Here is a 72,089-nt window from a genome sequence, read left to right on the forward strand (position 1 = left end):
GCAGCTTGCATGATCAAACAAGGTTTCCTCTTTCCATCTATCCTAAGGATGATAATGCACGGTGAGCTAGCGGGCTCTCCGGCCAGATGTAGGAGATATAGGAGCAGCATGGCGGTGAGATCAACAGAAGAGAGAACAGACGGAGGAACTTAATGAGGTAGAGATAACTTGTCCACTCAGTCTGCAGCCTTAATGGAGGCTAGGACCATAGGGATAAAAGCTATATTATATGGCAGGTACTGAACTGTCAGAGGGAATGAATGACATTTGGAGTAGCAGGAAGGAAAAATAAAGAGTTTAAAAAGTATGGGTCACAGCCAGATGATCGAGAAGGAAGGTACATCTCATATACACATACAGGTCTGACCAGAGCATCTAGTAAAGCAACAATAATGAGTATTAATAACTGGAGTTTTTGGGAAGATGTTGGCAGTATGTGAAGCTCTGTGGCTCTGAAACTAACAACTGGTATAAAAAACTACTACAAGCAACCATTTCATTTCACTTGGAAGTATGATGTCATAATTTGAAGAATGCCAACATATTTAACTAGATTACTGAGGTATTGACGTCTTTGTCCTCTCTCTGTTTCCCTCTCTGTCCTACCATTAGGTCTAGGCTGTGTCCCAAATGTCACTCTATTCCCTTTATAGTGTGGTACTTTTGACCACAGGGAATGGGGTGCCATTCGGAAGACTCATATTCAAACCTTCTGTCGTGCGTAAAATGTAGTCTCATGTAGGTAAAGTGATCCGTTTAAAATGTATGAAATGTAACAGCAACTGCAATTTATTGTATTTCACTACTAGGGTGAAAATCTCCATGAGACAGTATCTGGTTATTACCGTGATGACGCATGAACCCAACAACCAGTATGTTGTCATCTGAAGATAAGAAGCAGCAAACTCATCAACAAAGAGTCATCAGTTTGATGTGGACCAATGGGAATCAAGCTAAAAAAAGGACCTAGCCAATGAGTGCATGCATGTAATATCAATCGTTCTCTGGTCTGTGGACCAATGCCCAAACACACACAGCAAAAACTATGGCCTTTCGATTCAAAATTAAGCTCAATGCACTTCATGTAGATTTGGATTGTTTGCAAAAAACCTGGCAGACTAAAAGGTTATTTTTCTTTTCTTTCCAATTTTCACTTAGTCATATATTGACGCTAATGGGAGTCTGAAAGTGGATGTTAGGATTCACCCCCATAGGAATAACAAGATCCAAATGCCATTGTAAGAGACAGATCGTAAAAACAAATTTAAAAAAACATTTAGAAACTTAAAAACAACATAAACAAATCTGCAGAGTAAATAAAACATTGGCAAAACTTCTCAGAGGTGTGTTTACTTTAAAGTATCCACACTTGTGTATGAAAACGATGTGATTGACTTAAAGTCTTAGAAATGTGACTGTTAAAAAAATGGATTTAAGGCTCTAAAGTCAGAAGCCGGTAAATAATGTTCTGTTTGGTCTGGTACTCTCTATCCGTAGCTCCGCCATGGCACAGGTTACATATGGAAAAACTGCATAAGTACGTACAGTGGAGAGAACAAGTATTTGATACACTGCCGATTTTGCAGGTTTTCCTACTTACAAAGCATGTAGAGGTCTGTCATTTTTATCATAGGTACACTTCAACTGTGAGAGACGGAATCTAAAACAAAAATCCAGAAAATCACATTGTATGATTTTTAAGTAATTCATTTGATCACCTACCAAACAGTAAGAATTCAGGCTCTCACAGACCTGTTCGTTTTTCTTTAAGAAGCCCTCCTGTTCTCCACTCATTACCTGTATTAACTGCACCTGTCCACACACTCAATCAAACAGACTCCAACCTCTCCACAATGGCCAAGACCAGAGAGTTGTGTAAGGAAAACAGGGATAAAATTGTAGACCTGCACAAGGCTGGGATGGGCTACAGGACAATTGGCAAGCAGCTTGGTGAGAAGGCAACAACTGTAGGCAAAATTATTAGAAAATGGAAGAAGTTCAAGATGACGGTCAATCACGCTCGGTCTGGGGCTCCATGCAAGATCTCACCTCGTGGGGCTCATCAATGATCATGAGGAAGGTAAGGGATCAGCCCAGAACTACACAGCAGGACCTGGTCAATGACCTGAAGAGAGCTGGGACCACAGTCTCAAAGAAAACCATTAGTAACACACTACGCCGTCATGGATTAAAATCCTGCAGCGCACGCAAGGTCCCCCTGCTCAAGCCAGCGCATGTCCAGGCCCGTCTGAAGTTTGCCAATGACCATCTGGATGATCCAGAGGAGGAATGGGAGAAGGTCATGTGGTCTGATGAGACAAAAATAGAGCTTTTTGGTCTAAACTCCACTCGCCGTGTTTGGAGGAAGAAGAAGGATGAGTACAACCTCAAGAACACCATCCCAACCGTGAAGCATGGTGGTGGAAACATCATACTTTGGGGATGCTTTTCTGCAAAGGGGACAGGACGACTGCACCGTATTGAGGGGAGGATTGGATGGGGCCATGTATCGCGAGATCTCTGCCAACAATCTCCTTCCCTTAGTAAGAGCATTGAAGATGGGTTGTGGCTGGGTCTTCCAGCATGACAACGACCCAAAACACACAGCCAGGGCAACTAAGGAGTGGCTCCGTAAGAAGCATCTCAAAGTCCTGGAGTGGCCTAGCCAGTCTCCAGACCTGAACCCAATAGAACATCTTTGGAAGGAGCTGAAAGTCCGTATTGTCCAGCAACAGCCCCGAAACCTGAAGGATCTGGAGAAGGTCTGTATGGAGAAGTGGGCCAAAATCCCTGCTGCAGTGTGTGCAAACCTGGTCAAGAACTACAGGAAATGTATGATCTCTGTAATTGCAAACAAAGGTTTCTGTACAAAATATTAAGGTCTGCTTTTCTGATGTATCAAATACTTATGTCATGCAATAAAATGCAAATTAATTACTTAAAAATCATACAATGTGATTTTCTGGATTTTTGTTTTAGATTCCGTCTCTCACAGTTGATAAAAATGACAGACCTCTACATGCTTTGTAAGTAGGAAAACCTGTAAAATCAGCAGTGTATCAAATACTTGTTCTCCCCACTGTATGTGGTTGAGGTGACTTTGTTTTAGTGGCTTTTCCAAGATGGAATCGCCATTGAGACCTATTGTAAAATACAAAATTGAAACAGATGTGTTCTTCCTTGATCGATCAGAAACAAAAAAATAATTGAAACTTGCAAAATATAACTGCAATAAGTTATCATAATAACATAAATATTTCAAATGTCCTATATTATGCCCTAGATCTACACTACCGGTCAAAAGTTTTCAAACACCTACTCATTCAAGGCTTTTTCTTTATTTTTACTATTTTATACATTGTAGAATAATAGTGAAGACATCAACACTATGAAATAACACATATGGAATATGAAAAAAAAGTGTTTTCATCATAGGTACACATCAACTATGACAGACAAAATAAGAAAAAAAAATCCAGAAAATCACATTGTAGGATTTTTAATGAATTTATTTGCAAATTATGGTGGAAAATAAGTATTTGGTCACCTACAAACAAGCAAGATTTCTGGCTCTCACAGACCTGTAACTTCTTTAAGAGGCTCCTCTGTCCTCCACTCGTTACCTATATTAATGACACCTGTTTGAACTTGTTATCAGTATAAAAGACACCTGTCCACAACCTCAGTCACACTCCAAACTCCACTATGGCCAAGACCAAAGAGCTGTCAAAGGACACCAGAAACAAAATTGTAGACCTGCACCAGGCTGGGAAGACTGAATCTGCAATAGGTAAGCAGCTTGGTTTGAAGAAATCAACTGTGGGAGCAATTATTAGGAAATGGAAGACATACAAGACCACTGATAATCTCCCTCGATCTGGGGCTCTACGCAAGATCTCACCCCGTGGGGTCAAAATGATCACAAGAACGGTGAGCAAAAATCCCAGAACCACACGGGGGGGACCTAGTGAATGACCTGCAGAGAGCTGGGACCAAAGTAACAAAGCCTACCATCAGTAACACACTACGCCACCAGGGACTCAAATCCTGCATTGCCAGACGTGTCCCCCTGCTTAAGCCAGAACATGTCCAGGCCCATCTGAAGTTTGCTAGAGAGCATTTGGATGATCCAGAAGAAGATTGGGAGAATGTCATATGGTCAGATGAAACCATAATATAACTTTTTGGTAAAAACTCAACTCGTCGTGTTTGGAAGACAAAGAATGCTCAGTTGCATCCAAAGAACACCATACCTACTGTGAAGCATGGGGGTGGAAACATCATGCTTTGGGGCTGTTTTTATGCAAAGGGACCAGGACGACTGATCGTGAGATTTTGAGTGAAAATCTCCTTCCATCAGCAAGGGCATTGAAGATGAAACGTGGCTGGGTCTTTCAGCTTGACAATGATCCCAAACACAACGCCCGGGCAACGAAGGAGTGGCTTCGTAAGAAGCGTTTCAAGGTCCTGGAGTGGCCTAGCCAGTCTCCAGATCTCAACCCCATAGGAAATCTTTGGAGGTAGTTGAAAGTCCATGTTGCCCAGCAACAGCCCCAAAACATCACTGCTCTAGAGGAGATCTGCATGGAGGAATGGGCCAAAATACAAGCAACAGTGTGTGAAAACCTTGTGAAGACTTACAGAAAACGTTTGACCTCATTGCCAACAAAGGGTATATAACAAAGTATTGAGATAAACTTTTGTTATTGACCAAATACTTATTTTCCACCATTTCTTGCAAATAAATTCATTAAAAATCCTACAATGTGATTTTCTGGATTTTTTTATCTCATTTTGTCTGTCATAATTGAAGTGTACCTATGATGAAAATTACAGGCCTCTCTCATCTTTTTAAGTGGGAGAACTTGCACAATTGGTGGCTGACTAAATACTTTTTTGCCCCACTGTAGGTTGGAGTCATTTTTCAACCACACCACAAATTTCTTGATAACAAACTATAGCTTTGGTAAGTCGGTTAGGACATCTACTTTGCGCATGACACAAGTCATTTTTCCAACAATTGTTTACAGACGGATTATCTCACTTATAACTATCACAATTCCAGTGGGACAGAAGTTTACATACACTAAGCTGACTGTGTCAATTGGAGGTGTACCTGTGGATGTATTTCAAGGCCTACCTTCAAGCTGAAATAAATAATTCTCTCTACTATTATTCTGACATTTCACAATCTTAAAATAAAGTAGTGATCCTAACTGACCTAAAACAGGGAATTTTTATTCAGATTAAATGTTAGGAACTGTGAAAAACTTAATTTAAATGTATTTGGCTAAGGTGTATGTAAACTTCTGTATTTTATATTTGAGATTCTTCAAATAGCCACACTTTACCTTGATGACAGCTTTATACCACATGATTCCATATGTGTTATTTCATAGTTTTGATGTCTTCACTATTATTCTACAAGGTAGAAAATAATAAAAAATAAAGAATAATGAGTAGGTGTTCTAAAACTTTTAACCGGTAGTGTATATAATGAAACACCTACAGACAGAAAGAACATAACATTAAATAAAGTGTGAAATGCTTGTGGTCTAGACAGAGAAGTACAAAGTACTTTCTGAATAATCTGAACATACTGAAGCATATTAAAACATTTACATACTCTGATTCCAGACGTAACAGAATTTTACAAATATTTGTTTTCAGGCGGCCAGCTCTATATGCTACACACTTATTGTGTGAATTCACATTTTGAAGTCTAAAACCATTTTAAATGAGCTGAAAGACACAGGGAACGAGTGCACTGTTTTGGATTGTGTGACACCCAGGTCCTATGATAATGCCAATCGTCTCTCTCTTCGTTCAAGTAGGATAATCAGTGACATGTTCCTCCTTTACTTCAGAGGGGGGAAAAAACTTCTCCCCCTCTTTCCTTAGACCATAGGGATCACTGTAAGGAACGAATGGCGTTCAGAGAGGAGAGGGCTTTCTATAGAAACTGTGTCAGAGGTTGAGAGGTACATCATCAGGTAGTCCATGGTCAGGGGCCGGGGTTCAGGGGGGCAGGGGTTCAGGGGCCGGGGTTCAGGGGCGAGGGGGAAGGGAGGAGGTGCAGGGACGGACATATCTCAAGTGCTGGTGAATAGAATCCCTGAGAGAAAGAAGAAGGAAGAGAAAAATATCAAGTATCTGTGTGTGTGTGTGTGTGTGTGTGTGTGTGTGTGTGTGTGTGTGTGTGTGTGGTGTGTGTGTGTCCTCTCATACCTTTGTGTAGTGCTACTCAGATGTGTGTCTCCACGTCAGTGTACCCAGGCATCATGTTTCCGTTAGAGCAGGCCGCCGGGGGCAGCATATGATCCCTGCTGGGGTCATCTGGCCCCCCATCCTGACCTGCAAAGGCTCTCTGCTGCCGCCGGTGTATCAGGGGCACAAAGAACAGCACAATGCCCCCCACGATGGGAGGACCCCCTGCCAGGTAGAAGGCCACGTTGTAATCACCACAGTAGTCATGCAGGAGTCCTGGGGGACAAGGGAGGGAGAAGTTTCAAGATAGCATCACTGAGCAAATCTCAATTGTATTTCCTTGATTCCTCGTGTCCACTCTCAACGCCTCTATCTCAAAATGAATTGGTGGAGAAGATCTAAGGGAGGAGCTTTTACTTCCGGCGCCGACAGAGATGGCCGCCTCGCTTCGCGTTCCTAGGAAACTATGCAGTTTTTTGTTTTTTTACGTGTTATTTCTTACATTAGTACCCCAGGTCATCTTAGGTTTCATTACATACAGTCGAGAAGAACTACTGAATATAAGATCAGCATCAACTCACCATCAGTACTACCAAGAATATGTTTTTCGCGACGCGGATCCTGTGTTCTGCCTTACAAACAGGACAACTGAGTGGATTCCATGCAGCGACCCCAAAAAAAAACAACTCCGAAAAAGAGGGAAACGAGGCGGTCTTCTGGTCAGACTCCGGAGACGGGCACACCGTGCACCACTCCCTAGCATTCTTCTTGCCAATGTCCAGTCTCTTGACAACAAGGTTGATGAAATCCGAGCATGGGTAGCATTCCAGAGGGACATCAGAGACTGTAACGTTCTTTGCTTCACGGAAACGTGGCTCACTGGAGAGACTCTATCCGAAGCGGTGCAGCCAACGGGTTTCTCCACACATCGCGCAGACAGAAACAAACAACTTTCTGGTAAGAAGAGGGGCGGGGGCGTATGCCTTATGACTAACGTGACATGGTGTGATGAAAGAAACATACAGGAACTCAAATCCTTCTGTTCACCTGATTTAGAATTCCTCACAATCAAATGTAGACCGCATTATCTACCAAGAGAATTCTCTTCGATTATAATCACAGCCGTATATACCCCCCCCAAGCAGACACATCGATGGCTCTGAACAAACTTTATTTAACTCTTTGCAAACTGGAAACCATTCATCCGGAGGCTGCATTCATTGTAGCTGGGGATTTTAACAAGGCTAATCTGAAAACAAGACTCCCTAAATTTTATCAGCATATCGATTGCGCAACCAGGGGTGGAAAGACCTTGGATCACTGTTACTCTAACTTCCGCGACGCATATAAGGCCCTGCCCCGCCCCCCTTTCGGAAAAGCTGACCACGACTCCATTTTGTTGATCCCTGCCTACAGACAGAAACTAAAACAAGAGGCTCCCACGCTGAGGTCTGTCCAACGCTGGTCCGACCAAGCTGACTCCACACTCCAAGACTGCTTCCACCACGTGGACTGGGACATGTTTCGTATTGCGTCAGACAACAACATTGACGAATACGCTGATTCGGTGTGTGAGTTCATTAGAACGTGCGTTGAAGATGTCGTTCCCATAGCAACGATTAAAACATTCCCTAACCAGAAACCGTGGATTGATGGCAGCCTTCGCGTGAAACTGAAAGCGCGAACCACTGCTTTTAATCAGGGGAAGGTGTCTGGTAACATGACCGAATACAAACAGTGCAGCTATTCCCTCCGCAAGGCTATCAAACAAGCTAAGCGTCAGTACAGAGACAAAGTAGAATCTCAATTCAACGGCTCAGACACAAGAGGCATGTGGCAGGGTCTACAGTCAATCACGGACTACAGGAAGAAATCCAGCCCAGTCACGGACCAGGATGTCCTGCTCCCAGGCAGACTAAATAACTTTTTTGCCCGCTTTGAGGACAATACAGTGCCACTGACACGGCCTGCAACGAAAACATGCGGTCTCTCCTTCACTGCAGCCGAGGTGAGTAAGACATTTAAACGTGTTAACCCTCGCAAGGCTGCAGGCCCAGACGGCATCCCCAGCCGCGCCCTCAGAGCATGCGCAGACCAGCTGGCCGGTGTGTTTACGGACATATTCAATCAATCCCTAAACCAGTCTGCTGTTCCCACATGCTTCAAGAGGGCCACCATTGTTCCTGTTCCCAAGAAAGCTAAGGTAACTGAGCTAAACGACTACCGCCCCGTAGCACTCACTTCCGTCATCATGAAGTGCTTTGAGAGACTAGTCAAGGACCATATCACCTCCACCCTACCTGACACCCTAGACCCACTCAAATTTGCTTACCACCCAAATAGGTCCACAGACGATGCAATCTCAACCACACTGCACACCGCCCTAACCCATCTGGACAAGAGGAATACCTATGTGAGAATGCTGTTCATTGACTACAGCTCGGCATTCAACACCATAGTACCCTCCAAGCTCGTCATCAAGCTCGAGACCCTGGGTCTCGACACCGCCCTGTGCAACTGGGTACTGGACTTCCTGACGGGCCGCCCCCAGGTGGTGAGGGTAGGTAACAACATCTCCTCCCCGCTGATCCTCAACACTGGGGCCCCACAAGGGTGCGTTCTGAGCCCTCTCCTGTACTCCCTGTTCACCCACGACTGCGTGGCCACGCACGCCTCCAACTCAATCATCAAGTTTGCGGACGACACAACAGTGGTAGGCTTGATTACCAACAACGACGAGACGGCCTACAGGGAGGAGGTGAGGGCCCTCGGAGTGTGGTGTCAGGAAAATAACCTCACACTCAACGTCAACAAAACTAAGGAGATGATTGTGGACTTCAGGAAACAGCAGAGGGAACACCCCCCTATCCACATCGATGGAACAGTAGTGGAGAGGGTAGCAAGTTTTAAGTTCCTCGGCATACACATCACAGACAAACTGAATTGGTCCACACACACAGACAGCATTGTGAACAAGGCGCAGCAGCGCCTCTTCAACCTCAGGAGGCTGAAGAAATTCGGCTTGTCACCAAAAGCACTCACAAACTTCTACAGATGCACAATCGAGAGCATCCTGGCGGGCTGTATCACCGCCTGGTACGGCAACTGCTCCGCCCACAACCGTAAGGCTCTCCAGAGGGTGGTGAGGTCTGCACAACGCATCACCGGGGGCAAACTACCTGCCCTCCAGGACACCTACACCACCCGATGTCACAGGAAGGCCATAAAGATCATCAAGGACATCAACCACCCGAGCCACTGCCTGTTCACCCCACTATCATCCAGAAGGCGAGGTCAGTACAGGTGCATCAAAGCTGGGACCGAGAGACTGAAAAACAGCTTCTATCTCAAGGCCATCAGACTGTTAAACAGCCACCACTAACATTGAGTGGCTGCTGCCAACACACTGACACTGACTCAACTCCAGCCACTTTAATAATGGGAATTGATGGGAAATGATGTAAATATATCACTAGCCACTTTAAACAATGCTACCTTATATAATGTTACTTACCCTACATTATTCATCTCATATGCATACGTATATACTGTACTCTATATCATCGACTGTATCCTTATGTAATACATGTATCACTAGCCACTTTAAACTATGCCACTTTGTTTACATACTCATCTCATTTGTACATACTGTACTCGATACCATCTACTGTATCTTGCCTATGCTGCTCTGTACCATCACTCATTCATATATCCTTATGTACATATTCTTTATCCCCTTACACTGTGTACAAGACAGTAGTTTTGGAATTGTTAGTTAGATTACTTGTTGGTTATTACTGCATTGTCGGAACTAGAAGCACAAGCATTTCGCTACACTCGCATTAACATCTGCTAACCATGTGTATGTGACAAATAAAATTTGATTTGATTTGATTTGCTATTCACCCACTATCTTGGTGATTCAAGTTGTTTTACCTGTTTGTTTGTTTTATTCCAGGAACTTGCTCAGAACTTATAATTAACGGTCTTAAAAATGTATAAGAAGCTAAGAAATAGTTTATTATTCTGGAGGGCTGTCAGATGGTACAGCATCAGCAGTCAGGCGCCAGCTAGGGGCATGTCTTTGCTTGATAATTTTTACAGGGTAACCATAGAAACCATGTGTACCACTAAATTGGGGTACATTTTGATAAAACGTTCCTCAGCAAAGTGTGTCTAGTGTATGTCCAGGGTGATGGGCAACACTGGCCAAAATATTCAGTCAGGAGCTAGCTAGCTATGTGGCCCTGCCATAAGCAAGAACTGAAAATTACAGATAATTCCTCCAACATCTGGCACTAAGAAAAGAAAGAAATAAAGAGAGAGAGAGAGAGAGAGAGATTCAGCCAGGCCTCACAGGACGCAATGTCAATACAGAACACTGAGGCTCTGAGAAGGAGGACGAGCCGGGAGACAGACCCGGGTTTAAATATTATTTAGAATCTTTCAATTACTTAAGTCATGCTTGATTGAGCTTGCCTGGTGTGATTTAATCAATTATTCAGTCTACTAAAGTGTAGTCTGCAAACCCCGCACATCTGGCACTCAAGGCAGACTCAAGCAAAGCTCAAAGTATAAAAAAATATATCTAACACTATTTGAACCCAGGTCTGCCGGGAGGCGAGCAGACAGGCTTATGTCCAGTCTGGGTGCTCCTGCTGCAGACTGACGGGGCATGATTCCTCCTCCTTCTCACTGGGATCTCTGGAGTGTTTTCAGCCAGAGAAAACTATTCTGAATTGTGCAGATAGACATATGACTCCCTATTCAACATGACTGATACTTGTTCTACGTAATACATTTCTATCAGAATCATTGCATCACTCTGAACAGCACCCTGGTGGTCTGAACAGAAATGTGGCGAGTGGCAGTGGAGCCTGAAGAGTGGCAGTAGAGAGTAGCAGAGCCCCATAAATGCAGCCATAATGTCTACAACCCATCGCTAAACTACCCACTATCCGAGACTACTACTCCCGCTGTAACAAATTACCAGCCCTGGAACTCAGCCACTTTACTCAGGGTGAATCCCAAATTTCACCCTATTCCCTATATAGTACACTACATTTGACCAGAGCTCTATGGGCCCTGGTGAAAAATAGTGCACTCTAAAGGGGATAAGGTGCCATTCGGGATGCACACTCACTCTATTTACTCTATAGACCAGCTACATTCAGAACCAAGACCAATGACGTACATAAACGCAGTGAATATACGTATGTATATGGAGGAGACATGTCAGCTCAACGGCATGATAAACACAAAATACATTATTTTAATCCTACCCCATTTATAATTCCATATGGAATGTGGCTCTCCTCAAATGACTTACAGTGCCTTTGGAAATTATTCAGACCCTTTGACATTTTCCATATTTTGCTAGGTTACAGCCTTATTCTAAAATTGACTAAAATGTTTTTTTTTTCCCTAATCAATCTACACACAATAACCCATAATGACAAAGCAAAAACATGATTTTATAATTTTTTTTTTATATATATATATATATTTACATATGTATTCAGACCTTTGGCAGCTATTACAGCATCAAGACTTCTTGGGTATGACGCTACAAGCTTGACACGCCTGTGTTTGGAGAGTTTCTCCCATTCTTCTCTGCAGATCCTCTCAAGCTCTGTTAGGTTGGATTGGGAGCGTCGCTGCACAGCTATTTTCAGGTCTTTCCAGAGATGTTCGATCGAGTTCAAGTCCGGGCCACTCAAGGACATTCAGAGACTTGTCCCGAAGCCACTCCTGTGCTGTCTTAGCTGTGTGCTTAGAGTCGTTGTCCTGTTGGAAGGTGAACCTTCGCCCCCAGTTTGAGTCCTGAGCGCTCTGGAGCAGGTGTTTAATCTATCCTGACTAGTTTAACCTCTATCCTGACTAGTCTCCCAGTCCCTCCTGCTAAAAAACATCCCAACAGCATGATGCACCGTTGGGATGGTGCCAGGTTTCCTCTAGAAGCAACGCTTGGCATTCAGGCCAAAGAGTTCAATCTTGGTTTCATCAGACCAGAGAATCTTGTTTCTCATGGTCTAAAGAGTCATTTAGGTGCCTTTTGGCAAACTCCAAGTGGGCTGTCATGTGCCTTTTACTGAGGAGTGGCTTCAGTCTGGCCACTCTACCATAAAGGCCGATTGTTGGAGTGCTGCAGAAATGGTTGTCCTTCTAGAAGGTTCTCCCATCTCCACAGAGGAACTCTTGAGCTCTGTCAGACTGACCATCGGGTTCTTGGTCACCTCCCCAGATTGCTCAGTTTGGTCGGACGGCCAGCTCTAGGAAGAGTCTTGGTGGTTCCAAACCTCTTCCATTTAAGAATGATGGGGGCCACTGTGTTCTTGGGGACCTTCAATGCCGCAGATATTTTTTGGTACCTTAACAAAAACTGTTTTTGCTTTGTCATTGTAGGGTATTGTGTGTAGATTGCTGAGGATGTTTTTTTTTATTTAATCTATTTTAGAATAAGGCTGTAACGTAACAAAATGTAGAAAAAGTCAAGGGGTCTGAATACTTTCCAAAGGCACTATATATGGTACTACTATGCTAGCTCGAGACTTGACTTTTCTCGTTGGGAAGGAATCGGTTCCTGTAGAGGAGAAACTAACCATCTATTTATCACGTTGGCTTCCACTCCCAAGTTGAGGTGATACTCAGCAGCAATTGCCTGTCACATAGAAGTAAACCATCTCTTTATCACCTGCCATTCAAAATGTTTGGAGGTCAGTGTTTAGTAACCAAGGAACCGATATCGGTTCGATAGTACTCACCAGCGATGGGGGGTCCTGCGGTCATGGGCAGGGCCATGAGTCCCAGTAGGTATCCTATAGCCTGCGAGGCCTGCATGGGGCCCACCAGCTCAAAGGCTATAGGAGCCATGATGGTGATGAAGCAGCCATCACACAGCCCTAGGAACACACACACCACAATCAGCCCCTCAAACACCGTGCACTGGGGGATCATCATGGACATCAGCCCCAGCACCATGAACGACACCGACTGGGGGAGAGAAGAGCAGGGACAAAAAACACGCAATAATTAATGCCATTTAGCAGACACTTGAAGTAGTGGTGTGGGCGTACATTTCACTTTGGGTGGCATTGTGTAACGTGTCGGAGAGAAGAGTCTTAGGTTAATGTTGTCCAATACCTCTCCAGACTAATACCTTCTCCCTTATACACTCTTTCACTTCATACAGAAACAACAAAGCAACTGACCAACATGGCAAACAGCTTGGGTCAAGTCCATGTTAAATACTTTCAACCACTTCAATCAACCATTTTATCAAGCGCAGTGAGTATTTTACTTACACTACCGTTCAAAAGAATGGGGTCACTTAGAAATGTCCTTGTATTTGAAAGAAAAGCCCATTTTTTTTGGGGGGGGGGGGGGGGTTACATACACTTAGATTGGAGTCTTTAAAACTCGTTTTCAACCACTCCACAAATCTTTTGTTAACAAACTATAGTTTTGGCAAGTCGGTTAGGTCACCTACTTTGTGCATGACACACGTCATTTTTCCAACAATTGTTACCAGATATATTATTTCACTAAATCACATTTCCAGTGGGTCAGAAGTTTAAATACACTAAAGTTGACTGTGCCTTTAAACAGCTTGGAAAATTCCAGAAAATGATGTTGTGGCTTTAGAAGATTCTGATAGGCTAATTGACATCATTTGAGTCAATAGGAGGTGTACATGTGGATGTATTTCAAGGCCTACCTTCAAACTCAGTGCCTTTTTGCTTGACATCATGAGAAAATCTGGGATGCTGGCCTTCTAGGCAGAGTTGCAAAGAAAAAGCCATATCTCAGACTTGCCAAAAAAAGGAAAGATTAAGATGGGCAAAAGAACACAGACACTGGACAGAGGAACTCTGCCTAGAAGCCCAGCATCCCGGAGTCGCCTCTACACTGTTGACGTTGAGACTGGTGTTTTGTGGGTACTATTTAATGAAGCTGCCAATTGAGGACTTGTGAGGCGTCTGTTTCTCAAACTAGACACCAATGTACTTGCCCTCTTGGTCAGTTGTGCACCGGGGCCTCCCACTCCTCTTTCTATTCTGGTTAGAGCCAGTTTGCGCTGCTCTGTGAAGGGAGTAGTACACAGCGTCGTACCAGATCTTCAGTTTCTTGGAAATTTCTCGCAATGGCCTTCATTTCTCAGAACAAGAATAGACTTACGAGTTTCAGAAGAAAGTTATTTGTTTCTGGCCATTTGGAGCCTGTAATCAAACCCACAAATGCTGATGCTCCAGATACTCAACTAGTCCAAAGAAGGCCAGTTATAATTGCTTCTTTAATCAGGACAACAGTTTTCAGCTGTGCTAACATTATTGCAAGTGTTTTCTAATGATCAATTAGCCTTTTAAAATGATAAACTTGGATTAGCTAACACAACGTGCCATTGGAACACAGGAGTGATGGTTGCTGATAATGGACCTCTGTACACCTATGTAGATATTCCATTAAAAATCAGCCATTTCCAGCTACAATAGTCAGTCATTTACAACATTAACAATGTCTACAGTCGTGGCCAAATGTATTGAGAATGATACAAATTAAATCTTCACAAAGTTTGCTGCTTCAGTGTCTTTAGATAATTTTGTCAGATGTTACTATGGAATACTGAAGGATAATTACAAGCATTTCATAAGTGTCAAAGGTTTTATTGACAATTACATGAAGTTGATGCAAAGAGTCAATATTTGCAGTGTTGACCCTTTATTTTCAAGACCTCTGCAATCCGCCCTGGCATGCTGTCAATTAACTTCTGGGCCACATCTTGACTGATGGCAGCTCATTCTTGCATAATCAATGCTTGGGACTTTGTCAGAATTTGTGGGTTTTTGTTTGTCCACCCGCCTCTTGAGGTTTGACCACAAGTTCTCAATGGGATTCAGGGCTGGGGAGTTTCCTGGACATAGATATTTTGGGTCCATGTTTTGTTCCCCGAGCCACTTGGTTATCACTTTTTCCTTATGGCAAGGTGCTCCATCATGCTGGAAAAGGCATTGTTCCTGTTCCTGGATGGTTGGGAGAAGTTGCTCTCGGAGGATGTGTTGGTACCATTCTTTATTCATGGTTGTGTTCTTAGGCAAAATTGTGAGTGAGCCCACTCCCTTGGCTGAGAAGCAACCCCACACATGAACGGTCTCAGGATGCTTTACTGTTGGCATATGACACAGGACTGATGGTAGCGCTCACCTTGTCTTCTCCGGACAAGCTTTTTTACGGATGCCCCAAACAATCGGAAAGGTGATTCATCAGAGAAAATGACTTTACCTCAGTCCTCAGCAGTCCAATCCCTGTACCTTTTGCAGAATATCAGTCTGTTCCTGATGTTTTTCCTGGAGAGAAGTGGCTTCTTTGCTGCCCTTCTTGACACCTCACTGTGCGTGCAGATGCACTCACACCTGCCTGCTGCCATTCCTGAGCAAGCTCTGTACTGGTGGTGCCCCGATCCTGCAGCTGAATCAACTTTAGGAGACGATCCTGGCGCTTGCTGGACTTTCTTGGGCGCCCTGAAGCCTTCTTCACAACAATTGAACCGCTTTCCTTGAAGTTCTTGATGATCCGATTAATGGTCAATTTAGGTGCAATCTTACTGGCAGCAATATCCTTGCCTGTGAAGCCCTTTTTGTGCAAAGCAATGATGACGGCACGTGTTTCCTTGCAGGTAACCATGGTTGACAGAGGAAGAGCAATGATTCCAAGCACCACCCTCCTTTTGAAGCTTCCAGTCTGTTATTCGAACTCAATCAGCATGACAGAGTGATCTCCAGCCTTGTCCTCGTCAACACTCACACCTGTGTTAACAAGAGAATAACTGACATGATGTCAGCTGGTCCTTTTGTGGCAGGGCTGAAATGCAGTGGAAATGTTTTTTGGGATTCAATTAATTTGCATGGCAAAGGGGGACTTTGCAATTAATTGCAATTCATCTGATCACTCTTCATAACATTCTGGAGTATATGCAAATTGCCATCATACAAACTGAGGAAGCAGACTTTGTGAAAATGTATATGTGTCATTCTCAAAACTTTAGGCCACAACTGTACATCGTATTTCTGATCAATTTGATATTATTTTAAAGTACAACAAATGGTATTTTCTTTAAAAAACAAGGACATTTCTAAGTGACCCCAAACTTTTGAACGGTATTGTATGTATTTGAAATAGTCATGGATTTGAAGTATTTAGTAACCGTCACCATCCAGAGGAAAAAACCAAGAGGATGTGGCTGACGTGCTTACCCATATTTAAACATCTGAATTGGTTCCAATTAAGCTGACAATTGAATGCCGAAGAGGGTTACCTCACCTGCATCCAGATCTTCTTGGCTCCGGGAATGAGGTCTCCTACTTTCCCGAAGAGGAGGCGTCCCACGCCAGATGAGGCTCCTATACACACCAACAGGATCCACTCCTTCTGGGGCTCCTTGAACTGCTCCTTCACGAAGTTCATCTGGTGGAAAAGAACAAGAGGAATACTTTAAAATGTCCATTTCTTAGGGCCTCCCGAGTGGCGCATTGGTCTAAGGCACTGCATCGCAGTGCTAGCTGTTGGGTTGTGTGGGTTCGAGTCCAGGCTCTGTCGCAGCCGGCCGCGAACGGGAGGCCCATGGGGCGGCGCACAATTGGCCCAGCGTCGTCCGGGTTAGGGAGGGTTTGGCCGGCAGGGATATCCTTGTCTCAACATGCACTAGCGACTCCTGTTGCGGGCCTGGCGCAGTTGGCCAATTGGATACCACGAAATTGGGGAGAAAAAGGGGTGAAAAAAATAAAATGTCCATTGCTGCTTTCAAACCAAGCCCCCTGGATACATACACCCCTGAGGAGTTGGAAGCAGCCAAACCAAGCCCCCTGGATACATACACCCCTGAGGAGTTGGAAGCAGCCAAACCAAGCCCCCTGGATACATACACCCCTGAGGGGTTGGAAGCAGCCAAACCACGCCCCCTGGATACATACACCCCTGAGGGGTTGGAAGCAGCCAAACCAAGCCCCCTGGATACATACACCCCTGAGGGGTTGGAAGCAGCCAAACCAAGCCCCCTGGATACATACACCCCTGAGGAGTTGGAAGCAGCCAAACCACGCCCCCTGGATACATACACCCCTGAGTGGTTGGAAGCAGCCAAACCACACCCCCTGGATACATACACCCCTGAGGAGTTGGAAGCAGCCAAACCAAGCCCCCTGGATACATACATCCCCTGAGGAGTTGGAAGCAGCCAAACCAAGCCCCCTGGATACATACACCCCCTGAGGGGTTGGAAGCAGCCAAACCAAGCCACCTGGATACATACATCCCCTGAGGAGTTGGAAGCAGCCAAACCAAGCCCCCTGGATTCATACACACCCTGAGGGGTTGGACACAGCCAAACAAAATAGCCAAACAAAATACAGAATTGCACATCAAATGCGTAGTAATTTCTTGATATGTCCTCATGGATTCGTTCATGTGTGTTATTCCCATGTTGAAATAATCAATGGGATTCTTAGTGAAGGGATTTCAATGGAGAAACAGGGATATTTTCTCCTTATAACATTTCAAATTTCCATAACCATTCCTTGGAATAACACATTTGTTCATCAACGTCCCACTGTCAGAAGAACTGTCAACAATGAAGCAGGAAGGTGCGGAGCTATAGGTGAGTGATTTCCTTTCTCTCCTCTCCGCCCAACACCTGAATCTGATCCAAAACACAAAACCCTCTGAAGTCCATTCCTGATCAGAAGCTTCTCTCCCTGAGGAAACATGTGAAGGGCCTGAGCAAACAGGACTGGCTCTGGGGCCTGAGAAAACAGAACAGGCTCTGGGGCCTGAGAAAACAGAACAGGCTCTGGGGCCTGAGAAAACAGAACAGGCTCTGGGGCCTGAGAAAACAGGACTGGCTCTGGGGCCTGAGAAAACAGAACAGGCAGTGGGGAGGCTGCCTAAACATCTGACTTGTGTAGCAGAACTTCACACTACACATCTACCGCCCCCTTCTCTTCCCTCGCTCTCTGTCCCTCCCTCCCTCTCTCTTTCTACTCCTTCCCTCTCTCTCTCTCTCCTTCTGTCCTCCTTCCTCTTCCCTCTGTGATTTTTAACATAAGATACTGCTGTGACAAGGTGTCTCCTTGATATTCCTCACATCACCATGCAACAATGTCACTAGCTGCTTATTTTAGATAAGTGGGTCTGTCTGACAACCTAACCTAAAACACAATGTAACCTAACCCAACACACAATGTAGCCTATCCCAACACACAATGTAACCTAACCCAACACACAATGTAGCCTATCCCAACACACAATGTAACCTGACCCAACACACAATGACACAACCTAACACAACAACACAACCTAACACAACAACACAATGACACAACCTAACGCAACACACAATGTAACCTAACCCAACACACAATGTAACCTAACCCAACACACAATGTAACCTAACCCAACACACAATGTAACCTAACCCAACACACAATGTAACCTAACCCAACACACAATGTAACCTTACCCAACACACAATGTAACCTTACCCAACACACAATGTATCCTAACCCAACACACAATGTATCCTAACCCAACACACAATGTAACCTAACCCAACACACAATGTAACCTAACCCAACAACACAATGACACAACCTAACCCAACACACAATGTAACCTAACCCAACACACAATGTAACCTAACCCAACACACAATGTAACCTAACCCAACACACAATGTAACCTAACCCAACACACAATGTAACCTGACCCAACACCACAATGTAACCTAACCCAACACACAATGTAACCTAACCCAACACACAATGTAACCTAACCCAACACACAATGTAACCTAACCCAACACACAATGTAACCTTACCCAACACACAATGTAACCTAACCCAACACACAATGTATCCTAACCCAACACACAATGTATCCTAACCCAACACACAATGTAACCTAACCCAACACACAATGTAACCTAACCCAACAACACAATGACACAACCTAACCCAACACACAATGTAACCTAACCCAACACACAATGTAACCTAACCCAACACACAATGTAACCTAACCCAACACACAATGTAACCTGACCCAACACCACAATGACACAACCTAACCCAACACACAATGTAACCTAACCCAACACACAATGTAACCTAACACAACAACACAATGACACAACCTAACCCAACACACAATGTAACCTAACCAACACCACAATGTAACCTAACCCAACCTAACCCAACACAACACAATATGACACGACATAACCCAACACAATGTAACCTAACCCAACACACAACGTAACCTAACCCAACACACAACGTAACGCAACACAATATTACACAAGATTTCCTCTTAAGTCGACTTGGTGAACTCTTGGTCAGAAAGTCTAGTTTTCCTACATACGATAAGATGCCAATTAAGCTGACACTAGAAGCAGTTAGGGTGACATTATTTCCCCCTCGCAAACACAGCTGCGCTGTAAACCAACACACAGCAACATTCTAAATGGAAATTGTTAAAGAAAAGTGACATCATAAATTATGCTGCAGATTATTATAATTCTATCATTATAATTTCACTCACAGCGTAGGTGTGAAAACGGTGCCCTAAATACAGCACAATATCAAGAACATGGTCAAATCTTGAAGAAATTGTATTGATGGTCCCTGAGCCCTTACCAAGTGGATGTAAGGCACAAAGTAACCCAGCACAGCCGTAGACACCCCGAACGCCCACACCCGGTAGGTGACGATGTGGAACACCTTCACGTTAAAGGCCTTCCGGACCTGGGTCTGGGCCCTGCTCCAGCGGCTTCCCCGGGCAGGGGCTCCTGGCTGGGTTGTGGACCCAGCGGGGCCCCCTGGTTCTGGTGGTCCCATTGGAGCTCTCTGGGGCAGCAGGGGTCTGAAGGTCAGGGCCAGCAGGGCCTGGACCTGTTAAGTTTAAAAGAACGAAAATAAACAGTTGTTCAAAGTCGAATCTGACGTTTACTTCAACGAGTCACATCATTCAAAATCAGGAAAACATAAATAAACAGGATGTGTAATGGATTATCATTGAACACATTACAACAGTACCAGCATGAAGAGGCTGAGGATCTGGAAGGTTCTGCTGAGGCCCAGCGGCTCTACCACCTTGGTGAGCAGCACCGGGAGGCCCATGGAGAACAGGCTGCTGCCCGCCGTCACCACGCCGTTGGCCAGGCCCAGCCGCTGCCGGAAGTAGTGGCCCAGGATCACCAGGGAGGGCTGGAAGGCAAAGGACGAGCCACAGCCAAACAGGATCCCATAGGTGAAATACCGTAGGCTGAGGGACCTGGGTGGGCAGGGGATAGAGGTAATGAAACACTGGAAAACTAATGTATGTCAATTCTAACGGGTGAAGAGGCAGGCGATCTCACCACTGTGCTTTGTTCCACACTAGCATAACTTAGCAGCTAGAATATACAGTGCATTCGTTAAGTATTCAGACCCCTTGACGTTTTCCACATTTTGTTACATTACAGCCTTATTCTAAAATAAATTAAATTAATTGTTTTCCTCACTCTACACACAATACCTCATAACGACAAAGCGAAAACAGGTTTTTAGAAATGTTTGCAAATGTATTAAAAATAAAAAACGGAAATACCTTATTTACGTAAGTATTCAGACCCTTTGCTATGAGACTAAAAATTGAGCTCATATGCATTCTGTTTCCATTGATCAATCTTGAGATGTTTCGACAACTTGATTGGAGTCCACCTGAGGTAAATTCAATTAATTGGACATAATTTGGAAAGGCACACACCTGTCTATATAAGGTCCCACAGTTGACAGTGCATGTCAGAGCAAAAACCAAGCCATGATGTTCAAGTTTTTTTATTTTGTAATACATTCTAAAAACCTATTTTTGCTTTGTCATTATGTGCCATTGTGTATAGATTGAAATCGATTTAATAAATTTTAGAATAAGGCTGTAACGTAACAAAATGTGGAAAAAGTCAAGAGGTCTGAATACTTTCTGAATGCACTGTATATCCAATACTTTACTTCCTTATAAGTAGTAAGTTAGTGTACATTTTGGAACAGAGCCTGTGACACCCTAACATGAATGTGTAATGCTCAAGTCACTGAGGGCAGGACGTGTAAATGATGTGCAAAAGGAGTGGCAAAACATACAAGGACAGTTCTAAAGATTGTGGAGGGTTCTAGAAGGGCTCTAGAGTAGATGGGTTGTAATAGTTTTAGAGTAGATGGGTTGTCATAGTAATAAACGGTGTGGAGTGTTCTAATGATTCTAGAATGTTTGGAGGGTTCTAGAGGGGCTCTAGAGTAGATGGGTTGTAATAGTTCTAGAGTAGATGGGTTGTCATAGTAATAAACGGTGTGGGAGTGTTCTAATGATTCTAGAATGTTTGGAGGGTTCTAGGAGGGCTCTAGAACAGAAGTTTCTGTTACTTTGCGAAGGCGGTGCTGAGGAGTCCGATGAAGGCCATGGTGGCCCCGCCCACAGCTGTCTTCCTGCAGCCGAAGTGGTCGGTGAACATGGAGACCACCGGGGAACAGAAGAAGATCATGCCCATCGCCAGGGCCCCCACCCAGGCTGGAGGCAGGGAGGAGAGGGAGGGACAGGTCAGGAAGAGGTAGTGGTGGAGGGAGGGATATTGAAGGTAGTGAGAGATGGGTTGAGGAAAGCAAAAATTGTTACTATAATCCACAAATGAACAGGATTATTTTCCATATTGATACAGTCAAAATGTAACTTCAAAGCCGTTTCCAAGCAACATGAGAGCTACCCAGATAAGAGGGTCATTAACTACAGTAAAGACAAGGTAGGATGAATCCCTTAATCTGTGTCCTTCAACATGGTACTTGTTACAGTACATGCATGTCAACTGATAACGGGTCTGTGATGTCTGGACAGTCTGTCTGAAGTACATGTCTGCAACCGGTCTATGCACTGCTTGCAACATATTTACAACCAGTGTACAACCTCTGTGCAACCTTTCACAACCAACCTGTTGACAACCTCCAGAAGCCAACGTGTGTGCACTGCAGAAGAACATGTCAACCTCGATTTAAACTGTTAATTTACCTGGTGCTCATGACTATAACAGTAAAGTTAATCTATACATACACACACATGCTGTAATTGATATCCTGTATAAAACATGCAGTAGGGTACTCAATGGGGCTCATCAGCATGTAGAAACATGCTGTACCCTCCTCATGTAACCTGAAGAATAACAGCTGATCTAGTAAGATATCAACATGCTGTACCCTAGTCATATAACCTGTAGAATAACAGCTGATCTAGTATAATATTAACATGCTGTACTCTCATATAACCTGTAGAATAACAGCTGATCTAGTATAATATTAACATGCTGTACCCTCCTCATATAACCTGAAGAATAACAGCTGATCTAGTATAATATTAGCATGCTGTACCCTCGTATAAGCTGTAGAATAACAGCTGATCTAGTATAATATTAGCATGCTGTACCCACATACAGTATAATCTGTAGAATAACAGCTAATCTAGTATAATATTAACATGTTATATGAGGAGGGTACAGCATGTTAATACTATACTAGATCAGCTGTTATTCTACAGATTATATGAGGGTACAGCATGCTAATATTATGCTAGATCAGCTGTTATTCTACAGGTTATATGAGGAGGGTACAACATGTTAATATTATACTAGATCAGCTGTTATTCTACAGGTTATATGAGGAGGGTACAGCATGTTAATACTATACTAGATCAGCTGTTATTCTACAGGTTATATGAGGAGGGTATCCTCCTCATATCATCTGTAGAATAACAGCTGATCTAGTATAATATTAACATGCTGTATCCTCCTTATATAACCTGTAGTGTATAATAATAACCATGTTTTTTAATGCGACTTTGAGATTCCATTTGTAATACAAACACTAAAATAAATCTATTATTATTACTACTCAGCCATGGATAGAGATTCAGGCATATATGACTATGATAACAACAACATGTTGTACTACTGTGCCCAATGGGGTTAACGTGTTCTGACTACTGCACACAAAGACATGCTTGACCCTCTGGGGCAAACCATCCCTGGGTCTTAAAGGTAAAGGTAGCTAAAATGTATTTTAAAATAAAGGTAGCTTTAATGTCTCCAGTCTGTTCTGGGTCCAACAGAGTGGGGTTGCATCCCAAAAGGCACCCTAATCCCTATATATATATTATATTGGTGCCATTTGGTGTGCGTAATGGGTCAATGAACGTTAGAATGTATGGTTGGGAGGACGACAACAGAAGAGAGACCTGTTCATATGAGAACTGCCGTTGGCAGCCATTTAATGTGTCATCTTCCCCGGCCAAAGCAGTAAGCAAACATGGCAAAATTATATTTGTCAATAAGACAGGCAATATGTTGGACCGCGGTCCAGGTTACAGTAGAATATAGATCAGATGCTAACTTGCTACAATGTAGGAAACATGGAGAACGTAGAGTTGAAGTCAGAAGTTAACATACTCTTAGTTTGGAGTCATTAAAACTCGTTTTTCAACCACTCCACAAGTTTCTTGTTAATTAACAAACTGTAGTTCTGGCAAGTCGGTTAGGACATCTACTTTGTGCATGACACAAGTAATTTTTCCAACAATTGTTTACAGACAGATTATTTCACTTATAATTCACTGTATCACAATTCCAGTGGGTGAGAAGTGTACATTCACTAAGTTGACTGTGCCTTTAAACAGCTTGGAATATTCCAGAAAATTATGTCATGGCTTTAAAAGCTTCTGATGGGCTAATTGACATCATTTGAGTCAATTGGAGGTATACCTGTGGATGTATTTCAAGGCCTACCTTCAAACTCAGTGCTTCTTTGCTTGACATCATGGGAAAATCTAAGAAATCAGCCAAGAACTCAGAAAAATATTTGTAGACCTCCACGAGTCTGGTTCATCATTGGGAGCAATTTCCTGAAGGTACCACGTTCATCTGTACAAAGAATAAACACCATGGAACCACGCAGCCGTCATACCGCTCAGGAAGCAGATGCATTCTGTCTCCTAGAGATGAACGTACTTTGGTGCGAAAAGTGCAAATCAATCCCAGAACAACAGCAAAAGACCTTGTGAAGATGCTGAAGGAATCAAGTACAAAAGTGTCTATAATCCACAGTAAAACGAGTCCTATATATCACCATAACCTGAAAGGCTGCTAAGCAAGGAAGAAGCCACTGCTCCAAAACAGCTATGAAAAAACAGACTACGGTTTGTAACTGTCCATGGGGACAAAGATCATACTTTTTGGAGAAATGTCCTCTGGTCTAATGAAACAAAAATGGAACTGTTTGGCTATAATGACCATCGTTATGTTGGGAGGAAAAAGGGGGAGGCTTGCAAGCTGAAGAACACCATCCCAACCGTGAAGCACAGGGGGGGCAGCATCATGTTGTGGGGGTGCTTTGCTGCAGGAGGGACTGGTGCACATCACAAAATAGATGGCATCATGAGGAAAGAAAATGATGTGGATATATTGAAGCAACATCTCAAGAAACCAGTCAGGAAGTTAAAGCTTGGTCGCAAATGGGTCTTCCAAATGGACAATGACCCCAAGCATCCTTCCAAAGTTGTGGCAAAATGGCTTAAGGACAACAAAGTCAAGGTATTGGAGTGGCCACCATAAAGCCCTGACCTCAATCCCATAGAAAATTTGTGCAGAACTGAAAAAGCATGTGCGAGCAAGGAGGCCTACAAACCTGACTCAGTTACACCAGCTCTGTCAGGAGGAATGGGCCAAAATTCACCCAACTTATTGTGGGAAGCTTGTGGAAGGCTACTCGAAACATTTTACCCAAGTTAAACAATTTAAATGCTACAAAATACTAATTGAGTGTATGTAAACTTCTGACCCACTGGGAATGTGATGAAAGAAATAAAAGCTGAAATAAATCATTATCGCTACTATTATTCTGACATTTCACATTCTTAAAATAAAGAGGTGATCCTAACTGACCTAAAACAGGGAATTTTTACTAGGATTAAATTTCAGGAATTTGTGAAAAACTGAGTTTAAATGTAGTTGGCTAAGGTGTATGTACTGTACCAGTAAATCTTTGTAGGGTTTTTCTCACCCTCCTCTCAGGCCCCAGACTGCATGGTGGTTCCTCAGATGCCAGGGGGAGACTGTTAGCTATTTAAAGAGACAGTGACCACACTTACTGTGTGAGCGCACTATTCTCCCTGTAATCTCCCTAACATGTGAAATCAACACTTTTTCACATTAAGCTCATTAAATTACTTCACCAATCACTGCGGATAGAGCAGGCAAGATAGTTGTTTACATACATGATGGACAAACAAGTGGGGAGAGAGCAAGAAAGGGTTGAGGAAGAGGCTTGAAGTGCTGGGAATCTTGTTATGACCTGCATCATCAGAATTAGGTCCACAGAATTACAACGTCAGCACAGTAGCCTACAGTACCGTCAGTACAGCAGCCTAGGGTAACTTCAGTACAGCAGCCTACGGCAACGTCAGTACAGCAGCCTACCATAATGTCAGTACAGTAGTCTACGGTACCATCAGTACAGCAGCCTAGGGTAACTTCAGTACAGCAGCCTACCATGATGTCAGTACAGCAGCCTAGGGTAACTTCAGTACAGCAGCCTACGGCAACACCAGTACAGCAGCCTACCATAATGTCAGTACAGTAGTCTACGGTACCATCAGTACAGCAGCCTACGACAACGTCAGTACAGTAGCCTACAGTACCGTCAGTACAGTAGCCTATGGTAACGTCAGTATGGTAACTTCAGTACAGTAGCCTATGGTAACGTCAGTAAGGTAGAGTCAATATGGTAACGTAGCCTAAGGTAATTTCAGTACAGTAGCCAATGGTAATGTCAGTACAGTAGACAATGGTAATGTCAGTACAGTAGACAATGGTAATGTCAGTATGGTAACATCAGTACAGTAACCCATGGTAATGTCAGTATGGGAACGTCAGTACATTAGCTATGTTAACATCAGTAAAGTAGCCTATAGTAAAGTCAGTATGGTAACATCAGTACAGTAGCCCATGGTAATGTCAGTATGGGAACGTCAGTATGGTAACGTCAGTACGGTAGCCTATGGTAACGTCAGTACAGTAGCCTATGGTAACGTCAGTATGGTAATGTCAGTATGGTAACATCAGTACAGTAGCCTATGGTAACGTCAGTATGGTAACGTCAGTACAGTAGCCTATGGTAACGTCAGTATGGTAACATCAGTACAGTAGCCTATGGTAACGTCAGTATGGTAACGTCAGTACGGTAGCCTACGGTAACGTCAGTACAGTAGCCTATGGTAACGTCAGTATGGTAACGTCAGTATGGTAACGTCAGTACAGTAGCCTGTTAATGTCAGTACAGTAGACTATGGTAACGTCAGTATGGTAACGTCAGTACGGTAGCCTACGGTAACGTCAGTACAGTACCCTATGGTAACGTCAGTATGGTAACATCAGTACAGTAGCCTATGGTAACGTCAGTATGGTAACATCAGTACAGTAGCCTATGGTAACGTCAGTACGGTAGCCTACGGTAACGTCAGTACAGTACCCTATGGTAACGTCAGTACAGTACCCTATGGTAACGTCAGTACAGTACCCTATGGTAACGTCAGTATGGTAACGTCAGTACAGTAGCCTGTTAATGTCAGTACAGTAGACTATGGTAATGTCAGTATGGTAACGTCAGTACGGTAGCCTACGGTAACGTCAGTACAGTAGCCTATGGTAACGTCAGTACAGTAGACTATGGTAATGTCAGTATGGTAACGTCAGTACAGTAGCCTATGGTAATGTCAGTACAGTAGCATATGGTAACGTCAGTACAGTAGACTATGGTAATGTCAGTATGGTAACGTCAGTACAGTACCCTATGGTAACGTCAGTACAGTAGCCTATGGTAACGTCAGTACAGTAGCCTATGGTAACGTCAGTACAGTACCCTATGGTAACGTCAGTACAGTACCCTATGGTAACGTCAGTATGGTAACGTCAGTACAGTAGCCTGTTAATGTCAGTACAGTAGACTATGGTAATGTCAGTATGGTAACGTCAGTACGGTAGCCTACGGTAACGTCAGTACAGTAGCCTATGGTAATGTCAGTATGGTAACGTCAGTATGGGAATGTCAGTACAGTAGCCTATGGTAACGTCAGTACAGTAGCCTACGGTAACGTCAGTACGGTAATGTCATTATGGTAACGTCAGTACAGTAGCCTACAGTAACATCAATACAGTAGCCTATGGTAATGTCAGTATGGTAACGTCAGTACAGTAGCCTACAGTAACATCAGTACAGTAGCCTATGGTAACGTCAGTATGGTAACGTCAGTATGGGAATGTCAGTACTGTAGCCTACGGTAACGTCAGTATGGTAACGTCAGTATGGGAACGTCAGTACAGTAGCCTACAGTAACATCAGTACAGTAGCCTATGGTAACGTCAGTATGGTAACGTCAGTATGGGAATGTCAGTACAGTAGCCTATGGTAACGTCAGTATGGTAACGTCAGTATGGGAATGTCACTACAGTAGCCTACGGTAACGTCAGTACAGTACCCTATGGTAACGTCAATATGGTAACGTCAGTATGGTAACGTCAGTACAGTAGCCTACAGTAACGTCAGTACAGTAGCCTATGGTAACGTCAGTATGGGAATGTCAGTACAATAGCCTATTGTAATGTCAGTACAGTAGCCTATGGTATTGTCAGTAAAGTCCACGGCCACTAGGAGCACCGCCTCTGGGTGAGTGTTTTCTTGTTTGCTTATGGCGGAATACAGCTCATTGAGTGCGGTCTTAGTGCCAGCCTCAGTCTGTGGTTGTATGTAGACAGCTACGAAAAATACAGATGAAAACTCTAGCTAGATAGAGTATCTCATGATAAGCTGTAGACCACACTACCTCAGGCGAAACCTCGAGACTTCCTTAGATATTGTGCACAAACTGTTATTTACAACAATACATAGTCCGCCGCCCCTTGTCTTACCAGACGCCGCTGTATATACTGCCGATACAGTATATTACCAACTGTATGTTGATAATGTCGTCGTTCAGCCACGACTCCGTGAAGCATAAGATATTACAGTTTTGAATGTCCCTTCGGTCATCGATTTTATTTTCCCAAAATTTTCTAGCAGAATGGAAGGCAGTGGGGGTTTATTTGATCGCCTATGAATTCTCAGAAGGCAGCCTGCCCTCCTGCCTCTTTTTCTCAGCCTTCTCTTCACCCAAATGATGGGGATCTGGGCCTGTTCCCGGGAAAGCAGTATGTCATTCACGTCGGGCTTGTCGGACTCGTTAAAGGAAAATATGGATTCTTCCAGATCGTGGAGAGTAATCGCAGTTCTGATGTCCAGAGGTTATTTTCGGTCATAAGAGACGGTCGCAGCAACATTATGTACAAAATAAGTTTAAAAAAATAAGATACAAACAATGCAAAGAACCCAACAAAAACACACAATTGGATAGGAACACGTAAAACATCAGCCTTCTTCTCCAGCGCCATCTTGGCAATGGGCATTGATTTCACAGAGTTCGCATCAATGTAAATTCTACTTTATGTCTCACTCTGAAGAGGTATTAGGAGTGGGTACTGGCCTAGGCACTGCACTTAGGGTGGGCTCAGCTGAGAAATGTGATTCTGTGCCAGGCAGTCTATAAGCCCCTTCTGCGCCGAAGTTTGCCGGGGCGAGCTAGTCTTGCTTAGGGATCTGACTGCAGCTCACTAATCTAATCCCTTTTGATATGATAACAGTGGACACCTTTTTCAAGATTAGAAATCAGGATCCTGGATGGACCCAAACATTAAAAAGTTTTAACGAAGGAAAAAATGAGAGGGAGAGGTCTTGACAATTGTCATCAGATTACACAGGGGTTGTTGTTTTGGGAACGAGGAAAGGACTCTCCAGTGGATAATGACCTAAAAGTTTCAGTTGAAAACCTGCGCATGTGTACACTTCCATTCCAAGAATGTATACAGAGTTAACAATGAACCTAGGCCTACATCAGACCCATTCTGAGAATTGAGAGTGTTAGAGAGAAGACAATTGGATTTCTTTATAGCCACAAACATGTTTCATCCTAACAATTTAAGTGGTTAGGACAACTCAAGGTGTCATGGTGGCTACTAAGCTGTTAAACATGAACTCTAACTGAGCTGCAGCTCAATGATAACTGAGCCGTGGACACACTATAGCCTCACCTATCCCAAAATGCCTGTCCTTCCTCCCTTCTCACCCATTGTGAATCATTTATAGAAAAACAAACTAACTGCACATCCCTGGCATGCATCAGGGCCTGTATACACTAAGAGTTGTTCCTCATACTGTAGATCATAATGCATTAGATCACATGGACAGGATGGGAACTGATCCTTGATCAGCATGCCTACTCTGAGATGCTTTGTGAGTACATACGGGCCGGTGTAGTGAGGCAAAAGAGCTGTATGTGTCTGTTATAGAAAAAAAAGCCTATTAAGTCCTAAACAGGTTAGAGGTGAAGATTGAGGACACAATACAACAGGGGGCTTTGGTACAACTGACAGGCAACCAGGGGGCTTCTTTTAGTGACACACACTTGCGACTTTGTCACGTGGAAAATACATTAACAATATGAGGAGAACATAAGGACAACAACATGAGAACGGTATGTCATCCAGCGGTATGACAGACTTAGAGCCGTGATCAGAAAGTTAATGCAAGGAAACTCTGGTGCTATATGGCCTAGGTATAGTCTATATATTAACTTGAAGTCTTCAAACAGATGATAATGATGATGAGACTGAAGTAGTCGCCTAAATTCTCATCACAGCAAAGATGGCTTGGGGGTAGAAGCTGCAAAGATGGATATGATCAATAATGACATTTTTCATTTTATGTTTTACTTCAATGTCGTCTTGAGACAATGCTGAGCATTCTTCTGGTTCTGGCTATGTTTATTTGACCATCCTCGATCATCTTCAACAGTAAGTCACCATCAGTAGGCTCATTTTAACAGGTGCAACAGTCACAGGACAGACTCACCTACTTTAAACTGCGACGTTTTGTCATTGGGGTCTGCGTGGTCTTCCACCAGCATCATGTGGAGGATACCGAAGGAGTTCTGTATCCCGAAAATGGATCCATTACACCAGGTAGCAGCGAAAACAACTAACCAGCCGAACCCGCCCTCGGGTGGGACGAACCCTGGTGCCGAGGACTGAGACTGGGAATTCGGGGACACACCGAGTTTACTATCGAGACATCCAGCCTCTATTAGCTGGATAGTGCTGTCCTCATGTGGGATCTTGCATTCGCCATCTCCCAGGTCCTGTCCCTGGTCCTCCTGTGCTTGCTGATTCTCCTGGTCTTGGGGAGAACCACCGTTGTGCGCCATTTCAGAGTCTGCAGTAGCCTCATCACAGTGTTCGGTCGGCGGCTCGCCGCTCAATGCTTCCTCCTCGGTCTGATTGTCTCCTGTCCCGTTGATCCCCCTCTCATCCTGCCTAGTATAGGGGTTACTGTTGTGTTCTGGCTGCATCGCTCATGCATCAGATGGCGACAGTAGCCTACTGATTGACAAGGATTGTCTATAATAAAAACGAAGTCGGTTTCTTTCTGCTCTGCTCTTCCAAGGATAGTAGACAAAGTGAAGTCACTGCACCAATGGCAGTATCCGAACTGTCGCTATAAAATCGATTGTATCGTGAAAGGACAGGCACGTATTATTTATCATGGTATCAGATGTCCCCGTAGCCTATTTCTAGGGGAAATGATGACGCCAGAAAATATTTAACTTTTGCTTTCCTGCTCCGTGCAAAATGTAAATCAACCTAGGAAACCGTCTGCTGCTCGCCAATCTCGTGCTCCCGCTGCACGGAGTCTCTACTCTACATCGTGTAGCCTAATCTGTAAATACATGAGTTTCGGCTCCTCCTCTTTCATTTGTTTAATTTTACATTGGAATATGTGGCTCTATCGACCGGGGGCTTTCAGGATCACCGTGTCAACACAGAAAACAACCTTCATTCAACAAGCTTGCCCCCGCCTCCACGACCTCGTCACCAATGGCGGAGCTCAGAAACGGGTTTAACATTCCTGCAGTGGGAGATTACGAAAATACTCGAATGTCGCCCCCACGCATTCCGCTGTCTCTGACAAACACTACTCGAACTACTTTGGAAAGCGCAGCCGCAGCTCAGTGAATGACGTTGATGGAGTGAGTTTACAATTATTGTAGAAGACTACAGTTTATCGCGGAAAAGTGCCAATGTAACAATTTCTCTGCGCAACTTTGTATCCGGTGTATAGCAGCTGATTTAATTTCACTACGGCCTTCTATTTTATCAGCAAATATGCACAGTTTACATCGGCGTTTTAGACCAGGATAAATAGCGTTTAAACGTTATTTACATCTAATGGTGAAGAACTGAGGCTTGAAAAGCAAGCTTCTATATTTGCATTCACACAGGCAGTCCCTGTTAAACTTTTTGGCGTAATGGTTAATGTGTGGGTTTGATATTCGGATTTGGGTTCGAAGCCCGGTCGGGTTGTTATCATTGACTCTACCCTTTAAAGGGGTCAATCAGCAGTTTTTGGACTTCATTTAATTATAAGTACTCAATATTCTTCAACAATATAACTTAAATGCCTAATGAGTTTAGTTCATACCCCACCAGAACCCCAAATATAAGTTTGTTTACACCAGGTAAATGTAAAAAAAAAAATATATATATATATATATATATATATATATATATATATATAGAGCCTCAAAACATGGTTAAAATGAAACTATAATTTTGATATCATGGATGGTCAGTCTTTGCATCCACAACTCTATGAATTTAAGAGGTTACATTCCTCCAGCCCCATCTCTCAGCTTTTTACCGAAGCAGGTGCGGGGAGTATGCTTTTGTATTGTTTAATATTCTACCATTATTTAACTAGGCAAGAACAAATTCTTATTTTCAATGATGGCCTAAGAACAATTGGTCAACTGCCTGTTCAGGGGCAGAATGACAGGTTTGTAACTGGTCTACAAATAGTTTTCCCTGCCAAACAATCGGCTTTGTGCAATTAAGATTGGTAGAGGAAGCCTCCCCACCGAACACACACACAACCAGACAATGATGGATTTCCTAGGATTTTCTACCTGCAGCAAACCTAGTGGATAATGGTGAAAACAATGGTATAAAATAAAACAAATAACCAACCAAAACTACTGGCCCTTGTCATAGACTACAGCTGTGATCGTGTACAACTGTCCCTAGTCATAGACTACAGCTGTGATCGTGTACAACTGGCCCTAATCATTGGCCACAGCTGTGATCGTGTACAACTGGCCCTAGTCATAGACTACAGCTGTGATCGTGTACAACTGTCCCTAGTCATAGACTACAGCTGTGATCGTGTACAACTGTCCCTAGTCATAGACTACAGCTGTGATCGTGTACAACTGTCCCTAGTCATAGACTACAGCTGTGATTGTGTACAACTGTCCCTAATCATTGGCCACAGCTGTGATCGTGTACAACTGTCCCTAATCATTGGCCACAGCTGTGATCGTGTACAACTGTCCCTAATCATTGGCCACAGATGTGATCGTGTACAACTGGCCCTAATCATAGACCACAGCTGTGATTGTGTACAACTGTCCCTAGTCATAGACTACAGCTGTGATTGTGTACAACTGTCCCTAATCATTGGCCACAGCTGTGATCGTGTACAACTGTCCCTAATCATTGGCCACAGCTGTGATCGTGTACAACTGTCCCTAATCATTGGCCACAGATGTGATCGTGTACAACTGGCCCTAATCATAGACCACAGCTGTGATTGTGTACAACTAGCCCTAATCATAGACCACAGTTGTGATTGTGTGCAATAGTTAACTTTCACCATTGGATGGGGCCAATATGCCACAGTTGACACACATGTGTTTAGTTGACAGTGTGGTTAGGATTGATTGACCAATCTCATGTTGGGAGATGGAGAAACCTCTCTTTAGCCAAATTAAGATTCTTGGTTAGCTGTGATTGAATTTATGTAGGCCTAATTAGGTCAATGTCGAGGTAGAAACAAGCTAGTGTCCGACATCCATGGGTCACATTCCTATGGATGTCTTGGAAAACATCTTAAGCCAATACCCAATCACATCCTGTCTTAATTGCTTTTGAAATGAACACCTCACCTGGCCTATCTCAGTGTATAGCTAGCTAAGTGGTTATAGCTAAGCACCCTTTGTCCCTCAGGGTCGATACACTGTTGGGTGGTGTTGTTTAATAATCATATATTTCATCATTAGATCACTACATTCTACGATTTATCTCTGTGGGAGCATCATCCCACTCCTTTATGAGGCCTATAAATAAATGATTGGGGAGTTCTGTTTCTAGAACTTTCCCAGCGATTCACACATGTAAGGGCTCAAAGGTCAAGGGGCCCAGGAGAAGGTTGGTCAATGATTTCCTGTTGATTCTGGGATTCTTTAATTCCTCTGAGAGGTGGAGGCGGGTGATCCAGGCTCAAGAACACAGAGGAATGACTGGGACTGGGGGCGGGCGGGTGGTCTCCCAGCAGAGAAAATACAGACTTTATGTAACCATATGGGGGAATTCTGGAAGCAGACATTTAATTTCATCAAGGCTGAATTATGCAGACTGGAACTGACTGAAAGAAAGAAGGTGAGAAAGAGAGGGTGAGATGGAGAGACACAGAGAGGGTTAGAGGGAGAGAGGGTGAGTTGGAGAGACGCAGGGAGGGTTAGTGGGAGAGAGGGTGAGATGGAGAGACACAGAGAGGGTTAGTGGGAGAGAGGGTGAGATGGAGAGACACAGAGAGGGTGCGTGGGAGAGAGGGTGAGATGGAGAGACACAGAGAGGGTTAGTGGGAGAGAGGGTGAGATGGAGAGACACAGAGAGGGTTAGTGGGAGAGATGGTGAGACACAGAGGGTTAGTGGGAAAGATGGTGAGACACAGAGAGGGTGCGTGGGAGAGAGGGTGAGATGGAGAGACACAGAGAGGGTTAGTGGGAGAGAGGTTGAGATGGAGAGACACAGAGAGGGTTAGTGGGAGAGAAGGTGAGATGGAGAGACACAGAGAGGGTGTGTGGGAGAGAGGGTGAGATGGAGAGACAGAGAGGGTTAGTGGGAGAGAGGGTGAGATGGAGAGACAAAGAGAGGGTTAGTGGGAGAGATGGTGAGACACAGAGAGGGTTAGTGGGAGAGAGGGTGAGATAGAGAGAGGGTTAGTGGGAGAGAGGGTGAGATGGAGAGAGGGTTAGTGGGAGAGAGGGTGCGTGGGAGAGAGGGTGAGATGGAGAGACACAGAGAGGGTTAGTGGGAGAGAGGGAGGTTAAGAAAGAGAGGGTTAGAGAGGGTGAGAGAGAGCGAGGGGGGGAGAGGTGCAGGTCATGTAAGTAGTGTTCAGCATGCCTGAACATGCAGCATCCAGCAGGGATGGGGTGGAGCTGGCAGAACCATTATCACACTGTTGTGACTCACATCAAATGATTTACCCTCAGGGTTCTGAAAGCGATACAGTTTGTTCTATAGAATTCAATTAACTGGTTTATTCCATAGCTGATGTCTGTGATCCTGGTGTGGTTCGCATTGGAAGCAAGGTGTCACCTGTAGTCTTTGGCACACGGTGACGCACTCGGGCAGAAAACTTTCAGATAAAACAATATTTTGTGTGACACACTGTGCTCGTCAGTCTCCTGACGTGACATGCATGGTTTCATCTCAGTGTGTGTGGCCAGACAGCAGCTAGCATTGATTGTCACTGACAGTCTAGACTCCCTCATTGAAATGTACATGATGAATTATCCACTTAAATGTCCGTTGGCAATTCATCATTGTGAAAACAAATGGAATGAATAGGTGTTTATTGTTTCTAATAATAAAGTGTTCTAGGCCTGCTGCATTAGTAGTACCAGCACTCACATACCCAGTGATCCCTGCCTATAGATATGACATGTCCCATGTTTCCATCTGGTTAGAAACAGACTAAAGTAGCAGTTAACAACAAAACAAAGAAGAGGAAACGCTGAAGGGAATGTGTGTCTGTGTGTGTTGTCAGTGTTCTTCCATTCTTGTCAGAGAGATGTCATGTCAGCATGATTTATGAGCTGTCATGTTAGCATGACTTAATATTATTTTTTATTTCACCTTTATTTAACCAGGTAGGCTAGATGCGAACAAGTTATCATTTACAACAGTGAGCTGGTCAAGATAAAGCAAAGCAGTGCAACACAAACAACAACACAGAGTTACACATGGAGTAAACAAACATACAGTCAATAACACAATATAAAAAGTCTATATACAGTGTGCGCGAAATTCAAAAATACTAAATTCAAATATTTTACATTCTTGAAAATATATGTGTTATACATCAAAATAAAACTTAACTTCTTGTTAATACAGCCAAGGTGTCAGATTTCAAAAAGGCTTTACGGCGAAAGCAAACCGTGCAATTATCTGAGGCCCTGCATACAAATGCATGACAAATCATATTTCAACCAGGCAGTTGCGACACGGAAGTCAGAAATAGCGATATAATATATGCCTTACCTTTGAGTGATAGATGTGCAGAAGATGAATGTGCAAGTAGAGATACTGGGGTGCAAAGGAAAAAGAAAAAAAACAACTGAATAACAGTATGGGGATGAGGTGGTTGGATGGGCTATTTACAGATGGGATATGTACAGGTGCAGTGATCTGTGAGCTGCTCTGACAACTGGTGCTTAAAGTTGGTGAGGGAGATATGAGTCTCCAGCTTCAGTGATTTTTGCAATTCTTTCCAGTCATTGGCAGCATAGAACTGGAAGGAAAGGCGGCCAAAGGGGAATTGGCTTTGGGGGTGACCAGTGAAATATACCTGCTGGAGCTCATGCTACGGGTGGGTGCTGCTATGGTGACCAGTGACCTGAGATAAGGCGGGGCTTTACCTAGCAAAGACTTATTGATGACCTGGAGCCAGGGGGTTTGGCGACGAATATGAAGCGAGGGCCAGCCAACGAGAGCATACAGGTCGCAGTGGTGGGTAGTATATGGGTCTTTGGTGACAAAATGGCACTGTGATAGACTGCATCCAATTTGCTGAGTAGAGTGATGGAGGCTATTTTGTAAATTATATCGCTGATGTCAAGGATCGGCAGGATAGTCAGTTTTGCGAGGGCATGTTTGGCAGCTTTGTTGCGAAATAGGAAGCCGATTCTAGATGTAATTTTGGATTGGAGATGCTTAATGTGAGTCTGGAAGGAGAGTCCAGACACCTAAGCATTTGTAGTTGTCCACATATTCTAAGTCAGAACCGTCCAGCGTAGTGATGCTGGACGGGTGGGCAGGTACATGCAGCGATCGATTGAAGAGCATGCATTTAGTTTTACTTGCATTTAAGAGCAGTTGTAGGCCACGGAAAGAGAGTTGTATGGCATTGAAGCTCATCTGGTGGTTAGTTAATACAGTGCCCAAAGAAGGACCAGAAGTATACAGAATGAATGGTGTCATCTGTGTAGAGGTGGATCAGAGAATCAATAGCAGCAAGAGCGACATCATTGATGTATACAGAGAAAAGAGTCGGCCCGAGAATTGAACCCTGTGGCACCCCCATAGAGACTGCCAGAAGTCCGAACAACAGGTCCTCCAATTTGACACACTGAACTCTGTCTGAGAAGTGGTTTGTGAACCAGGCGAGGCAGTCATTTGGCAAACCAAGGCTGTTGAGTCTGCCGATAAGAATGTGGTGATTGACAGAGTCGAAAGCCTTGGCCAGGTCGATGAATACAGCTGCACAGTATTGTCTCTTATCGATGGCTGTTATGATATTATTTAGGACCTTGAGCGTGGCTGAGGTGCACCCATGACCAGCTCGGAAACCAGATTGCATAGCGGAGAAGGTACGGTGGGATTCAAAATGGTCAGTGATCTGTTTGTTAACTTGGCTTTCGAAGACCTTAGAAAGGCAGGGTAGGATAGATATAGGTCTGTAGCAGTTTTGGTCTAGAGTGTCTCCCCCTTTGAAGAGGAGGATGACTGTGGCAGCTTTCCAATCTTTCGGGATCTCAGACAATACGAAAGAGAGGTTGAACAGGCTAGTAATAGGGGTTGCAACAATTTCGGCGGATAATTTTAGGAAGAAAGGGTCCAGATTGTCTAGCCCGGCTGATTTGTAGGGGTCCAGATTTTGTAGCTCTTTCAGACGATCAGCTATCTGGATTTGCAAGAAGGAGAAATGGGGGAGGCTTGGACACGTTGCTGTGGGGGGTGCAGGGCTGTTGACAGGGTAGGGGTGGCCAGGTGGAAAGCGTGGCCAGCCATAGAAAATGACTTATTGAAATTCTCAATTATCGTGGATTTATCAGTGTTGACAGTGTTTCCTAGCCTCAGTGCAGTGGGCAGCTGGGAGGAGGTGCTCTTATTCTCCATGGACTTTAGTGTCCCATACATTTTTCGAGTTTGTGCTGCAGGATGCAAATTTCTGTTTGAAAAAGCTAGCCTTTGCTTTCCTAACTGCCTGTGTATATTGGTTCCTAACTTCCCTGAAAAGTTGCATATCGCGGGGGCTATTCGATGCTAATGCAGTATGCCACAGGATGTTTTTGTGCTGGTCAAGGGCAGTCAGTTCTGGAGGGAACCAAGGGCTATATCTGTTCCTGGTTCAAAAATTTTTGAATGGTGCATGCTTATTAAAGATGACGAGGAAAGCACTTTTAAAGAATAACCAGGCATCTTCTACTGATGGAATGAGGTCAATATCCTTCCAGGATACCCGGGCCAGGTCGATTAGAAAGGCCTGCTCGCTGAAGTGTTTTAGGGAGCATTTGACAGTTATGACGGGTGGTCATTTGACCGCAGACCCATCACGGACGCAGGCAATGAGGCAGTGATCGCTGAGATCCTTGTTGAAAACAGCAGAGGTGTATTTGGAGGGCGGGTTGGTTAGGATGATATCTATGAGGGTGCCCGTGTTTAAGGATTTGGGGTTGTACCTGGTAGGTTCATTGATCATTTGTGTGAGATTGAGGGCATCAAGCTTAGATTGTAGGATGGCTGGGGTGTTAAGCATGTCCCGGTTTAGGTCACCTAACAGCACGAGCTCTGAAGATAGATGGGGGGCAATCAATTCACATATGGTGTCCATGGCACAGCTGGGGGCAGAAGGTGGTCTGTAGCAAGCGGCAACAGTGAGAGACTTGTTTCTGGAAAGGTGGCTTTTTAAAAGTGGAAGCTCAAATTGTTTGGGCACAGAAATGGATAGTAAGACAGAACTCTGCAGGCTATATCTGCAGTAGATTGCAACTCCGCCCCCTTTGGCAGTTCTATCTTGTCGGAAAATGTTATAGTTAGGGATGGAAATTTCAGTGTTTTTGGTGGCCTTCCTAAGCCAGGATTCAGACATGGCTAGGACATCCGGGTTGGCGGAGTGTGCTAAAGCAGTGAATAAAACAAACTTAGGGAGGAGGCTTCCAATGTTAACATGCATGAAATAGAAACAGGACATGCAGAAGTCAACAAATGGGAGCGCCTGGGGAATAGGAGTGGAGCTAGGCACTGCAGGGCCTGGATTAACCTCCACATCACCAGAGGAACATAGGAGGAGTAGGATAAGGGTACGGCTAAAGGCTATAAGAACTGGTCGTCTAGTATGTTCGGAACAGATTGTAAAAGGAGCAGGTTTCTGAGCGCGGTAGAATAGATTCAAGGCATGTGATGTCATGTTAGCATGATTAATGTGATGTCATGTTAGCATGATTTATGTTATGTCATGTTAGCATGATTCATGTCTTCAGTTGTACAGTGCATTCGGAAAGTATTCAGACCTATTTACTTTTTCCACATTTTGTTATGTAAACAATAACACAACAGTAGCCTTATTCTAAAATGGATTAAATAAAAACATTTCCTCATAAATCTACACACAATACCCCATAATGTGAAAGCAAAAACAGTTTTCTAGAATATTCTTGCAAATGTATAAAACCATAAAAATTGCTTATTTACATAACCATTCAGACCCTTTGATATGAGACTCGAAATAGAGCTCAGGTGCATTCTGTTTCCATTGATCATCCTTGAGCTGTTTCTACAACTTGATTAGAGTCCACCTGTGATTAATTTCAATTGATTGGATATGATTTGAAAAGGCAAACACCAAGCCATGAGGTCAAAGAAATTGTTCGTAGAGCTCCAAAACAGGATTGTGTTGAGGCACAGCCCTGGGGAAGTGTACAATTTTTTTTTTTGCAGAATTGAAGGTCCCCAAGAACACAGTGGCCTCCATCATTCTTAAATGGAAGAAGTTTGGAACCACCAAGACTCGTCCTAGAGCTGACCGCCCGGACAAACTGAGCAATCTGGGGAGAAGGGCCTAGGTCAGGGACAGTGGCGACCCGTCATTCAGGGCAGTTGGGGCAGAGCCCCATTTGTTTTGAACATCATATTTCTTGCAAACAAAATGTGGTGGGGCAGTTGCCTGTTTTGCATGTTATTTTGATATTAGTACGTGTCACATCAGTTTGCAAACAATGTAAAAAAATATATATAAAATCCTTGAGTTAATAAAGCTGCATACAAACATGGTCTCTTTTTTGCTTTCTTGAGTAAGGCAGCTCCAAAATGCAGGTGTTTCAGCCTATCTCAGGGCTTTCTGTGGTGGTGGGTCAGCTAGTGGAAAATACGGAGGGTAATCCTTTCTAGGTGCGCCGTGATTGTCTCAGTGTTCTGTCACTCATGGGGAGACTACGTCACTGCCAAATCTAAGGGTAGAGCTTGAAAATTCAAGCCCCTTGGGTGCTGCCATCGGATTACATTAGAAGTGCCCATCCAGGTAGGCTCAAGGTCATTGGTCACAGATAAAATGACATCAAGTCACATTATATCTACAGTAGCTTTGATTGGACTGATCATGTCAACATCATACATTCAAAATCTTAGCTAGCAGTCATCATCATGTATCAAATTGACAATCTACTGGCAAATCCTTTTTAATCCTTGTCAAATATAAACTTTTAATTATGAAGAAAAATTATAGATAAAACGTATCGGTGCTCATCGGCCATTGGACATAAACATTACACAAGTTAGAAATCGCAAATTCAAAAATGAGTGGTTTGAAGGAATCCGTGGCTAACTGCAAGCATTGCAATGTCACAGAATTCTATGAGTGGTGGGTGTAGAGTCAGGCGCAGAGAGCAATACTTCCAATGGATGTGTTTATTTCACTTGGTCTAGCCAACAATCAGGCAATGACCATAAATCAGGAAATAACATAAAACAAATTACGCAGGAGAAAAACAACTTCACCACTGACAGTAGGAATAAGCCCGCACAAAAGCAGGCGGGCATTGGAAGTTTAAATAGACCATAATAGACCATTGATGAACCAAAATAAGCAGCAGGTGAAAACAATCAAGACAAAACCAACAGGAAAAAAAAGGGATCGGTGGCAGCTAGTAGACCGGTGACAACGACCGCTGAGCCGCGCGCCGACACCGTTCTCGAGGACGACCCCGAGGAAGAGGATGGAGGCGGTGGAATTACGACCGCAGAAACCTACCCACATCCTGGTTCCCCCTCTCCACCTGCCCATTGCTCTCGGGGTGAAAACCTGACGTCATGCTGATCGAGACCCCCAGACGCTCCATGAACGCCCTCCAAACCCGGGACGTGAACTGGGGACCCCGATAAGAAACGGTGTCCTCAGGCACCCCGTAGTGCCGGAAGACGTGGGTAAACAAGGCCTCCACAGTCTGCGGGGCCGTAGGGAGACCGGGCAACGGGAGGAGACGGCAGGACTTCGAAAACCGATCCACAATGACCAGGATCGTGGTGTTCCCCTGAGACGGGGGAAGGTCGGTGAGGAAGTCCACCGACAGATGTGACCAAGGCCGTTGTGGAACGGGGAGGGGCTGTAACTTCCCTCTAAGGCAGGTGTTTAGGAGCCTTACTCTGAGCGCACACCGAACAGGAGGAGACATAAAACCTCACGCCCTTAGCTAAAGTGGGCCACCAGTACCTCCCCCTAAGACCCTGCACCGTCCTCTCAATTCCCGGATGACCCGAGGAGGGTAACGTGTGGGCCCACCGGATCAATTTGTGCGAACACCAAGCAGCACGTACTTCCGGCCCACTGTACACTGTGGTGGCGTGGTTTCTAATCGTGACGCCCGCTCGATGTCCGCGTCCACCTCCCATACCACCGGTGCCACCAGACATGAGGCCAGAAGTATGGGAGTAGGATCGAGTATCATAGAGACGGGACAGTGCGTCGGCCTTATTGTTACAGGAACCTGGTCTATAAGAGATGGTGAAACGAAATCTGGTGAAAAACATGGCCCACCTTGCCTGGCGAGGATTCAGTCTCCTCGCTGCCCGGATGTACTCCAGATTACAGTGGTCAGTCCAAAGGGTGTTTAGCCCCCTCAAGCCAATGTCTCCACACCTTCAGAGCTTTTACCACAGCCAGCAACTCCCGGTCCTCCACGTCACGTCATAGTTTCGCTCCGCCGGACTGAGCTTCCTCGAAAAAAAAGCGCAGGGGCGAAGCTTCGGTGGCGTGCCCGAGCACTGTAATAGCACGGCTCCAACCCCAGCCTCGGACACGTCCACCTCCACAATGAATGCCAAAGAGGGGTCCTGATGAGCCAATACGGGAGCATCGGTAAACAGCGCCTTTAGACGACTAAAAGCTCTGCTCGCCTCCGCTGACCCCCGCAAATGCACCTGTCCCCCATTCAGCAGTGAGGTAATGGGAGCAGCCACCTGGCCATATCCTGAGATATAGTTTTGTGAAAAAGCGTGCTCCGTGAAATGATTCCACCGCTGCAGCGATGAGAGGTAGCAGGTAACTAAACCCCACTGTGATGGAATTTAGACCTCTATAATCAATGCATGGACGCAGACCTCCCTCCTTCTTCACAATGAAGAAACTCGAGGAGACGGGTGACGTGGAGGGCCGAAAGTACCCCTGTCCCAGAGATTCAGTGACATATGACTCCATAGCCACCTTCTCCTCCTGTGACAGTGGGTACACGTGACTTCTGGGAAGTGCTGCGTTTACCTGGAGGTTTATCGCACAATCCCCTCGTTGATGAGGTGGTAATTGGGTCACCCTCTTTTTACAGAAAGCGATAGCCAAATCGGCATATTCTGAGGGAATGCGCACAGTGGAAACCTGGTCTGGACTCTCTACCGACGTGGCACCGATGGAAACTCCTATACACCTACCTGAACATTCCTCTGACCACCTCTTAAGAGCCCCCTGTTTCCATGAAATATTGGGATTGTGAATAGCCAACCAGGGAATCCCCAGCACCACTGGAAACGCAGGAGAATTAATGAGGAAGAGACTAATCTGCTCCTTTGACCCCCCTGCGTTACCATGTCCAGTGGAACCGTGGCCTCCCTGACCAGCCCTGACCCTAACGGTCGACTATCTAGGGAGTGCACGGGCAAGGGTTGGCCTATCTGCACCAACAGAATCCCTAACATATGAGCGAACCCGTGGTCCATAAAACTCCCAGCTGCACCTGAATCGACTAGCGCCTTTTGCTGGGAAGAGGGTCAAAACTCAGGAAAAGAGACAAACATATGACCAACAGGGAGCTCTGGAGTACAAACATATGACCAACAGGGAGCTCTGGGGGATTCTGGTGCTGACTCACCTGGGGTGTCCAAGCAGTGCTCTGTCTGCCCTCTCGACTCCCAGACGAGCTCCTCCAGCACCGGTCAGCAGTGTGCCCTCTCCGACCACAACTGGTGCAGGAGGAAGCTCCTCCGGTCGCCCTAGATGCAGCACCCCTAGCACCCCGAACAGGGAGAGGAGCCACCTTCGGTGGAAGTCGTGGCATGCAAAGCAATCACTAGCCTGGTATACAGTGGAGTGTATACAGTGTATACAGTGGCTGTGTGGTCCCAAGTCTGGGTTTAAGGGTCTCTTTTCCAAGTTTAAAATGATAAACATTCAACATTGGCCATGCTGTCAATCCAACATAATTTCTGCCGCGTTCAAAACAACTGTTAACTTGGAACTGGGAAATCTGACTTCAGTGAGTTCAAAACAACTGGGAACTCGGGACAAAACTAGATCCGACAAAAATACGTTTTGAATGGTCATCCAACAATGTCATCATGATTCAACCTTGTTTTTTTCGAGTTCCCATTTCTCTTGAAAGCGCCATAAATCCAGAGAATGCCAGACTTTGATGACAAAGTTTGATGACAAAATTTGCTCACAAAGGAATGCCGCGCCACCTTCCTGTTCAAGTGAGCACAGCACAACAAGGTGAGTCAAAAAATGTATTGTATGCAGCTGCATAAATTATGTAATATGCCAGGGATATATGTATACTGTAGCTAAGAAAGTAATACTAGTAATACTAAGTGTATGTTGTGTAGTAAGCCCATGTGCCTCACCCTAATAATTTGGTCTATTTTTCCCTCTTAATTTCGTGTACTGTTCTGAATTGGTGGTGCACATGTAGCCTATAACCTGTTTTAGAGAAATGTAATCATTGAATATTGTAAGAGCTTTCATTGTCTGCTTATATGCCCTCTTTATTTATCATATGGTTCTGACTTGATGTACAGGGTGAACACTGTAAGAATGGCACGTGTTCTGAATTCTGTTGCTGTACATTTCAAAAGTGCTGAACAAATAGTTTTATTGACTATGTCCGTCGAAGCTTGCGCATTAATGTCTTAATCAAAATTACAGATTAACTCTTATCTGCTTGTCGTCCCCTTATGTCATAGTTTGTACATCTCAATTGTCAGTAGAAAACACATTTGTTTAAGCAAGTCAGCCATATCATCTATGTTTTTGTTAAAGGCAGTAAATGAGGCTGAATGAACTGTTTTGCTGCCAGACAAGGCTCCACTGATAGCCAGGTGTAGCAGTGGTAAGGTGTTGGGACTGCTGTTGGGACTCTGCTGTTGGGACAGCTTTATGTCGGCCCTAACAGTTTGTGGGCACCGTTTGTCACCGTTATAGTGCAATTCATGTATTTGTTTGTGTTGTGTTGTGTAGTGGCTTTGCTGGTATGCATCCCCCCCAAAAAATGTTTGTTTCCCCCACCATGATTTACATGCTAAAATCGCCACTGGTCAGGGAGGTGACCAAGAACCAGTTGGTCCCACTGACAGAGCTCAAGAGTTCCTCTGTAGAGATGGGAGAACCTTCCAGAAGGACAACCATCTCTGCAGCACTCCACCAATCAGGCCTTTATGGTAGGCCAGATGGAAGCCACTCCTCAGTAAAAGGCACATGACAGCACAGTTGGAGTTCGCCAAAAGCCACCTGAAGGACTCTCAGACCATGAGAAACAAGATTCTCTAGTGTGATGAAACCAAGATGGAACTCTTTGGCCTGAATGCCAAGTGTCACGTCTGGAGGAAACCTGGCACCATGCCTACGATGAAGCATGGTGGTGTCAGCATCATGTTGTGGGGATGTTTTTCAGCGGCAGGGACTGGGAGACTAGTCGGGATTGAGGGAAAGATGAACGGAGCAAAGTACAGAGAGAATCTTGATAAAAACCTGCTCCAGAGCGCTCAGGACCTCAGACTGGGGCGAAGGTTCACCTTCCAACAGGACAACGGCCCTAAGCACACAGCCAAGACAACGCAGGAGTGGCTTTGGGACAAGTCTCTGAATGTCCTTGAGTGGCTCTGGAGAGACCTGAAAATAGGGGTGCAGCGACTTTCCCCATACAGCCTGACAGAACTTGAGAGTATCTACAGAAAATAATGTGAGAAACTCCCCAAATACAGAGGTGGAACAAGTATTTAATTGGCATACCTTAATATAAAATGACTCAAGTCAAAGTGAAAGTAACCCAGTAAAATACTACTTGAGTAAAAGTTTTTTTTAAATTTCAGATTTTAAATGGACTTTAGTACAGTGGTGGAAAAAGTACTAAATTGTCATACTTGAATAAAAGTACAAAGTAAAAGTAAATGCTATACATCAAATTCCTTGTATTTAGCAAACCAGACGGCACAATTCCATTTTTGTATTCGTTTTTTTGACAGCCAGGGCCACGCTCCAACACTCAGACATACTTTACAAAGGAAGCATTTATGTTGAGTGAGGCAGTAGGGAAGACCAGGGACGTTCTCTTGAGAAGTGTGTGAATTGGACCTTTTTCCTTTACTGCTAAGCATTCAAATTGTAACTAATACTTTTGGGTGCCAGGAGAAATGTTTGGAGTAAATAGTACATAGTGGAGTAAAAAGTACATAGTAATAGTAAATTAAAGTACAGATACCCCCCAAAAACGACTTAAGTAGTACTTTAAAGTATTTTTCCTTTAGTATTTTACACCACTGCCAAATACAGGTGTGCCAAAGTTGTAGTGTCATACCCAAGAAGACATGAGGCTGTAATCGCTGCCAAAAGTGCTTCAACAAAGTACTGAGTAAAGGGTCTGAATACTTATGTAAATTTATTTTTGCTTTTTTCTTTATATATAAATTTGCAGAAATGTCTAAAAACATGTTTTTCTTTGTCATTGTGGGCTATTGTGTGTAGCTTGATGATAATAAAACTTTTTTTAAATACACTTTAGAATAAGGCTGTAACATTACAAAATGTAGAAAAAGTCAAGGGGTATGAATACTTTCCGAATACACGGTGTATACCTATAGTCTCACTCCATGATACATACATTGTATCTTCATACATAAATGATTCACTTGAAGTATAGACAAGTCCTTGCATAACACCCACCAATAAAGTTACAACTCATAATATTTTAGGTTTAAGTTGACATGTTGGGGGTAGTATCAGGTGACCCCATCTTATAGTCAAGATGAGGTGTCATGTTGTGGATTGTAGTAGTAGATAACAACTCAGGGTATGGGGGTATCAGTGAGGTGTTGGGTAGCAGTGGTATTTGGGGTGTAGCATGGGACAAAGAGGAAGCTAAGTGATTCCTGCTCTGATTCTGATTTCCTGGTTCGCTCTCTTTATCAGTCAGATGCTGGTACTTCTGTCATGTCCCAGCTTGTCCGCCTTGCCAGCACTCCTTATAAGGACTGGAGCCCAACCCCTATCCTTCAGGTCTGCAACAATGCACACCATGGAGATTGTAACAATACACATGCATGCTCAAACATTCCCTCCCTCCCTCACACACTCAAGCATTCACCCTCACACACGCTGACGCACTCCTGCACACACTGGAATGTGAGTAGGTGAGTCACATGCTTTAAAAGGATCTGATCCCAAACTCGTGTTCTAAGCATATACATTACACACAAAAATACATGGGCACTTTCTCATACAATTATGTCATGAACAGCCAACATACTATATACCTCCTCCTAGAAAAACACACTGACACACACAAGCAAACCAGCTCAAGCTTGCCTACTGCTACTGATGAGTAAATTAGTATGCAAGGAGGGACACATACGAACAGTACACTCACCCCCCTAACGGAAAGAGCCAAGGAGACCTGGAGTGAGAGAGAGAGATAGAGCGAATTGAATTGAGAGAAAGAGAGAGGGGGGGAGAGAGAAGCACAGAGTTTAGAAATGAGGGGGTGTTAAAAAGGAGGGTAAAGTTTGGTGAGAATAAAAGAAGACGCTGATTTGGAGAAAGAGAGAGGGAGGGAGAGAGAGAGGATGTGAGAGTTAAGAAAATAACAAAGAAGAGTGAAGAGGGATTGCGGGAAGAGACATTAGATATCCTATTATTCTACAATTCAGGTAAAGTAAAATATGAACTACTCGCATTGGTATGCTATAGTTTTCTTTCACTTGGTTGCTATGGTGATGTTTGAGAGCATGACTGTACTCATGTTTCTTGCATTTTCACAACCACCTAAAAAGTTGATGAATGATTGATTAACCTAGTCAACATCAACTCAGATTAAGCCATACAACAACTTGAATCATTTAGAATGTTGCTGTGTTATTCTGTGTATGAAAGTATGTGGAAGCTAAATGGAGGACCAGCATGTGTTGAGAGTTCAGCTCGGGTTCCCACAGATTTGTCTGGCACGCTGCCAACTGAGAAGAGAGCACTAGCTGGTGGACACTCCATCCTCCCTTTGTTGTGTTTTTAATGGTTACTCATCTGAGCCATTGAATGTTCATTATTAAAGCCCTAACAAGTGACCCTTCACCTACATACATTTGGAACTCCTATATAACCCCAGGATGCTTATCTACCACAGGAGGTTAGTGGCACATTAATTGGGGAGGACGGGCTCGTGGTAATGGCTGGAGCGGAATAAGTGGAATGGTATCAAGTACATCAAACACATGGTTTGATGCCCTTCCATTCGTTCCATTGCAGCCATTATTATGAGCCGTCCTCCCCTCAGCAGCCTCCACTCCACTCTGCTTTATGTACAATAGTGACTAAATGTGGTGGGCAGCGTTGTCCATCTTTGTAACCTTTGTACAGAATTAATTCTGTCTTTTTTTAACTCCTTGAGAATCAGGCTTGTTAGTTTATTCTCTCTGTAAACCAGTTGTCCATTATCTCACTGTGAATCGGTTGTCCTACAGTCCATTATCTCTCTGTGAACCGGTTGTCCTACAGTACATTATCTCTCTGTGAACCGGTTGTCCTACGGTACATTATCTCTCTGTGAACCTGTTGTCCGACAGTACATGATCTGTCTGTGAACTGGTTGTCCTACAGTACATGATCTGTCTGTGAACTGGTTGTCCTACAGTACATGATCTGTCTGTGAACTGGTTGTCCTACAGTACATTATCTCCCTGTGAACTGGTTGTCCTACAGTACATTATCTCTCTGTGAACCGGTTTTCCTGCAGTATATTATCTCTCTGTGAACCCGTTGTCCTACAGTACATTATCATTCATATCTTTCTGTCTGTTGTATCCTGTGCCTCCTGTATGGGTTCACATGGTAATAATGTGGGAGGTAATTCCGACTTGTGGTTATAATCTTTCCATTTCTGTTCCACAGAGATGATGTCATTCTGCTGGAACTTGGCTGCAATGATCCTTCTACAACTATTGACCCCTGACCTGCTTCCCACCCGCCTCATCAACACCCGCCCCCTTCTCACACATGCCGTTCCCACCTCCCCGCCAGTTACGTACCCCAAGATCCAATACGTTACCGATGTGGGCTTCGACTACGACGAAGATGACTACACTGAGGAGGATGCTTCCCATTTCCCTCCTAACCACAGCAAAGCCTCATCAGCTTCTACTCTAGTTCCGATGCAGTCCAAGCCCTGTGACTACCATCCCTGCCAGGACAACCAGCTCCCCTGCTCTCAGCTCTCTGCCCAGACCGGATGCCTCTGCCCTGGTCTAAGTGGGGCAGGCGAGCCCCCTCATGCTCCACACCTCCAGAAGCTAGTGCCAGGCGCTAATGGGTGGGCAGAGATACGGTGGTGCGCCCCTGCCTCTGTGGTATCTGGGTACCGGGTCATGATCGAAGATCGAAGAGGAGAACCTCTCCAGTTCGGGAGTGATTCTCGGAGCGGGGTGCTGGGGGAACTAGAGGCAGGAGTCAAGGTGTGTGTGGAGGCGGTGAACATGGCGGGGGCCAGCGCCCCTTCGAAGCTCTCCTGCCTACACTACGACCCCCCTGAGGCCACCAACCTGGCCGTAAGGGCGGGGGTTATCGGAGGGGGGCTGGGATTTCTTCTGCTCCTTTTCCTGGTCACCCTGGTCCTCTGGAGGCGACAGACATGTAAAACAGGGGAAAACTCAGCAAAGGGGCTGGGGAACCCCTCCTACAGCAAGGAGGGAACGCTGTGATCCAGTGTTGGGATTACAGATGGTACAGTGATTCAGTAGCACAGGCGACCCCTAGAGAGAATGTAGGAGTAAAGCAACTGGGATGTGACAGAGCCAAAATGGCTTCACTCACCAGTGACTCACCAGCACTGTGCTCAGGTTGTTCAGAATCCTGCACTTATGAATATAGGAATTAAAGAACTTTGGACTTTTGTAAACTAAATAACCCTAACAAAATCTTAAGAGGCGTTGTGACTAAAGAGACTGCAGGTTGTTTGCTGGCAAATTAACTTGTGTACAGAAGGATCAAGACAGGGCAGTTATGGCAGTCAGATTCATGTGTAGAATAAATCAAACTAACTGAATACTCATGATGAATAACAAAAGCAATTGTTTTTCTAATAAAAGTGTTTTCATAATTTTGGCTGAGTTTGTGTGAGTGATTGTTTTTAACAGAAGGGACAAAGTAGTTTGATAAAACTAAATTAATATTGTTGGAAGTAATATAAGTTCCTATTACAGTAATGCAACTTTTATTTTGAAACTTGAGTATGATGTGCTGTTGAAGATCCGTCTGATTGGCTAAAGCTTCAACACTGGCTGAAAGTGCCTCGTTTTTAAGAATGTCGTCCAATGATTACCGCTCAAACAATCAACATGGAACGAATGAGGAAATACAGTACTACATGAGAAGATCCCATTCAAATGGGCACCGATAAACAAGATGGCAAACTCAGGTAAGTGCGTATTCTACGACTGTATTCTGCATTTACCTTCTTCGTGCAGTTCGCAGCGCCGCTTGGTCATCTGTCTCTGTGAGCCATAATACGACAGTACATTGGATCAAATGTCAATCATGGATTTTGTCAGTGTAACACCAGGTTGATTTTTTTATTTTTTATTTCACCTTTATTAACCAGGTAGGCTAGTTGAGAACGAGTTCTCATTTTCAATTGTGACCTGGCCAAGATAAAGCAAAGCAGTGTGACACAAACAACACAGAGCTACACATGGAACAAACAAACATACAGCCAATAACACAATAGAAAATAAGTCTATGTACAGTGTGTGCAAATGAGGTAAGATAAGGGAGGTAAGGCAATAAACAGGCCATAGTGGAGAAGTAATTAAAATTTAGAAAATGAACATTGGAGTGATAGATGTGCAGAAGATGAATGTGCAAGTAGAGATACTGGGGTGCAAAGGAGCAAAAAAAAATAATAACGGTATGGGATGAGGTAGTTAAATGGGCTATTTACAGATGGGATATGTGCAGTGATCTGTGAGCTGCTCTGACAGTTGGTGCTTAAAGTTAGTGAGGGAGATATGAGTCTCCAGCTTCAGTGAATTGTTTTTTTTTTAAATGTGTAATTCGTTCCAGTCATTGCAGCAGAGAACTGGAAGGAAAGGCAGCCAAAGGAGGAATTGGCTTTGGGAGTGACCAGTGAAATATACCTGCTGGAGCGTGTGTTGCTATGGTGACCAGTGAGCTGAGATAAGGCAGAGCTTTAACTAGCAAAGACGTATAGATGACCTGGAGCCAGAGGGTTTGGCGACGAATATGAAGCGAGGGCCAGCCAACGAGAGCATACAGGTCGCAGTGGTGGGTAGTATATGGGGCTTTAGTGACAAAACGGATGGGACTGTGATAGACTGCATTCAATTTGCCTAGTAGAGTGTTGGAGGCTATTTTGTAAATGATATCACTGAAGTCAAGGATCGGCAGGATAGTCAGTTTTACGAGGGTATGTTTGGCAGCATGAGTGAAGGAGGCTTTGTTGCAAAATAGGAAGCCGATTCTAGATGTAATTTTGGATTGGAGATGCTTAATGTGAGTCTGGAAGGAGAGTTTACAGTCTAACCAGACACCTAGAATATGTGGACAATTACAACTACCTAAGTCAGAACCATCCAGAGTAGTGATGCTGGATGGGCGGGCAGGTGCAGGCAGCGATCAGTTGAAGAGCATGCATTTAGTTTTACTTGCATTTAAGAGCAGTGGAGGCTATGGAAGGAGAATTGTATGGCATTGAAGCTCGTCTAGATGGTAGTTAACACAGTGTCCAAAGAAGGGCCAGATGTATACAGAATGGTGTCTTCTGCGTAGAGGTGGATCAGAGAATCACCAGCAGCAAGAGCGACATCATTGATGTATTCAGAGAAAAGATTCGGCCCGAGAATTGAACCCTGTGGCACCCCCATAGAGACTGCCAGAGGTCCGAACAACAGGTCCTCCGATTTGACACACTGGACTCTGTCTGAGAAGTAGTTGGTGAACCAGGCGAGGCAGTCATTTGAGAAACCAAGGCTGTTGAGTCTGCCGATAAGAATGTGGTGATTGACAGAGTCGAAAGCCTTGGCCAAGTCAATGAATACAGTATTCTCTCTTATCGATGGCAGTTATGATATCGTTTAGGACCTTGAACGTGGCTGAGGTGCACCCATGACCAGCTCGGAAACCAGATTGCATAGCGGAGAAGGTACGGTGGGATTCAAAATGGTCGGTGATCTGTTTGTTAACTTGGCTTTCGAAGACCTTAGAAAGGCAGGGAAGGATAGATATAGGTTTGTAGTAGTTTGGGTCTAGAGTGTCTCCCCCTTTGAAGAGGAGGATGACCGTGGCAGCTTTCCAATCTTTGGGGATCTCAGACAATACAAAAGAGAGGTTGAACAGGCTAATGATAGGGGTTGCAAAAAATGTGGCTCATAATTTTAGGAAGAATGGGTCCAGATTGTCTAGCCCGGCTGATTTGTAGGGGTCCAGATTTTGCAGTTTTTTCAGAACATCAGCTATCTGGATTTAGGTGAAGGAGAAATGGGGGATGCAGGGCTGTTGACAGGGTAGAGGTGGCCAGGTGGAAAGCATGGCCAGCCGTAGAAAAATGCTTCTTGAAATTCTCAATTATCGTGGATTTATCGGTGATGACAGTGTTTCCTAGCCTCAGTGCAGTGTTCAGCTGGGAGGAGGTGCTCTTATTCTCCATGGACTTTACAGTGTCCCATAACTTTTTGGAGTTTGTGCTGCAGGATGCAAATTTCTGTTTGAAAAAGCTAGCCTTTGCTTTCCTAACTGCCTGTGTATATTGGTTCCTAACTTCCCTGAAAAGTTGCATATCGCGGGGGCTATTCGATGCTAATGCAGTACATCACAGGATGTTTTTGTGCTGGTCAAGGGCAGTCAGGTCTGGAGTGAGCCATGGGCTATATCTGTTCCTGGTTCAAAAATGTTGAATGAGGCACGCTTATTTAAGATTGTGAGGAAAGCACTTTTAAAGAATAACCAGGCATCTTCTACTGACGTAATGAGGTCAATATCCTTCCAGGATACCGGGCCAGGTCGGTTAGAAAGGCCTGCTCGGTGAAGTGTTTGGGAGCGTTTGACAGTGATGACGGGTGGTCGTTTGACCGCAGACCCATTACGGACGCAAGCAATAAGGCAGTGATCAGCACGAGCTCTGAAGATAGATGGGGGCAATCAGTTCACATATGGTGTCCATGGCACAGCTGGGGGCAGAAGGTGGTCTGTAGCAAGTGGCAACGGTGAGAGACTTGTTTCTGGAAAGGTGGATTTTTAAAAGTAGAAACTCAAATTGTTTGGGCACAGACCTGGATAGAAAGACAGAACTTTGCAGGCTCTCTCTGTAGTAGATTGCAACTCCGCCCCCTTTTGCAGTTCTATCTTGTCAGAAAATGTTCTAGTTAGGGATGGATATTTGGATTTGATAGGCAATGTGTGCTTTGAAAGTGGCTGGTCGTGTGCTATCATGCAATGACTCAACTTTTCTACTGTCTTTTTTGGGGGCAATTTCTGCAATCTCACTGTCTGACTCAGTTGTAGAATACTTTTTGTTTTCTTACACATTTATTTCCACAAATAAATGTTATGGTCAGTGCCAGGAAGCAGCATGAAGGTAGTTGTAAATCATGTATGTTAAGTTTGCACTAGGCTAAATATAGCCTTGACATCATGGTGAATGTAGAAAGGCATGTAGAAAATTGACTTCTCCACAGATAAGGATATCTCCTACTCTGACCTCAAGGCCCTTCTGGCCAAGAACAACTGCCCAGAAGGTTGATGTATGGACCAAAGAGGAGGTAGACAGAGGACACATTCCAGGATCAATCCATATTCCAGGTGAGCTTCAGTCGGAGTCCTTGAGTTGAGTTACACTCTCAGGTCCAATTGGGATTTGCTTGTCCGGAGTCCAAACCTTTGGAAAAATAATGAACCCCAATTCACATGGGTATAATTCAGCCCAAAATTTGCTAAACAGGATTGATTTATTGTTGTTGTCACTGAGCCAGCTATTTTGGTATATTTATTTTATTGTAAATTGAGCCGTATTGTAAACTTCCTGTGTCTCCTCTCCTAGTTGATACAGTGGAGAGTGCCCTAGTGCCCTAGCGCTGGACCCTGCTGAGTTCCAGACAAAATACGGGGTGCCCAAACCCCCCCTGGATGCCCCTGAGCTGGTGTTTCACTGTCAGATGGGCCGACGAGGAGGCGTGGCCACAGACAAGGCACGAGGCCTGGGATTCCAAAAGTACGAGTATACGTTTTAACAATACTGCTCTGTATACTCTGTTTGATGCCTTGGGAATTTTTGGTAAATGATGACGTCTGCCTTCTCTAATTTCAGGTCCGTCAACTGTGCCGGAGGATATCAGGAGTGGTCTGAGAGAGGGGAAATGAGGTGCACGATTAGCCTGCATTGTGAAACCAGAGGATAAAAATGCACAAATTATGCTCACATTTTGCTGAAACATTTTTCTACTTTTACTTGTTTTTGCTGATGTGTTGTACTTTAAAATAAAGATGGAGAATAAGATTGTACAATTAGTCATTTTGTGTTGTTTTTTTAATCACGTTTCCCAATAGTGCTCCACTTTTCCCCATCTTCTACCTCTACCATGGCTGTAGCCTTGGACTGCTTATTGCCTTCAGTAAGACTTTCCTCTAAACCAATCCCCTTTCCCCTCATCCTCCTCATGGACGGTACAGCTGAAGTTGCACCGTGGCACATTAGGGCTTATCCAGGTGATACACCTCTACATCCCATAGACAGAGTGAAACCCCTGGCTAATGATAATGAGTCCATTATCGGACATGTTATCAGACATGTAGTGTATGTGTGTTTTTTAAAAAGCTCTACAACTTCTGGACATTACTACTATGTCACCAAAGCAGACTGCTCTCGTGGTAAATGTAAAACTCTGGGAGTTGCTATCCAATAATAAAGTAGTAATGCTGTGTGGCTAGTAGTGTTTAAACAGTAGTATGTTCTCTTTGTGACATATAGTCCTTTCTTTTGCAGTTTGGCAGACACACGGCTGTCACAGGAATGAATACTACTAGAAGGCATTGAGGCCCCAACATGACATCAAGCTGTAACTGAACACATATTTATCCAGTTCAGTGTTATCACTCACAGGATGGATGAAATCCCACTCAATCCCACTCCCACCTGAAAAACACATTTTCTCTTGTTAAATGTCATAACTGGTTTGCATCTTCATATTTAGTTGGAGCAATATATAATATGTAAACGTTTGCTCAAAAACCACAGCACTTCCTATTGATATCCCAGTTTATTTAGACTTTGTTCGAATCAGAAGCAAAAGCACACAGTACATGGATGGATGTCTGAATATGAGGGATGAATAATAACAGGATGTCTTAATAAGAGGGGGGGGGGGGGTAAATGCTTTAATAACAGTGCTTGTGGTAACAACTTTAAAGGTCTTAAATAAACAAACCAAGGCCTTTGACTTATTTACCCATTGCTGACGCTGTCTGTAAGTGCCCTCTTCGGTCTAGAGGAATCAATTCCCTGAAGGTCCTCCATAGTCACCTGCACCACCTACCAGTGTTTATACTCAGAACACAACAGCACTTTTAGAAAATCAGCAGCAGAATTCTATAATGTAGAATAACATTTAAATTGTAAAATATACATTTGGGTGAGGTTTCTTTCACGCCTGAGTAGCCTCGTTTCACTGCCACAAATAAAATTAAACCATCAAGTGTTCAGCGAAACAACAACGCAATGTCAAATACAGGTAGCCTAGTCAAATATTTAACATCCAATCACATTAACCGTTACTCTCTCACAGGAATTCCACTAACGGTCTCTATGTAGCCAAACGTAGCTGCTGCTAAATGCTTTAAAAATGTAAGGCCCGCGTCCATAGAGACACATACCAGCTCTACTGGTAGTTCTGCTATTACCAGCTGTACTGCACCTGCACCTGTCGACGACACAAGTTGTTCTGCTTCCACAAGCACATCCAATGCTAGCATCAGTAATTCTACATTTGTTGTTAGCCCAGCTAGCATGGTCACTGACAGTTGTGAATCTGATGCAGCCGAAGAGCTACTGCCCCCTTACACGGGAAAGCACCGAACAACAGACAGGGACGTTGGACCATCGAAGAGGCGCAAATATGATGAGAACTACATTGATTTGGGGTTCACTTATATTGGGAGTAGTGCCTTTCCTCAGCCACAGTGTGTTATATGTGCAAAAGTACTATCTCACAACTCGATGAAACCTTCACTCTTGCACAGACATTTAGAAACAAAATATGCCAATTTGAAAAATAAGGATTTTTTTGAGTGAGAATTAAGACAACTTTCGAGTAGTAAGACATGTATAAAAGCAACAGATACCATTAATAAGAAGGGGCTAGAAGTATCTTATATGGTGAGCTACCGAGAGGCTAGGACAGACAAGCCCTTGTGGAGGACTTCATTCTTCCTGCTGTCACAGACATGGCTGGGACATTGGCGGGGGAAAAGGCCAACAAAAACTATACAGACAATGCATTCATCAAACAGCACTTTTTCACAACGCATCAGTGACATGGCAGGAGATGTTTTGAAACAATTACTGTTTCGCATACAAGCCAGTGAATTCTATGCGTTACAGCTGGATGAGTCAACAGACGTGGCGGCGCTGGCACAGCTCCTGGTATATGTCCGTTACTTTTAAAAATCGAATCAAAATCGAATTTATTTGTCACATACACATGGTTAGCAGATGTTAATGTGAGTGTAGCGAAATGCTTGTGCTTCTAGTTCCGACAATGCAGTAATAACCAACAAGTAATCTAACTAACAATTCCAAAACTACTACCTTATACACACAAGTGTAAAGGGATAAAGAATATGTACATAAAGATATATAAGTCGCCTCGTCGTTGTTGGTAATCAAGCCTACCACTGTTGTGTCGTCCGCAAACTTGATGATTGAGTTGGAGGCGTGCGTGGCCAAGCAGTCGTAGGTAAACAGGGAGTACAGGAGAGGGCTCAGAACGCACCCTTGTGGGACCCCCGTGTTGAGGATCAGCGGGGTGGAGATGTTGTTACCTATCCTTACCACCTGGGGGCGGCCCGTCAGGAAGTCCAGTACCCAGTTGCACAGGGCGGGGTCGAGACCCAGGGTCTCGAGCTTGATGACGAGTTTGGAGGGTACTATGGTGTTAAATGCTGAGCTGTAGTCGATGAACAGCATTCTCACATAGGTATTCTTCTTGTCCAGATGAGTTAGGGCAGTGTGCAGTGTGGTTGAGATTGCATCGTCTGTGGACCTATTTGGGCGGTAAGCAAATTGGAGTGGGTCTAGGGTGTCAGGTAGGGTGGAGGTGATATGGTCCTTGACTAGTCTCTCAAAGTACTTCATGATGACAGAAGTGAGTGCTACGGAAGTGGTAGTCATTTAGCTCAGTTACCTTAGCTTTCTTGGGAACAGGAACAATGGTGGCCCTCTTGAAGCATGTGGGAACAGCAGACTGGGATAAGGATTGATTGAATATGTCCGTAAACACACCAGCTGTTTAAATGTTTTACTCACCTCGGCTGCAGTGAAGGGGAGTCCGCATGTTTTGGTTGCGGGCCGTGTCAGTGGCACTGTATTGTCCTCAAAGCGGGCAAAAAAGTTATTTAGTCTGCCTGGGAGCAAGACAACCAGCCCAGTCACAGACCAGGATTTATTTTTGTGGTTGACTGTAGACCCTGCCACATACCTCTTGTGTCTGAGCCGTTGAATTGCGATTCTACTTTGTCTCTATACTGACGCTTAGCTTGTTTGATTGCCTTGCGGAGGGAATAGCTGCACTGTTTGTATTCGATCATGTTTCCGGTCACCATGCCCTGATTAAAAGCAGTGGTTTGCGCTTTCAGTTTCACGCGAATGCTGCCATAAATCCACGGTTTCTGGTTTGGGAATGTTTTAATCGTTGCTATGGGAACGACATCTTCAACGCAAGTTCTAATGAACTCGCTCACCGAATCAGCGTATTCGTCAATGTTGTTGTTTGACGCAATACGAAACATATCCCAGTCCACGTGATGGAAGCAGTCTTGGAGCATGGAATCAGATTGGTCGGACCAACGTTGAACAGACCTCAGCGCGGGAGCTTCTTGTTTTAGCTTCTGTCTGTAGGCAGGGAGCAACAAAATGGAGTCGTGGTCAGCTTTTCCAAAAGGAGGGCGGGGGAGGGCCTTATATGTGTTGCGGAAGTTAGAATAGCAATGATCCAAGGTTTTACCAGCCCTGGTTGCGCAATCGATATGCTGATACAATTTAGGGAGTCTTGTTTTCAGATTAGCCATGTTAAAATCCCCAGCTACAATGAATGCAGCCTCAGGATATGTGAATTCCAGTTTGAAAAGAGTCAAATAAAGTTTGTTCAGAGCCATCGATGTGTCTGCTTGGGGGGGAATATATACGGCTGTGATTATAATCAAAGATAATTACCTTGGTAGATAATGCGGTCGACATTTGATTGTGAGGAATTCTAAATCAGGTGAACAGAAGGACTTGAGTTCCTGTATGTTGTTGTGACCACACCACGTCTCGTTAACCATAAAGCATACGCCCCGCCCCTCTTCTTACCAGAAAGATGTTTGTTTCTGTCGGCGCGATGCGTGGAGAAACCAGCTGGCTGCACCGACTCCGATAGCGTCTCTCGAGTGAGCCATGTTTCCGTGAAGCAAAGAACGTTACAGTCTCTGATGTCCCTCTGGAATGCTACCCTTGCTCGGATTTCATCAACCATGTTGTCAAGAGACTGGACATTGGCGAGAAGTATGCTAGGGAGTGGTGCACGATGTGCCCGTCTCCGGAGTCTGACCAGAAGACCGCTTCTGGGGGTCAATTAAGGAAGACATCCTCTTTTGCAAACCACTGGAAACCAGGACAACAGGAGAGGATTGTTTAAAGTACTGGACAATTTTGTGACATGAAATGGACTTTGGTGGTCAAGATGTGTTCGTATCTGTACTCATAGAGCAAAACCCATGACAGGGAGACATAGTGGAGTGGTAATGCACTTGCAAGCAGTTGCTCCCGACGCCACTTGGGTACACTGCAGCAGGCTCTTGCTGCCAAGGGAATGCCTGACAGCTTGAAAGATGTTTTGGACACTACAGTGAAAATGGTTAACTTAGTTAAAGCAAGGCCCCTGAACTCTCGTGTATTTTCTGCACTATGCAATGATATGGGCAGCGACCATGTCACGCTTTTACAATATACAGAAATGTGCTTATCAAGGGGCAAAAGATTGACACGTTTTTTTTTAATTGAGAGACGAGCTTAAAGTTTTCTTTACTGACCATAATTTGCACTTGTCCGACCGCTTGCATGATGATGAGTTTCACACACGACTGGCCTGTCTGGGTGATGTTCTCGCCTGAATGATCTGAATCTAGGATTACAGGGACTTTCTGCAACTATATTCAATGTGCGGGACAAAATTGAGGCCATGAAGTTGGAGCTCTTCTCTGACAACACACAGGTCTTTCCATCGTTGTATGATTTTTTGTGTGCAAATTAACTCAAGCTTACGGACAATGTCAAATGTGAAATAGCGAAGCACCTGAGAGAGTTCGGTGGTACTTTCCCAAAACGGATGACACAAACAACTGGATTCGTTATCCCTTTCATGCCCTGCCTCCAGTCCACTTACCGATATCTGAACAAGGAAGCCTCATCGAAATTGCAACACGAGGTTCTGTGAAAATTTAATTTATTCAGAAGCCACTGCCAGATTTCTGGATTGGGCTGCGCTCAGAGTATTCTGCCTTGGCAAATCGCGCTGTTAAGTTTTAAGACAATGATGCCCTTTGCAACCACATACCTACAGTGGGGATAACAAGTATTTGATACACTGCCGATTTTGCAGGTTTTCCTACTTACAAAGCATGTAGAGGTCTGTAATTTTTATCATAGGTATACTTCAATGGTGGGAGACGGAATCTAAAACAAAAATCCAGAAATTCACATTGTATGATTTTTAAGTAATTAATTTGCATTTGGATTCCGTCTCCCACCATTGAAGTATACCTATGATAAAAAATTACAGACCTCTACATGCTTTGTAAGTAGGAAAACTTGCAAAATCGGCAGTGTATCAAATACTTGTTCTCCCCACTGTATGTGAGAGTGGATTCTCCATCCCCACTAGCATGATAACTAAAAACAGGCACAGACTGTGTGGAAAAATACTGAGACTCTCTCCAATACAACCCAACATTGCAGAGTTATGTGCATCCTTCAAAGCACACCCTTCTCATTAACCTGTGGTAAGTTATTCACAATTTTTAGGAACAAATAAGGTTTTATTTGCAAGTTGGCTAAGTTAAGCCAATGTGCGGGAGCACTGGCTGGTCGGCCCAATTGAGGTAGTATATACATGAATGTATAGTTAAAGTGACTATGCATATATGACAAACAGAGAGTAGCAGCAACGTAAACGTGGGGTTCGGGGGGGAACACAATGCATATTGTCCAGGTAGCCATTTGATTACCTGTTCAGGAGTCTTATGGCTTGGGGGTAAAAACTGTTGAGAAGCTTTTTCTTGGCACTCCGGTACCGCTTGCCATGCTGATCCTCAACACTGGAGCTCCCCAGGGGTGCGTGCTCAGTCCCCTCCTGTACTCCCTGTTCACCCACGATTGCATGGCCAGGCACGACTCCAACACCATCATTAAGTTTTCAGACGACACAACAGTGGTAGGGCTGATCACCAACATTGACGAGACAGCCTATATGGAGGAGGTCAGAGATCTGGCCGGGTGGTGCCAGAATAACAACCTATCCCTCAACTTAACCAAGACTTAGGAGATGATTGTGGAACACAGGAAAAGGAGGAGCGAGCACGCCCCCATTCTCATCGACGGTCCTGTAGTGGAGCAGGTTGAGAGCTTCAAATTCCTTGGTGTCCACATTAACAACAAACTAGAATGGTCCAAACACACCAAGACAGTCGTGAAGAGGGCATGACAAACGCCTATTCCCCATCAGGAAAGTAAAAATATTTGGCATGGGTCCTGAGATCCTCACAAGGTTCTACAGCTGCAACATCGAGAGCATCACTGCCCGGTACGGCAATTGCTCGGCTTCCGACCGCAAGGCACTACAGAGGGTAGTGCGTACGGCCCAGTACATCACTGGGGCTAAGCTGCCTGCCATCCAGGACCTCTACACCAGGCGGTGTCAGAGGAAGGCCCTAAAAATTGTCAAAGACCCCAGCCACCCCAGTCATAGACTGTTCTCTCTACTACAGCATGGAAAGCAGTACCGGAGTGCCAAGTCTAAGACAAAAAGGCTTCTCAACAGTTTTTACCCCCAAGCCATTAGACTCCTGAACATGTAATCAAATGGCTACCCAGACTATTTGCATTGTGTGCCTCCCCCAACCCCTCTTTTACGCTGCTGATACTCTCTGTTTATCATATATGCATAGTCACTTTAACTATACATTCATGTACATACTACCTCAATTGGGCCGACCAACCAGTACTCCCGCACATTGGCTAACCGGGCTATCTGCATTGTGTCCCGCCACCCACCAACCCCTCTTTTACACTACTGCTACTCTTTGTTCATCATATGTGTATAGTCACTTTAACCAGATCTACATGTACATACTACCTCAATCAGCCCAACTAACCGGTGTCTGTATGTAGCCTCGCTACCTTTATTTTTCACTGTCTTTTTACTGTTGTTTTATTTCTTTACTTTTATTTTTCTTACTTACTGTTCACCTACTACCTTTTTGCACTATTGGTTAGAGCCTGTAAGTAAGCATTTCACTGTAAGGTCTACTACCCCTGTTGTATTCGGCGCACGTGACAAATAAACTTTGATTTGAAAAAGAGCAAAATAATTGATTATTAGATCTTTTTTTGTGCCCTGGTCCTATAAGAGCCTGGTTGTGACAAACTCACACTCATTCTTATGTTTAATAAATGTATCATATAGTGTGTGTGTGGCAGACTTACAATAATGGCAAAAAACAACATTTGAGAGTGCGCTGACCCTCTTGCTAGAGGAGGTACGCAGCTGGAGGTAGAATGTTTGAAGGGGTACGGGACTATAAAAAATTTGGGAACCACTGTTGTAGAGCATGAACCAGCAGGAGCGAGTCACTGCTTTTATGTTTACAGAGAACGTCAAGGTGATGTCCATGGTTAAGTCAAGGTGATGTCCAGGGTTACGCCAAGGTTCTTTGTACTCTGGGATGGGGACACCATGGAGTTGTCAACCGTGATGGAGAGGTCTTGGAGCAAGAAGGCCTTCGCCAGGAGGAAGAGCAGCTTCTGTCTTGTCGAGGTTGAGCTTGTGGTGTGCCAACATCCAAGCTGAGATACATGTAAGTCTGGCTGCACAGCTGATTGGCTAACATACGGTAAATGTAGAAATCATCTGACTAAACTGAACAAAAAGAAGAAGAAACTGTATTATGAAACAAGATAATTGATATAAAGAATGATAGTAAAAGCTTTGGAGCAAATGTTGGGAAAAAAGGCAAACCTGGCTCCATCATTCATTGGATCAGATGGCTAATTCATCACAAACCCCACTGATATTGCCTACTACTTTAAGGATTTTTTCATTGACAAGGGTAGCAAACTTAGGCATGACAAGCCAACAACAAATTCTGAACCTACATAACTGACAAAATTATGAAAGACAAGCATTGTAATTTTGAATTCCGTAAAGTGAGTATGGAAGAGGTGAAAAAAGTTGTTGTCTATCAATAATGGCGAGCCACCTGGGTCTGACAACTTGGATGGAAAATGACTGAGGATGATAGCAGACTCCTATTTGCCATCTCTTCAATCTAAGCCTACAGGAAATTGTGTGCCCTCAGTCCGGGAGGGAAGAAAAAGTCATTCCGTTCCCAAAAATAGCATAGCACTCTTTACTGGTTCAAACAGCCGACCAATCAGCCTGTTACCGACCCTTAGTAAACTTTAGGAAAGAATTGTGTTTGACCAGATACAATGTTATTTCACAATAAACAAATGAACAACAGATTTTACACAAGTTTATAGGGAAGGGCATTCAACATGTACACAAATGACTGATGATTGGCTGAGAGAAAGGTATAATTAAAAGATTGTGGGAGTTGTTTTGTAAGACTTCTGTGCAGCCTATGACATTATTGATCATAATCTGCTGCTGGAAAAATGTATGTGATATGGCTTTACATCCCCTGCTACAGGGGCGGCAGGTAGCCTAGTGGTTAGAGAGTTGGGCCAGTAACCGAAAGGTTGCTAGATCAAGGTCAAGATCTGTCATTCTTCCCCTGAACAAGGCAGTTAACCCACTGTTCCTAAGCCGTCATTGTAAATAAGAACGTGTTCTTCACTGACTTGCCTAGTTGAATAAAGGTAAAAAAATATATATGTATATTGTGGATTGAGAGTTACCTGTGTAACAGAACACAGAGAGTATTCTTTAATGGAAGACTATAACATAATCCAGGTAGAGTCAGGCATTCCCCAGGGTAGCTGTCTAGGCCCCTTACTTTTTTCAATCTTTACTAATGAGTACTCTGAGTAAAGCCTGTGTGTCTATTTATGCTGATTACTCAACACTATACACATCAGCTGAAGTGAAATCACTGCAGCACTTATCATAGAGCTGCAGTCTGTTTCAGAATGGGTGGCAAGAAATAAGTTAGCCCTAAATATTTCAAAAACTAAAAGCAATGTATTTGGGACAAATCATTCACTAAACCCTAAACCTCAATTAAATATTCTAATGAATAATATGGAAATTGTGCATGTTCAGGAGACTAAACTGCTTGGAGTAACCCTGGATTGTAAACTGTCATGGACTAAACACATTGATGCAATAGTAGCTAAGATGGAGAGGTCTGTCCATAATAAAGCACTACTCTGAATTCTTAACAATGCTATGAACAAGGCAGGTCCTACAGGCCCTAGTTTTTCCGCACCTGGACTACTGTCCAGTTGTGTGGTCAGATGCCAGAACAGTGCAGCACGGCTGGCCCTTAAATGTGCACAGAGAGCTAACATTAATAATATGCATGTCAATCTCTCCTGGCTCAAAGTAGAGGAGAGATTGACTTCATCACTGCCTGTATTTGACATGTTGAATGCACCGAGCTGTCTTTCTAAACTACTAGCACACAGCTAGGAAACCCATGTATACCCCACAAGACATGCCACTAGAGGTCTCTACATGGTCCCCAAGTCCAGAACAGACTATGGGAGGTACACAGTACTACATAGAGCCATGACCACATGGCTTTCTGGCAGTTTGCTGTCAGTTTGCCAACTGAGTTCCTGTGTTCATCTTCCTCTCTAATGGATTTTCTTCAGAGTTCTGGCAGAGACTGGACCCCAATGCCTCCCCCTGCCCCAGAGGAACTATGTGCTTTCACCAAAATCTACAGCCCTCTCCACTTCCTTCTCTCCCTCCAGGTGGGTAAACTACAGTACCCACCAGGCTCAGCCAAACATACACCCTGTTGGTTAGTAAGTCAGTTGACAATAGACAACAGATTATCTCCACAAAATAGTGTACTGCGCTATTTTAATTTCAGCCACCACACAACACAGTGGACAAACTCCAATAACACCTTTTGGAAAGTTGTTACACTGAGTGGGGTATGTGACTGTGTCCTTTATTCTCCAGATCAGTGAGGTGAAACTGGACAGGTGTAAGATGCGGTGAAACTGGACAGGTGTAAGGTGTGGTCACACAAAGAAGGCTTCTTGCACATACTGAGTCTGACTAACGCAGGGGTGAAAATTCACCTCAAATTGGAAGGAGAAACATACCAGAGAATCTTTAGGTATATTCTCATTCTATTATTACTGCCACTGAATATATTTCATGTGTGTATATTGTGGAATAATATTATGTTATTTGTGTATTTTACTCTGGTTTTTCTTAGTGGGAAGGCAGAGAGACTCGCCCTGAAGGACCAGACTGCGACCATGGACGTTCCTCCTTCTATCATGCGGTCAGTATTACTCCAATGCCTCTTGTCATCGTGTAGGTTGGAGAGAGTTTACCTCTATCATTCACACTACATCATATTGTAATTATGTGTGTGTGTCTGTATGTGTTGGTCCTGCAGGCCTCCCATGTCATTGGGAGCAGGCCCGTGGTGCCAGCGAGGCCATCCTGTGGTGGGATGTCTCTACTTATCCTGCCTGAGGCCATGGAGAGAGGCCTGTATGGGGAGCTGAACCTCCTACCAGTCACAGTTCTCACCCCCTGTGTATTACAGTACTCAAACCTGGCAACCAGAGTCACACGTATACAGATATCCTTTATCAGTCACATCAATCACACTCACACATATATCCCCTTGCTTTGGGGGCTAGTTGTTTAGATAAAACCATTTGAAAGATGTCTGACTAGTGACAGTAGACCCTTATTCCTACTGAACCATCAGTCTTTAACCCCAGTGGTACGTGGTGCTTTACAGCCCAGTAACTTTCCCCTGCTGGGGCCCTCAGCCTTCCTACAGCGTAAAACATATCCTGATACACAAGTTAAACACCCACTCTTTGCAGTGAGGGATTGAGTCATAGGTGGCATTAACCACATTTCCATAATTTAGCATTGAGTAGGCGTGACTATGCAAAGAGGTGGATGTAGCCTATTATCATCAATATTTAGAAATTTTTACATTCTGAAATGCCATCCACTGAACACTGTTTGTTATGTATTATAATGTTCAGACCAGAGCCTTGCTGACAAACTAATTTAGTGTGTGATGATTCTAACAATCTGCTAATTTCAAACAGTCATTCTTTCAACACTATCTTACCATTAACATTACCTTGCTACCACCTCTCAACAGATCCCCTCTGCAGTGACACTGTGTACAGTATAGACAGAGCACAGTGTCAGGAACCTGAGCCAGAATGGATCCCCTCTGTGGATCAGACCCTCTCTCTGTTCCTGTTCCTCCAGCACAGGTACCGATTCCTCTCCCAGCTCTCTGACTTCATGGGTGGGCAAATAAACTCAGCAAATAAACTCAACAAAAGCTCTGTGGTTCACTCAACAATAAAAATTAGTCTGTGTCTTACCACAGGCTTGACTCAAAGTCTCAACACAATATGATTTAACATGCAGTTACAGCTCACTGTGCTCAAGGCATAGGAAGCAGACCACAGTCAAACTCCTGTTGATCAAATTGTGATTCATTGAGACTTCATGAGTAACACCCACTGGAGTTAGAAGAGGTGGTTATATTTATGTTTACTCAAACACCACAATTATAAAGATCAAATCAAATTGTATTAATCACATGCCCCGAATACAACAGTTGTAGACCTTACCGTGAAATGCTTACTCACAAGCCCACAAACCAACAACGCAGTTCAAGAAAGAGTTAAGAAAATATTTACTAACTAAACGACAGTAAAAAAAATGTAATCAAAAGTAACACAATAAAATAACGAGGCTATATGCAGTACAGGGGGTACCGGTACCGAGTCAGTAAGTCGAGGTAATTTGTACATGTAGGTAGGGGTAAAGTGACTATGCATAGATAATAACCAGCGAGTAGCAGCAGTGTAAGAACAAGGCGGGTCAATGTAAATAGTCCAGGTGGCCATTTGATTAATTGTTCAGCAGTCTTATGTCTTGGGGGTAGAAGAGGTTAATGAGCCTTTTTGACCTAAACTTGGTGCTCCGGTGCCGCTTGCCGTGCGGTAGCAGAGAGAACAGTCTATGACTTGGGTGACTGGAGTCTTTGACAATTTTTAGGCCTTCCTCTGACACCGCCTAGTATATAGGTCCTGGATGGCAGAAAGCTTGGCCACAGTGATGTACTTGGCCGTACGCACTACCCTCTGTAGCACCTTACGGTCGAATGTCAAGCAGTTGCCATACAAGGCGGTGATGCAACCGGTCAGGATGCTCTCGATATTGCAGCTGAATAACTTTGAGGATCTGGGGACCCATGCCAAATCTTTTCAGTCTCCTGAGGGGGAAAAGGTATTGTTGTGCCCTCTTCACGACTGTCTTGGTGTGTTTGGAAAATGATAATTCATTGGAGATGTGGACACCAAGGAACTTGAAGCTCTCAAACCGCTCCACTTCAGCCCCGTCGATGTTAATGAGGGCCTGTTCGGCCCTCCGTTTCCTGTAGTCCAGGATCATCTCCTTTGTCTGGCTCACATGGAGGGAGAGGTTGTTGTCCTGGCACCACACTGCCAGGTCCCTGACCTCTTCCCTATAGGCTGTCTCATCGTTGTCGGGGATCAGGCCTACCAGTGTTGTCAGCAAACAATGATGGTGTTGGAGTCGTGCTTGGCCACGCAGTCGTGGGTGAACAGGGAGTACAGGAGCGGACTAGGCACGCACCTCTGAAGGGCCCCCGTGTTGAGGATCAGTGTGGAGGATGTGTTGTTACATACCCTTATCACCTGGGGGCCGTCCGTCAGGAAGTCCAGGATCCAGTTGCAGAGGGGGGTGTTTAGTCCCAGGGTCCTTACTTTAGTGATGAGCTTTGTGGGCACTATGGTGTTGAACGCTGAGCTGTTGTCAATGAATAGCATTTTCAAATAGGTGTTATTTTTGTCCAGGTGGGAAATGGCAGTGTGGGTTGCGATTGAGATTGCATCATCTGTGGATCTGTTGGGGCGGTGTAACAATCTTAGGCGTAGTGGGTGAGGAGTCAGGTGCAGGAGGCAGAAAGTTCTGAATAGCTCTTTATTCAGCACCAGGCAAAATAGTATATAAAACGAAACTGAGCGTCATAAAACAAATGCCCAAAACAGGAACCAAACCAAGATCGCACTACCACACATATAAAGTGGGAATAAACAAGCCCGCATGAAGAGCAGGCGGCCTACCGACTTAAATAGCCAAACACACGAAGAGCAGGCGGCCTACCGACTTAAATAGCCAAACACAAGAAGAGCAGGCGGCCTACCGACTTAAATAGCCAAACACACAAAGAGCAGGCGGTCTACCAACTTAAATAGCCAAACACACGAAGAGCAGGCGGCCTACCGACTTAAATAGCCAAACATACGAAGAGCAGGCGGCCTACCGACTTAAATAGCCAAACATACGAAGAGCAGGCGGCCTACCGACTTAAATAGCCAAACATACGAAGAGCAGGCGGCCTACCGACTTAAATAGCCAAACATACGAAGAGCAGGCGGCCTACGACTTAAATGGCCAAACATACGAAGAGCAGGCGGCCTACCGACTTAAATAGCCAAACATATGCAGAGCAGGCGGCCTACCGACTTAAATAGCCAAACATACGAAGAGCAGGCGGCCTACCGACTTAAATAGCCAAACATACGAAGAGCAGGCGGTCTACCAACTTAAATAGCCAAACACACGAAGAGCAGGCGGCCTACCGACGTAAATAGCCAAACATACGAAGAGCAGGCGGCCTACCGACTTAAATAGCCAAACATACGAAGAGCAGGCGGCCTACCGACTTAAATAGCCAAACATACGAAGAGCAGGCGGCCTACCGACTTAAATAGCCAAACATACGAAGAGCAGGCGGCCTACCGACTTAAATAGCCAAACATATGCAGAGCAGGCGGCCTACCGACTGAAATAGCCAAACACATGAAGAGCAGGCGGCCTACCGGCTTAAATAGCCAAACACATGAAGAGCAGGCGGCCTACCAACTTAAATAGCTAAAAGTCTAAACAAGAAACAGGTGAAACAAATCAGACCAAACCAACAGAAAAGGGAAAAGGGATCAGTGGCAGCTAGTAGGCCGGTGACGACGACCGCCGAGCACCACCCGAACAGGAAGGGGGAGCCACCTTCGGTAGGAGTTGTGACAGACGGTATGTTAATTGGAGAGGGTCTAGGGTTTCTGGGATAATGGTGTTGATGTGAGCCATTTATATTATGATATGTTGTGTTATCATGATAAGTGGCCAAGCCTAACACTATGGCTGTGTTACTTCTGTGATATATTCCAGATTGTACAGGAGATGAGTTGAGTTCAGTATTATAAATACTCTTGTAGCCGTGGAAATGGTATGTGAGCTTATGATTTACTAGTCCTGTGTTTACCACTGTGTTCCTTAGGCGGACACACTCACCAGCAGCAGACCTTCCAAGAACTATGCAAGTGGCAAGGAAATCTGAACCTGTTGACGTTTCTGTTCTCTTATATAATAACAGTCCATTTATTGTATTTGTTTAGTATTGTGATATTTATGAATTACAAAATGAATATGTATTTTTATATGATATGAATGCAAATTAAAACTGGAAGACACACAGAGACATTGTTTTTGCCAGTGATTTATTTATTTTATGGATTAAACCATTAAGCACCACTATCAAAGGAAACAGTAGACAGCAGTGTACTCAGAGAGTACTCGCTCTTCCCTGGACCGGTGGTCGCCATGGAGGGCATGAATACCTCAGGGAGGAAGTTGGTAGCATTTAAACTCTGAGGGGAGAGGGATTCCTCTAAAACATCTTTGTTTGATTTCCTGGATCCTGATCAAGCCTATTCCAGGACTTAAAAACTCTGTTGGAGATTCTCAAGCTGACCGGTATGACTTCATGGAGATTCTCAAGCTGACCGGTATGACTTCATGGAGATTCTCAAGCTGACCGGTATGACTTCATGGAGATTCTCAAGCTGACCGGTATGACTTCATGGAGATTCTCAAGCTGACCGGTATGACTTCATGGAGATTCTCAAGCTGACCGGTATGACTTCATGGAGATTCTCAAGCTGACCGGGTTGACTTCATGGAGATTCTCAAGCTGACCGGTTTGACTTCATGGAGATTATCAAGCTGACCGGTATGACTTCATGGAGATTCTCAAGCTGACCGGTATGACTTCATGGAGATTCTCAAGCTGACCGGTTTGACTTCATGGAGATTCTCATGCTGACCGGTATGACTTCATGGAGATTCTCACGCTGACCGGTATGACTTCATGGAGATGCTCAAGCTAACCGGTATGACTTCATGGAGATGCTCAAGACACCCTTTCCCTACATCCCCTCTGATGGCCTGACCTTTGACCCCCTGGTAGACCTCATCAATGTCATTGTCGGGGACCTCCCCGACGTCTGCATACTGGTCAGTAGAATTGACCTCTCTTTATGAGGTAACATACACACACGCTTGCTCTCTGACTGAAGTTTGTATGTTTATGCCTTACATCTCCTCTCTAACCCACAGCTGGGACCCTTTGTGGACTCCAAACATGAGCAGATAGAGGTACCTTTTCCTTTTCTCTTGGTTACTGACTCTATAGTTAGTTTTACATATCTAGGATGTTGACTTGCATTTTATATCAGAAGTTGATTGTTTTTTTCTTTCTTTACGTGTGACAGAAGTTTCTGTTGACCGAGACGTTTGATGCCATCTTCTCCAGATGTGTAGGGAGCATCGTGAAAGGCACCGAGGGTAAATATGACTTTACATGAACCTATCCACCACACACACTGCCTCATTTTACACCCTACATACCAACCACATTAGCTCAAATGCTTCCCTTGCTGTTGTAAATAGTTCTACTTCCTCCTCTGAGTTGATTGTCGGTTTGTATTTGTTCCCCCCCGAGAGAGATGTCCACCATCACTTAATTTACCCACAACCCCCTTTCACCCTGCCGGACCTCCACAAGGACGATGAGAAGGTCATTAAAGTGTGCTTGTTATCCTACCGAATCACTACTTATTTTACAGTGTAGTTTTCCTGAGACATGTTGGACACTTCAATGATTATTAGTCATACATTCTGATTCTCACACTCTTCTTGTCAATAAATAATTATTTCTCAATCTGCTTATTGTGTTGTATTTATTTTCAGCTGACATTGTTCAACCAGTGATTTTTCTGCTACAAATTGCTCAAGTTTACATGAGAATACTCAAAAGGACCTTTGTTTTGATTAACTGGAAATGGATATTGAAACCAGCTACACGCGCAGGCGCAATGGACATTTTGACGACTGCACTGAGCAAACATGGCGGCGGCCGTAGATAGTGTTGTGTAAGTTGTCCTTAATTTTTTGGACGAGTAGGAGCATGTGACACTTTCAGAGATGTAGGCCCCGACGTAGGAGTTGACAATGTGTTGGAAATGATGGAGAAAATTACTATTTGCCCTCTAGTTGACTTTACAGCAATGCCTTGTCTATACGTAGATGGCCAACTAGCTATGGCTATTGTTTCTCTTTGCTAACTAGCTAGCAAGTTTAGCTAGCTTATATTAGACAACAATGCTTCAGTTGAAAACGATTGTCCTTTGTTAACGTACAGTAAACTGTTTCAGTACAAGATTGAAATGTATAAACGGTCGACAGATTATGGTGTTTAAATTGCACCTAACGTTAACTAATAGCTACGTAGCTAGCTTTATAAATAGGCCCATCGTTCACTGAGACCAGCGCAGCTACCTTGCCAACAATTCAAGTGCACCCTGTCTGCGGTTCTGCATTGTCTACCTACAGTCTCTGTATTGTTCGCTACAGCAGCCAAGTGTTTTCGTACATTTGCTCATAGCTTTTCCAACATCGTTAATCAGACTCTGTGGAATACACAGAGAGGTTTGATTGTTGTAAAACTGTAGCTAGATATTATCCTGTAATATTACAGGGAACGGAGTGGTCCTGTACAACAATACAGGATTATTCATTTTGAAGTGGTTAGATTAGCCACCATAATCATTTCTAGTCTAACATGAGTGTGATTGTGCTTTCTTGTTTCAGGCTCGGTGAGCAGTACTATAAGGATGCTATGGAACAGTGCCACAGCTATAATGCTCGTCTGTGTGCTGAGAGGAGCATCCTTATGCCTTTCATTGACTCTCAGACAGGTGTTGCTCAAAGCAACTGTTACATCTGGATGGAGAAGAGACACAGGAGTGCAGGTCTGTAGCAAAGACACACTTGCTCGCACACACACATTCACTCTCCTGAAAGCACACTTTAATGATCAACTTTTTTTTGTTGATCAGGCATGGCTCCTGGGCAGCTGTATAGCTATCCGTCTCGACGCTGGAGGAAGAAACGACGGTCCCACCCTCCTGAGGACCCCCGTTTGGCCTTCCCCCCTGTCAAATCAGGTACAATTCCTCCTCATATGACTTTTTATTGGTTCTTCTTTATGTGTCAGAGGGAATAGTGTGGTCTTCTGTCTCCTCTGTATTGAATAAGCCTCTATCTCTCTGTGTAGCGGAGCTGGAGCTGGGTCTGAAACGGGATGCCGTGGGAGCGGTGGACGGCAGCAGCCTGGAGGCCTTGCTGAAGGGGGAGCCCCTGGAGAGGAGGGGCCCACCGGACCCCCGGGCCCCGGAAGACAACCCAGCCACACCTGAACCTGTGGCTGCCATGGTCTCCAGCCACACCTCCTCTGGACGCATCCGCAAGGTTAGATGGGACCAATGCACATTTTACAAACCAGACTCCTAATACTCTGTACAAAAAGGTTTGAGTTTCTCCCAATAGTCTGTCAGTGCACCAATATTATCTGAAACTCTACTCTCCTTTCAGAGGGTTCTGGACCACGATGACTACCTGGATGATCTGGATGATGAGGACTTTGAGGATGAGACCCCCAAGAGACGAGGGAAGGGCAAGTCCAAGGGTCGTGGAGTGGGAAATGGAAAGAAGAAACTGGAGGCAGCTGCTGCAGCCTTGGAGGAGCAGGACAAACCATACGCCTGTGACAGTGAGTATACGTTTATTTGATGTAAATTCTGATGCGTGTATGCGTGATGCAAATCCAGTTGTTGATGTGTGTGATGACTTACACCATGATGCTGTGTGTGTTTGCAGTCTGTGGGAAGCGCTACAAGAACCGTCCGGGCCTGAGCTACCACTACACACACTCCCA

General features: G+C 44.3%; 4 protein-coding genes across 6 annotated transcripts in view; 3 read left to right on the forward strand and 1 right to left on the reverse strand.

The window, feature by feature from the left end:
* Nucleotides 1-5,388: 5,388 nt before the first annotated feature.
* LOC110504648 (monocarboxylate transporter 8) lies at nucleotides 5,389-31,324 on the reverse strand. Its single transcript, XM_021583413.2, has 8 exons — nucleotides 30,267-31,324; nucleotides 21,654-21,798; nucleotides 20,292-20,529; nucleotides 19,893-20,147; nucleotides 16,525-16,668; nucleotides 12,972-13,200; nucleotides 6,229-6,483; nucleotides 5,389-6,115 (listed from the first exon to the last, which is right to left on the reverse strand). Exons 1-7 carry the CDS (start codon nucleotides 30,760-30,762, stop codon nucleotides 6,245-6,247), a joined length of 1,746 nt encoding a protein of 581 aa, XP_021439088.2. The 5' UTR covers nucleotides 30,763-31,324; the 3' UTR covers nucleotides 5,389-6,115; nucleotides 6,229-6,244.
* A 14,988-nt stretch (nucleotides 31,325-46,312) lies between these two features.
* Nucleotides 46,313-49,379, forward strand: LOC110504647 (LRRN4 C-terminal-like protein). Its single transcript, XM_021583412.2, has 2 exons — nucleotides 46,313-46,939; nucleotides 48,174-49,379. The coding sequence occupies exon 2, from the start codon at nucleotides 48,176-48,178 to the stop codon at nucleotides 48,977-48,979; it is 804 nt and encodes a 267-aa protein (XP_021439087.1). The 5' UTR covers nucleotides 46,313-46,939; nucleotides 48,174-48,175; the 3' UTR covers nucleotides 48,980-49,379.
* Nucleotides 49,380-66,770: 17,391 nt separating this feature from the next.
* Nucleotides 66,771-69,944, forward strand: LOC118946023 (DNA polymerase alpha subunit B-like). The gene is made up of 3 exons (XM_036970011.1): nucleotides 66,771-69,328; nucleotides 69,431-69,469; nucleotides 69,586-69,944. The coding sequence occupies exons 1-3, from the start codon at nucleotides 69,215-69,217 to the stop codon at nucleotides 69,676-69,678; spliced, it is 246 nt and encodes an 81-aa protein (XP_036825906.1). The 5' UTR covers nucleotides 66,771-69,214; the 3' UTR covers nucleotides 69,679-69,944.
* Nucleotides 69,945-70,130: 186 nt separating this feature from the next.
* Nucleotides 70,131-72,089, forward strand: part of LOC110504646 (zinc finger protein ubi-d4) — a 4,493-nt gene continuing 2,534 nt past the window's right edge. The window contains exons 1-6 of one of the 3 annotated variants that reach the window (XM_021583411.2): nucleotides 70,131-70,245; nucleotides 70,964-71,124; nucleotides 71,212-71,319; nucleotides 71,430-71,623; nucleotides 71,747-71,924; nucleotides 72,032-72,089. The exon at nucleotides 72,032-72,089 is cut by the window's right edge and continues 77 nt beyond it. In XM_021583411.2, coding sequence (XP_021439086.1) covers nucleotides 70,220-70,245; nucleotides 70,964-71,124; nucleotides 71,212-71,319; nucleotides 71,430-71,623; nucleotides 71,747-71,924; nucleotides 72,032-72,089 — 725 coding nt within the window. In that variant the 5' untranslated portion in view covers nucleotides 70,131-70,219. The other 2 variants (XM_036970046.1, XM_021583410.2) reach the window with 2 other exon arrangements.

This window comes from Oncorhynchus mykiss, chromosome 31, assembly GCF_013265735.2.
Source record: "Oncorhynchus mykiss isolate Arlee chromosome 31, USDA_OmykA_1.1, whole genome shotgun sequence".
Classification (NCBI taxonomy): domain Eukaryota; kingdom Metazoa; phylum Chordata; class Actinopteri; order Salmoniformes; family Salmonidae; genus Oncorhynchus; species Oncorhynchus mykiss.

Excerpts from the sequence above, each read along its gene's own strand:
- LOC118946023 (XM_036970011.1), top strand. The coding sequence starts at position 69,215 with ATGGAGATGCTCAAGACACCCTTTCCCTACATCCCCTCTGATGGCCTG. Across the intron at positions 69,329-69,430 it reads TCCCCGACGTCTGCATACTG|CTGGGACCCTTTGTGGACTC; the intron begins GTCAGTAGAATT and ends TCTAACCCACAG. Across the intron at positions 69,470-69,585 it reads CCAAACATGAGCAGATAGAG|AAGTTTCTGTTGACCGAGAC; the intron begins GTACCTTTTCCT and ends TACGTGTGACAG.
- LOC110504648 (XM_021583413.2), bottom strand. The coding sequence starts at position 30,762 with ATGCAGCCAGAACACAACAGTAACCCCTATACTAGGCAGGATGAGAGG. Across the intron at positions 21,799-30,266 it reads AACGTCGCAGTTTAAAGTAG|CCTGGGTGGGGGCCCTGGCG; the intron begins GTGAGTCTGTCC and ends CCCTGCCTCCAG. Across the intron at positions 13,201-16,524 it reads CCAAGAAGATCTGGATGCAG|TCGGTGTCGTTCATGGTGCT; the intron begins GTGAGGTAACCC and ends TCTCTCCCCCAG.
- LOC110504647 (XM_021583412.2), top strand. The coding sequence starts at position 48,176 with ATGATGTCATTCTGCTGGAACTTGGCTGCAATGATCCTTCTACAACTA.